Here is a 72,089-nt window from a genome sequence, read left to right as displayed (position 1 = left end):
ATGCTTCTTGGAACCAGAGTATTATTCATGGACAGACATACATCTGGGTGAAAGGAAATAAAAATGCCCAGATGAGCAGCTTGAGTGAACTGGAATATACTAGAAAGGAGGAAGCCCTGGAGAGAGCAATGGAGAAGCAAGGGGGAATAGCACAGAATGGCTTGTGTTGTTCTGGTTCTCACATCAGTGTGAAAATAAGGGATGCACACAGGCAGCAAGCATAGACATTGCATATAAACAGCATTTTATTTTACCAGAGGCTGAGATTATAATTTAGGCTGTAGCTAGAGGGGAGAAAAAACAATGAGTTGAGAGGAACAGTTGATCCTGTAATGGCCCTTTCAGATAGATCATCAGGGTCACAGGGTCTATTGTGTGTCATTTGCTTACTTATCATGGTCTTTAGAAGGAACTTTACCAAGACTGGATAGATTAGCTAATTACACATAAGCCTGATTTCAGTCTTTCTTGACTAAAATTCATCCTCTAGATTTAACTTCTTTTAGGAAATGGGACACAAGACTAGTTTTTCTGACCCTCCTCCTTGCTTTGTTGGTATTGTGGAAAATTTGAGAATGGAACCTAATAAATCTTTTATTGAATGTTTTCTTAACTATCGAGCTATTCCTTTGTCAACCCCAAATTCCGTTCCCTGATACCTTACCCTCCCTGCTTCATCATTTTTTTGGCCAGTTGCCAATTTGGTTTTTATCTTAATGAAATTGGAGCAATACTGGTTGCTCTTTTTCAGTTATGTTCAGAAGGACTTTGTTTGCCTCATGTCTCATTTCCATGATTCTGTTCTCAATGACTTGTTGTGGTGGTTTAAACTATGTACCCTGGAAAAACATGTTTTTAAATGTAATCTGTTCCTGTGGTGTGAACTCATTGTAAATAATATCTTTTGATGAGGTTACTTCAGTTAAGTTGTGGCTCAATTCAATCAGGATGGGCCTTCATTCCATTACTGAAGGCCTAATAGGGAAGGCCACAAGGAGAGAGAAAGACACACACAGGAAGCAGCCAGAAGCCAGAAGTCAACAGAAGTGAGACACCAGGAGAGGCCACCATGTGCATTGCCATGTGACAGAAAAGCCAAGGATCAAGGATTACCAGCAGTCACCCCCGGTTTCTGGGAGAAAGCATTGCCTTAATGATGCCTTCGTTTTGGACTTCTCCTAGCCTCACAACTATGTGCCGACCCATGTACTTCCCAAGCAACCAAACAAACAAGGAAGCAAATAAATGGAAAACCAAACAAACAAAAATTCAACAAATGGTGCTGCAATAAGGGCTACCCACATGGAAAAAGAATGAAATGTGACCCCTGCCATACAGCATACAAAACAACAACAACAACAAAAACTGTGAACCAATAAATTTGCGTTATTTAAGCCAACCCATTGCATGGCATTTGCCTGAGAAGCCAGTAAATGAAAATACTTGCACTTTCTACTTCTGCATGAGCTGATGGAATCTTCCCATGGAGAAAAATCAGGTAGAGTTCTCTTTCCAGAAGAACATAGTCATCTGCGTTTCTCAAATCCCATACTTGAAACGGGCAGGAAAGTTCTATGTGAGTTTATCAAACCAGAGTAGGGTAACTATTCCTAAGAACTTTTATTGTGGGGAAATATTTAATTCTTTTATTAGAAGACAATGGATAAAGCAAATATTAAAAGTGCCCTTGTCTGGGGGGGGAATGGTGGCTCAGTGGCAGAGTTCTTGCCTGTCATGCCAGAGACCTGAGTTCAGTTCCCAGGGCCTGCCTGCCTGCAAAAAAAAGTGCCCTTGTCTCTTTAGAGATATACACTGAAATATTTTCAAATGAAACAATATGGTAGCTGGAGTTGGTTTCAAAATAATTCTGAGGTAGGGAGAGGTGGGTAGGTGGAAGTATAGTTGAAAGAAAACTGGCTATATACTGATACCTGTATCCAACTGCCAGGTAAATCAAGTTCATTATCTTACTGTCTTTAATTTTATAAGAATTTAAAATATTTCATAATAAAGAAGTTTTGATAAATGCAATTATTTTGATGGAGCTGAGTGAAGTATTGGCTAAAAATTGCCCAAAGGCAGAGTTGGCAAATAAATCGCACAGTATCTTCACTCAGCCTCCCAATCATCACAAATATCAATAATGAATTGACACACTTTCCCTCACCACCCTTCCCAGCACTATGTTGAGAAAGATTCTGAGCCAGCCTTCAGGGCCCACTACGTGAATGGATTGCATTTGGTTAGTGAGATGATGACCATTTGCCATACCTACGTTAAGACATAAATGGATGAGAATCGTTCTCCTCCCTTTCCTAGGAGGTAGGAGTGGTGCTGCTGGGTGCCTCAGGAGGTTGAAGAGTGGCTTGCGACATGAAGAAAAGTAAGAAATACAGAGAAGAAACTGAGATTACTAAGAGAAATTTAAAGCAATCTTCTTAATAATGTCTCCTGGGATCAGCGTAATCAAAGGGCCTTTGGGTGTTTGGACACAATTTTCCCTCACTGTGGTTGAAGGGCTGGAGGCCACTTGGTGGTTAATGTTTCAAGACTGACATCTCAGCCTTTTCATTCTCTTTTCCATTTTCCCCACTTAAGATGGTTTGATGAGCTGTCTGTTGAAAAAGTTCCATTCTAATATTTGCTGTATGAAGAAAAGATGTGGGAGAGGAAAAGGAAATAAATCTTTATTGAGCCCTGACTGTATGTCAGGCATAAGTCTTGGAATTTTAGATATTCTATACTATCTCATTAAAATGCAAAGCATCTTGAAATCACCAAGTGCCCTCAGTGTGTGTGGACTGAATTTTCATTTACTTGACTTTCAACTCCATCCAATTTAGTTTAAATGTATATTATTGACAAAGGGAAAGAACTAGATGTGGATATGTATTTTTCTCCATATAACCAGAATAAACCTAACTGCCTTATTGCAATATAACACTTAAGGAAATCGTAATCTCCCTTCAGAAGCCTTGGAGTATGATATGAGTTTTTAGCCTAGGTCTCTGTACAAATGCTTTGCAGGGCATCCCATAATACAGAAAGCAGAAATATTCATTTAAATTCCTCTTTAAAACATATGTTCTTCCTCCAGAAGTTTCATTTCTCTCACTACCTCCCTTATTCCCTGACTCCATCTTCATTGTTTCATCATCACTGTGTTTTATTGTCCACATTTCCCAACTTCAAGCTGCACCTTCAGACACTATGTTTTGACATGTGGCTTCCCCTGCTGAGTACAGTCCTTTGGGAAATTTAGTCTGATCTTTTACCATGACAGCTTTTATCAAAATCATCCACCTTACTGGAATTCAGGTGAACACAATTCCACAACTTGTTAAAAATATAATTTTCTCTTTTGTTCTCGGAATGCTGCTGTCATTCTTGTTCCCCAAAGCCACAGGAGTTTGTAACTATCCGGTCTCTCCTTTCTGGAAAGTCAGCCTGGAAAAGTGGAGTGTGGGAGGTCTAGAGCACCTCCCCAAATTGTTGTCTCAGGATCTGGAGATGAAAGTGGGTGCAGTGGAGTATAGTTCTGCCCAAAGCTAGAGGCCAAATCTTAGACACAGTCAGGGGCCAACCTCGATGCAGGGATGAGTGATTTTGATGGGGAAGGAATAGTGTAGAAAGCCAAGGATGAGCCAAAACATCATGTTCCAGTGTCCCACCCTCCCACCCCAATTGGAAAGGCACAGAAAACACATAATACGAATGTGTAAGTTCCGGAGGAATTGTCTAGAGGTCTCTCTGAGGAGATTTGATTTCAATGTGTATTTGTGTGTGTGTGCATGTGGCTATGGTAGGGTCAGCAGTGGATGAAGAGTGGCTGTGACTACTTTAATTTAGGATATAAGACACATCTTCACCACATTTCAGAACTAGGGTCCTGGCTGGCCATGTCTTCTTTCACTTGATTTGCAGGGCCATTTCTGGGTTGGAGTTTAGCTCATCTTGGCATTGATATGTCTGCATTCCTGTTCTCCAAAGCACCAAGAATTAGTGATTGCACCCATGAAAGTGCATACACTTTCCACGTTTAATAGGAATTGTTGATTTTACCCAATATTTCATTGAATATTTTGTGTGACATGAGTGAATGATTGTATGATATTTGGTATTTTAAAATATGGTTGAAAGGGCCTTTTAATATGTTGAGGTGATTGTGTAACTAATACTGGGATAATTTCCATCACTATTTCAAATAGAAATCTTAATTATCTGAGTTTTTAATTGTACTGCAAAGATTTGGACATTTTCAGAGCCTCAGGACTGTAAGCTAGTAAGCTAATAAATTCCCATTACTAAAAGCTGACCCATTGTATGGCATCTGTTTTCAGCAGCCTAGCAAACTATCACAGCTATACAATATTTTTTTAGCAGCAACAAATGCTGTGTGTATGCCAAGATTGTTTATACTGTAACACCTCATATCATAGGCTGGATTCTCCAAAATAAACATTGAGATAGAGTTGGGGTGCAAGATGGTTATTAGTGTTCAACAGCTGTAAAAAAATAAAAGGAGGAAGAATCAGTATTGGACATAGAAGAAGTTAAACTATACTGTAGGGCCGACAAAACTGTGGCAAATATGTCAGTGCTTTAGATACATCGTGTGATTTCAATTTTTCAAAATTTACTGAGACTCATTTTGTGTTCTAATGTATGGTCTGTCCTGGAGAACGATCCATGTGCACTAGTGCAGAATGTGTATTCTGCTGCATGTAGTTACTTTTACTAAAGGTCTTATTTTATTGTTAATTTTATTTTTTTGCATGGGCAGGCACTGGGAATCGAACCCAGGTCTCCGGTATGGCAGGCGAGATCTCTGCCACTGAGCCACCAATGCCCGCTCAAGGTCTAATTTTTTATACTACTCAATCCACTGTCTAGCAGAAGTGTTTGGCGAAGGGTTTTATATATATCCCTTAGGTCTGGTTGATTTACAATATTGTTCAAGTCTTCTATTTTCTTGCTGATCTTCTGCCTAGATATTTTATCCATTATTGAAAGTGGAGTATTGAAATCTCCTACTAGTTATGTAGAACTATTTCTTCCTTCAGATCTCAATAATTTCTTCATATAGTTTGGGACTCTGTTATTTGTAAATATATTTCTAATTATTATGTCTTATTGTTAAATTGATCCCTTTATCAGTATTTAGTGACCTTCTTCATACCTTATAACTGTTTTTGACTTCAAGCCTAGTTTATCTGATATTTGTGTAGCTAACTTAGCTCACTTTTGGTTATTATTTGCATGGTATATTTTTTCTATCCTTTCATTTTCAACCTACTTTTGTCTTGGAATTTAAGGTGAAGCTCTTGTAAACAGCATTTAGTTGGGGGCAGTGGTTTGGAGCAATGCACTCCAGAAAATATATTCTTGAATTTAATCCATCCCTGAGGGTGTGAACCCATTTTAAAGTAGTAGCACCTTTTGATGAGGTTACTTCAGTTAAGATGCGGCCCAACTCAATCAGGATAGGTCTTAATCCTTTGACTGAAGTATAAATAAGTGCTTATAAAGTACTGGAGTCCTTTATAATTAGAATGAAATTCAGACCAATAGGGAGAAAGCCATGGAGGGAGAAACCAGAAACTGGAAATCAAAGGAAATTGGAAGAAAGTGGCGAGCCCAGAAGAGGCTGTCTTGTTACAGAAATGGCAAGGACTGAGAATCACTGGCAGAAAACATTGCCTTAATGGAGCTTTGATTTGGACGTCTCTTAGGTTCAAAGCCACGGTCCAATAAATTCTCCTTGTTTAAGTCAACCAATTGCATGATATTTGCTTGAGCAGCCAAGGAAACTAAAGCATTGGGTCATGCTTTCTAAAAATTTTATTCTGTCAATCTCTACCTTTTGACTGGAGAGTTTAATTAATTTACATTTAATGTTCCTATTGATAATGCAGGACTTCCTTTTGCCCTTTTGCTATTTAGTATTTGCATGTCTTAGACTTTTTTTGTCCCTCAATGCTTCCATTAATGTCTAATTTCATATTTATTTGACTTTTTTGGCCGTATATCATTTTGAGTCTCCTTTAATTTATTTCTGTATTTATTTTTCATATATTTTCCTTTTCATTACTATGGGGCCTAAATTTCACAATCAAAATTAATAACAATAATGTTCAATTTAATAGCAACTTAACTTCAGTGGCATACATATACTTGGTTCCTATTCCCGTCCTTTCCTCCACCTTTTTGTTATATTTGTTATAAATTATATATGTATAATTGTACGTCCAAAACTGTAGATTTATAATTACTTTTGTGTATTTGCATTTTAGATCCTGTAATAAGTTCAAAATGGAAAAATATACAAAGTATATTAGTCATGGCATTTATATTTATCCATGTGGTTACTTTTAGCAGAGGTCTTATTTTTGTATACCACTCAATCCGTTGTCTAGGAACCTTTTCTTTCTGTCTGAAGAGCTCACTTCAGCACTCTTGTGAGGTAGGTTTAGTGGTGATGAAGTCTCTCAGCTTTTGTTTATCTGGGAATGTCTGAATCTCTCCCTTATTTTTGACTGGGTATAAAATTGTTGGCTGGGAATTTTTTTTTTCAGCACTTTAAATATTTCTTCCCACTGCTTTCTGCTTCACAGTTTCTGATGGAAAATTGGAACTTAATCTTATTAGGATTTCCTTGTACATAGCTAATTATTTCTCATTTTTGGCATTTGACAGTTTGACTACTACCAGTCCAGATGTAGTTCTCTTTAAGTTTATCCTGTTTGTGGTTCTTTGGACTTCTTGAATGTGCATAGTCAAGTTTTTCATTAAATTTGGTAAGTTTTCGGATGCTTCCTTTGAATATTCCTTCTGTTTCTCTCTCTTTCTTTTTTTCCTGGAACTCCCACCGTACATATATCAATAAGTGTAATGGTATTCCACAGCTTTCTTAGACTGTCTTCATTTTTTTATTTTGACATTTCCCCCCACTTTCTGCTCCTCAGCCTGAATAATTTCACTTGTCTTGTCTTTGCATTCACTGATTCTTTCTTTTGCCAGCTTCAATCTACTGTTGAAACCCTCTAGGGAATTTTTCCGTTTGGTTCTTTTAAAATATTTCTATGTCCATATTGAGATTCTCATAGTATTCATTCATTGTTCTCCTGATATGCTTTAGTTTTTCTGTGCTTTCCTTTATCTACTTGAACATATAGGTAGAGATTTCCTTGAGAGGCAGGAGATAACAGAAACAAGCAACCAATGCCAAAAAGACCATTCACAGTCTTTACAAACTGACTCTGTATTGGCTGGTGCTCCTTCTTCAGTGCTTAAGGCTTCCTTTCAAGATCAGCTCAAGACAAAAGTAAAGTGCAGGGCCTCTTTGCCTTTTCTGAGCCTGCTTCTCGTCCTGGGCTTGTGTTTGTCCCTGGCCTTAGGGATTCCCCCTTTTACAGGAAGTCGAATGCTCTGTCTAGTACCTATGAAATAGACTTTCCCCACTCCATGCTGCTCTCTTTTATGTCTTAAAGAAAGTAATCTCTTTCCCCAGGTTGCTTTGATCTAATTCTTTCTTATACAGCTTCAGCTGTCAACAAACTACTTCTACCTGTAAAAAGCAAGCAAGAGATGGGCTTCCTAGCTCAGTCTTTCAGGCTGCCACCTATTTGATTGCCACTGTCATGCAGGGGGTTACTCTGTTCTCTTTCGAACAGGGCCAGTGACCCACAATGAAGCACAGGTTGGCTCCAGAGTGTGCAGGGAGGGGGGTGAGGGAGGGACCAGCAAGGTTGCCACAAGTTGAGCTTTTTTTTTTCTCAATTCAATGATCACCCTGTTACCGCAATCCTTTAACTGTTCTCCAGAGTTTTGAGGAAGATAACTGCCAATTTTTGTTTGTTCAAAAATCTTGTGGAAAAACAATACCCCAGAGATACCTTATGCCTCTATCTTGGTCCAGAATGTTCCTGAGATATCATTTCAACTCTTGGATGTTCCCGTTTCTGACCATATTCTCTTCTGAAATGTTAAAATTTTATGAGTCAATATTCATACCCACTGCCCTTTTAAGAGCTGATTTTAGATGGATTTCTATCTCTTGCAGCTGAATGATTCCTGATCCATAGAAGCAGGTAATTTAGCCTTTGGGGTGGGGGTGGGGTGTAAGAAAATGCCTCTCAAGGGAAATAAAATCTAAATGGGCACATGAAGACCTTGTAGGGACAGATCAGATAACGTAGACCAGGATGAAGGGTTGGTTAAAATGGCATATATGGAACTCTCGGAGATTATTTATTATAGATTTTATTCTAACAGTTTGATCATCTTAATTCTGCAGCTCATTTCAGATTATAAATAGAATTTGGAAGGAGGAAGACATCATAAATTTCAGAATTAGTGACAGAGTGCTAGGTGATCTTGATGAGAACAGTGTTGGTGCAGTAGTGGGGTGATAACCTGGTAGCAAGCTGGTATCAGAGAAAGTGTAAAGCAGAAATCACAGGAACAAGAAGGTCATTGTGTGAGCTTCATGTGGAGGAAGAGAGAGTCCTTCACATTCAGTCTCTCCTGACATCAGCATGGTGTGGCAATAATAATATTATCAGCTATCATGTATTGAGCACTTACTACCTGCTATCCACTATGTTAAATTTTCACATTCATTATCTAATCTTACCCTAAGAACTACCATAAAAGGTAGTTGTTATAATCTAGTGCATTATCCCTTATTTTTTCTCTCAACTGAGTCATTCCCATCAGCATGCAAATATATTATTTCTCTCATTTTAAACAAGAAAAACAAACAAAAAAAATCTCCTTTACTCTAAATGCCTCTCCAGTTTTTACCTTATTCTTTTGATTGCCTTTCCAGATTCTCTCTCTATTTAAAGAGCTGTCTACAATTCACTTTCTTCAAGTACGTCTCCTCTGATTTTTTCTCTTTGTTAACACTGAATTTTCAATAACATTCAATAAAATGCGTGGCTCTCAAGTATACAGTACAATGCATTTTGAAAAGTGTTATACTCACATAACTATTATGGAAGGTTTCTGTCATTCCAGAGAATTTCCTTATGTCCTTTTCTAACCAATTAGTCCCTCCACTCCTGACCAGAATTTCTTTATATATAGATTATAGTTTGCTTGGTTTGGACTTAATATTCTAATGGAATTGTGCAGTAATTACTTTTTTGTGTCGGTTCCTTTCACTCAGTATACTGGTTTTGATATTTATCCATCTTGCTGGATGTAACAAGAGCCCATTCTTTTTATTGCTGCATAGTATTTCATTGTATGACCATATCAAAATTGAATATCCATTCTCCTTCTGATGGATATTTTAGCTGTTTCCAGGTTTTAGCTCTCATGAAGAGGCTGCTCTGATCATTGTGTACAAGTCTTTGAGTGGATATATGTTTCCATTTATTCTTGATAAATATGCAGGAGTGAATATATTCAGTATTTGAGATGGCATATATTTAACTTTAACAAAACTGCCAAACAATTATTCATCACTTTAACATTTCACATTCTAACCAGGAATGTTTAAGAGTTCCATTTGTTCTAAATCTTTACCAACATTTAGTGTAAGCACTTTCTTTGATTTTAGCTATTTCAGTGAATACAAAATAGCATACCCTTGTGGTTTTAATTTAAATTTCATCTGCTGATGTCTCATTATCTTTTGAGTCTACTATATCAGTTTCTTGCCTCTACCACTTCACCGTAAAATAGTTCTTGTCAAGGTTTGCAATGATTTTCATTTTGGCAAATCAAAGGGGAAATTCTCTGTTTCCTTATATTTTACATGGCTTATCACTCTTGGATAAACTTGGATGTTTGGATCCCAAATCTATATATCTTCCCTAATTGGCTTTTCCTCCTTAGTATCCTTTGCTGGTTCCTTATCATCTCCTGCCTTTAATATTCAGATTGTTTAAGGACTTATTCCATGACCCTCTTCTCTACTCTTACTCCTTTGGTGAGCTCATCTAGCCTTATGACCTAAAATATCAATTCTTAACCTCCTATCCAGATCTCTCCCATTTAAACCTCAGACTTGAGTTTACAATGGCTTGGTTGACATGTCTGCTTGGATGTTTAATAGGCATTCTGACTTAATATATCCCAATCTTCTACCATAAATCTGTCCCTCCTGAATATTTCCCAGTATAAGTTAATGAAACTATTTCTCCAGTTGCCAAGGAACCTTGGAATCATTCTTGGCTCTTCTCTGTTTTTGTATCCCATCTCAAATTCATTAGCATATTTTATCAACAGTTGAAAATTTATCTAGGATCAAATTATGCTCACCAACTCATCCTTACCATCTTGGCCAAAGCTACCAACATCTCTCACTTAAATGACTGCAAAAGCTCCCTAATTTGTTTCCCTATTTCTGCCCTTGTTCCTTTACAATCTACTCTAAAAAGAACAGCCAACATGATCCTCTTGTAATGTAATTTAAGTCACCACACTCTTCTGCTCAAAGTTCTTCATTCATTAAAAAATTATCACCTACTAAGTGTCAGTCAGGGGGCTATACTGTGAAAAAACTAATCACGTTTCTTGCCTTTTTGAAGCTAGTGGTTTATGAGGAAGGATTAACAATAATTACAGTTATATCATAAAATTCTAATATCTGTCACAAAGTATAAATTCAGGGACAATGACAATTTCTGTATAATTGGGGTACAGGGAAGACTTCTAGAGGAAATCTGATGGATGGGTAAGAGTTAGAGAAACTATTCCACTGCCATGAGTATATAAAATACCACACCATTAGAAAGTAGAGGTATAAATATTCAAAACCAGGTTAATATGTCTCTAAACCTTGAACTTCTAAGCACCATGCAATATTATCCTTGATGTTAAATATGTGATCATGATTAATCAAGATCATGAGGCCAGTAGGTAATGGAGCCTGAACTCACACACAGGATCAAGGTTTTTTTTTTTTTAACCTTCAGTGCCCTTCAGTCTCTTTTATGGTAAGACTTACATTTTGAGATAGATAAGAAGAAAATCTAATTTATTAAGAACTATGCTCAGGAAATCAAGCTCAAAAATATGCATATTATATGGATTAATCATGATCATAATCACCTTTTTATAAGATTTCCTACATTAAGCGCTGTGTAGAACACACTGCATGAATTATTTAAACTTCATAGCAACATTATGAGATAGGATCTATTATTCCTATTTTGCCAACAAAGAAATCGAAGCTTAGAGAGCTGAAATCTTAACCCAAGGTCACATGTCTAGCCAGGTGCTCTGGCTCTAGATTCCGTTGCTTTAATAACTGTGTTATCATTTTGAATATTTCTATATTTTTATTCTGATTTTAGGTCTTGGGCAGCACCAGCTCTCAATCATGTTTTGAGAAATCAAGAGATGCAGAAAAGGAATTCATTACCTATTCATCCCTGCCCGTTATCCATATCCATGACCTCCAGAAACTGGTGCTCTTTGGTTACAATTTCAGCACCTGCTAAGTAAATCGCAGACAAATTATGACTGAACTAATCGTAACACAGGGATTGCAGAGAATCTGGTAGCGTTGGGCAATTTCATGTCAAGGTGTGTGAGTGGCAAGCAGGCCTGCTCAGTCCCCACATACCCTGTTCAGTCAAATGCTTGGTGTTGTTAACCAGGTCACTGAAGAAATTATAAAATACCTTCCTACTGAAATTATGATGCATCTTCTATTTTTTAATTGTTAATGGAAAAATTTAATTTTAGATTCCTCTTTTAGCCTTAAAAATAAATTACACACATATTTAAAAACAAATAAACTAGAAAAAAATGCATCCAACAACCAGAAGCTAGTGCATCCCAACTTCTGAGGAATTTCTCTTGCAAACAGCTAATTGAAACATTCCTTCAATTTGTGCTGCTCAGCTTTGACAGTGGCTCTGCCCCTTGTCATAAAATCAATGGTCTTTTTTATTCCTTCCCTTCTTTTTGCTGCCTCGCCTCTGACTGTAGGGCCTTCTTTCCCCACTCAGAGTCTTCCTCAGATCATCGGGGTTAAGTGATCTTTTCATACCGCCTGGCCAGACTGTCACAAGACATTGAGTGGCTTTTGAAAATGAGCCCTGTTAAATGGACTTGATGGGGGTCACAACCACCACTATTGCTATCACCACTGTGATAAAATGGAGCAATAATGACGGGGAAGGCACTTATCACTGTCTTTTTGAGATCACTTAAGATAGTTTGGATCTGAAGCTTTTTGCCAAAGATAAATGGAACATGTACAAGATAAATGTAACTATTGCAGAATCTTTTGTGCAGAACTTGCGTGGGCCTGTTTTGTTTACCTGTGCGACAGCTAGAGAGGGGAAGATAAAGATAGGTCAGGGAACTCATAGCAGGCCTAAGACAGCTGTCTGTCATGGCCCAGGGTGAGTATATCTTGATTAAAATGAGAAACTCAGGAGGTAGATAATGGAACAAAGTAGAATATTGTGATATTGTTTATTACCGGTAGACCATTCTTTTGACTTAGGCATGTGAGATCAGAGGATAGGTCAAATACAGGGCTTGAAAATCTACCAATTAGTGTGGACTAATTGGAGGGATCCAGGGCTGGTTATTAGAAGTTCTGGGTTCTAGGCCAGGTAGGTCACTAACTTGCTGTGTGACCTTGCATGAGAAACCTAACCCCCCTGGGTCTTTGATCCCTAGGCTAACCAACTTGTCTTAATTGACCTGGACCAGTCCTGATTTTAATATGAGAAAGCCCACACCTCAGGAGACTCTCTGCCTTGGGCAAAACAGGGCAGTTGGTGACCCAATTGTTTTCCTCATCTACCCATTGGTGGTAATAATATCAATCCTCGTTGTAAAAGCCATTGAGTAATGTAACATGAGTTACAAATGCAAAGTACTTTAATTGTTGTAATATGATTCTCACATGGGGTGAGTCTTGGTTCTCTTTCTAGACTTTAAAGATTCAGTGGTGCCCATGCTGTGTATCATAAAGGGGCCTTCCTTCTAAATGGAAATGCCTTGTCTTGACCCAGTGAAGACAGGCTAAAGGGAATGAATAACAGCAATAAACAGACTACCTGTACTTTAATGCATATTAAAGGACTTTTACTAATCCCTGATGCAGGGAATGCAAACTCCACCTCAACTCAGAAGGAATGTGTTAAAAGAAGGAAAGACTTATAGCCTTAGAATTGGAAGACACTGGTTTGTAGGCTGAACTCTCATCTGTTAAACAGTTTGAATATTGCTTTCCTGAATTGTAAACCATAAAACTTTGTACAGTTATTGTGAAAATGAAGTGAGATTAAAGTTGTGTGTGTCCCTGCCATGCAGATATTGCTCAATAAATGTTAATTTTCTCCCTAAAAGGCTATTAGTCCTTGCTTCATTTATATCAGTTAAAAAAAGTGGGAGTCAGATAAGTTTTAAAGCATATCCTCTCAACCTATGATTCAGAATGCCTATATTTTTGTTTTATGTTATTAATATGTTTTAATACCTCAAATCATTTAATCTCTCTTGACCTTAATTACTCACCTGTAAAATGAGGGGTTTGGGACATTTCTGAAATCTCTTCTAATTCTAACAGTCTGCTATTCTAAAATCAGTACTATACTTTAAAATATTTTTATTGTTGAAATCTTTATGAAATACAAAGGATAGTATAACAAACCTTCATATACTCATCACTACTTCACCAATTAATGACACTCCAGGATAGCTTTATATTAAAAGGAAAAAATATTATTATAAAATATTATATACTCCTTGGGAAAATGTAGATAATATAAGAAGGAGTAAAATGCAATTCGTCCTAATTCCACTTCTAAGCGATAATCATTGTAATATATCTTTCCAGACTTCTTATTCATAAGGCAGCAAAATTGTTAAGATTTAATTCATAGTAGTCAATATTCTTTAGTTGAAACAAAACAAAACACTACTAATGGCTTAGAAATTGGGAGACGTGTTCTAATCTGAACACCCCCCCCCCCACTAATTATTTGCCACTTTGACTTCACAGACCTCAATTTCCTCCTGTTGAATATAAAGACATTGAACCAAGTGATCCCTCATGTGTTACTGAGTTATGAATGGTGGTGGTCTAGTCTAACATTTTAGCAGATTAATTTTATCATTCATAGGAATTGAGGTTAAAACTGCAGTTTGGGATAAAACAAACAAAAAGCAATGGGTAAAATCCAGGGGCAAAGTCATTCTTGATGAAATCTGGGATGATGTTGTTTGTTTTTGTAGACAGTTGTTTATCTTCTACTGGCACATCCTGTCCTTTGCCTCCCATTTCCCTGGCTTCTTAATTTGGGTAGCTGATTGACTAGTGCCTGGAACTAGTCAATTAATGTGGCCATAGAACTACCCTATGTCTTTGTAGTACAATGGTCATCATTGGAAAAAGAGCTGAAGGCTCTAGATGTTCAAAGCACAGCCCAGGGTGCAGTGTTCTGTGCTCTATGCTTTACCCGTACCTTGGGAAGAGTGGCTAAAGGGCTCAAACATGTTCAGGATGCAAAAAGCCTGTGTCTGATATTGACCACGTATGCCTTCCAGTAATTTCTGGGCTACATAGGATTTGGTCTCATGTAATTTTTTTTTTTAAGCACAGTACTGCAAACAGCTCTAAAAATCAATTGATGGAGTTGGTGAGATAAGGCTCACTTGGCATTCTTCTCTAAGCCAGTGCTTCTCTAGGAAAAGTCTGGTTCTCCAGCAGAGAATCAGCCTGGGTGCTTTTTTCAAAGTTAGATACCTAGCTTTCACTTAAGCTTTGCTCTATCAGGATCTCTGGGATGCCAACCAGGAATCTGAGCTCTTAAACTTTCTCAAGAGAGCATTATGCTCATTAAATAATGTTGGTCTTTCTAAGACCTCTCGTGTTCCTGTAGTTGGCCCCTCCTTCTCTAATACATCATTTGTTAAATTCATCAATTGTCCTTAACATATCAGATATTGTTCTAGGTGCTGGTAATATAATGAGGAATAAAACATAGTCTCTGCCTTATGGTGTGGTAATTCCCAAACCCGGTCTATTCTTGAGACTTTTCTTCTCTCTTTTACATGCTTCTCCCTGGGGAAACTCATTGACTTCAACTAACTCCTGTATAATCTTGTGTAGACGACCCTTTAATCTGTTTTTCTAGTCCAAATATCTTGTCCCCAAAGAACTCCCTTACATTCTGCAACCCTCCAGACATTTCTGTTTGGATCTCACATTGTCATCACTAAATCAAAATGCCTGAAGTTGAAGTCAGTTTTATTTATTTCTACTTCAACTATAAAGCAGCTTTCCTTTTGATTTCCCTAGTCTTGAAGTCTGCCAAGCTTGAAATGTGATTCTGCTCTCTCCAAATGATTTTGTATTCTCTTGCATATGCCCTTCTTTCATTCCTATTGTCTATAACCTAGCCCAAGCCCACTATATCTTATACTCATATTATTTTAATATGGCCTTAATTTATGGCTCTGATGCTATATTCTTCTCCAGTATATAACTGCTTTGCCAGGTTGCTTTTATGAAATTGAGGCAAAGTCAAGAAAGACAAATAATTCTGGAATTATTTTTTTCTCTTTTTTCATCCCTCACTCCTCCCTCCTTTCATTTTTCTCTCCTTTTCTTCCCTCCTGATTCCTTCCCTCATTCCTTTCATTCTCTACCTCTTTTGCTTCCTTTCTTTCTTTCCCCATCCTTCCTTCCCTCTTTCTTCTCCCCATTTTAAATTTCTTCCCTAACTTTTCTTTCCTTTCTCCATATTCAATTTATTTCATTATTAATTATTTAAAATTGAGTGTCCTTTACACAAATGGTACTACTTTAGATACTTGGGGATGAAGAACATATAAGAATAAATTTGTCAGTGCCCTTCAAAGAGTTTACAATATAGTGAGAAAGGCAAATACGCAAACCACTAACTTGATTCTGATTTTTTTCGTGCCAAGATGAGTAATGGCTTTACTGTATTTTACTGGTATTTTCTTCTATTCTTTTGAGAAACAAGAATAGATCCTACCTGCTAACCATGTCCTTGCTTTAATTCTTTGCACTTAGATTTATAAAGCAATGAGGGTCAACATTTTTGTCCCTGAGTGGGTGTAGGAAAAGCTTCTTTCTCACCCCAAACAACACAATTTGTTGCCTCATTACGTATTAAAGCATGCAGCTTCTTTGCAGTTTATGTTTACACAAATGAAAAGTGTCCTGCAGCTGAGATGTGAGTGTAATGCTAGAACTTCTTAGTGCCACTAATCTCTGTGCCACTATAGTTCTTAGTGCACTTCAGCTGTGCCCTGTGGCAGAGCTATAATTAGCCAACAAGGGTTTACCAGGACAATGCCATGTAATGACGGAGTATTTATAGACGGCTGTGGATTATTGTGTAATTATACTGAATAGATTCAAAAGTAATTACCAGCATCCTGCCCCTGGGGTTTGGAGGGCTAGAATAATCATGTGTGCAGACCTCCTTCTCTCCAAACAAATCCCTCTTGAAGGGGCTTCCCAGCAGGACAGCAGCAGAGGGACTTTTATGATTCTATGTGGTCAAGCACTTTGCCTAAGAACACGGCCGTTAATCCCACTGCTCTGGCCTGGCTCCAACTCAGGAAACTGCATTTTGCTGTCCCGTCTCTTCTGTTTAACTTCCTCCCATAAGAAGTTGCAGCTCCACATATCTGTGTGCTGCTCTTACTCATAAGCCCAGCATGGCTTGGACTCATTCCATTCCATCCTATCAACCTTGATTGAGCACCTGGCAAATGCTGAGCAGCACAGAGACTAAAAGGATGGATAAGACATGGTCCTTATCTCTATGAATTTTCCACTCTAGTAAGGAGACATGGTGAGCTCCTTAGAAAGCTATGGGAGCAAAGAGATGGGAGAGGTCACTTTTAATAGAAGGGGTCATAGTTGCTTTATGGAGAAAAGGAAATTTCTTCTGGGCCTTGAAAAAGGGATAAGCCTGGGATAGTGAGAGGGAAGGGCATGGGAAAGAAGAAGTTGCATGAACAAATTTATAAAAGGCATGAGAGAAAAGGAAATACTTGGGAAAAGAAGAAAGCATGTTTGGTTGGAGTACAGTACGGGGTGGGGGAATTTGTCAAAGATGTTGAAAAGTGAAATAAAAGCAGATTATGGAAGACTCTGAATGCCTAAATAAGCTGTTTGAACTTTATTCCTATAGGAAGAGAAAAAACACTGAGCTGAGGAACTTGGTTAGGGATTAGCTTTAAGAAGATTCATATGGCAACACTGTGAAGAATATTTTGGGGGGTGGGAGAAAGAGACCCTAGGCATAATAGTCTGTAAAAAGCCTACTGTAGTCATCAAGTCAACAGGCGATGGCATGTCACTGTTATTACAGGAGACAGGAGACAAATGGGAGGAGCCTTTGCAGAAACGTGAGCTCAGCTCTGGACAGGAAGTGTTTTTGAAAAGGCCTGCAGTCCTTCCTAAGAACAAGAAGGGTAATTTGCCACAAACCAGTGGTTCTTCCAGAAAGCAGAAAGGACACTAGTCCTCCATTTCTCATTTCAAGAGATAAAGGCATCAAGCAAAGAAAATGGCAAAGGTGCCACCCAGCTAACGCCTGCATGCTGCCATCTGTGAGAAGCTCCAGCAGAGCAAGGAGAGACTAGACTCTGTGTGTCTATGACAGGCTTATAATGCATAAAATCCAGAAAATAGCAATTTTCCTATTGGTAGAAATGCACAGCTGTGTGTCCTGTAATGACTGATATTCTGCTGGCTGACTTATAAAACAAGAAGGCCAGGAGATAGGAAACCACACACCTACCTTCGCTTAACCCCCTATCTTTAGCGTTATATGGTAATTCAAAAGTGTAGCAAAAAAGCAAGTTCGTATTTGTAAATCTCTTTGAAGAGAAAATTACCATGCAAATGCTAATAATTCATGTTAGGTGCTAAGTGAAATGATTTCTGCATATGCAGTGTGCTTAAATGTATAAGTCAGTAAGATCCTCTGGGATATGCTCAGTTCTTTTAGGTGTGTGTATTAGTTTTCTTACCTTCAAAATGAATGTGAATGCCCATGCTTCTAGCTTTCTTTCCTCTTGCTAAATAGGACTTGTTTGAGAAACCAAAGCACAAATAATTTACTATGTATACCTCTGTCCCCTGACCTGGAAAGAAGATGATTTGAGGATTGGGTGGGAAAGAAGAAATATTCTTTAGACAGTTGATATTTGCATGGAGAACCATATTTAAAATAAGGGAGAAAACAATAAACTGCAGGGAAACCTGAAGTTTAAATATAGATGCTGGCCTGTATCTTCATTTCACAAATGTAAAATTAAAATATTAGATTGGCAGTGAAATCATCTGAATGCATGGAACTGAAGCCATTGGGAATCATTTTTGGACTGATACACTTTCTCTTTTCTCTTTAGGGAGCTCAGGGATCTTCACCAGTGTGCAGGTAGCAGTTATACCCTCTAACATGCCACGGTCTGGGACAGTACAATCTAATAGAAAGTCAATGAGGACTACATCAGTAAATTTACATTCTCAAGAAGTCACATTTAAAGCAAAACAAAACAAAAAAAAAACGGTAAAATTAATTTTCATGGAATATGATATTTAACTCAGTAATCCTAAATGCATCATTTCAACATGTTTATTAGTTCCTGGGATGTTATAACAAATGACCACAAATTTGGGGGCTTAAAATAACAGAAACTTATGCTTTCACAATTTTGAAAGTCAGAGTTCAAATCAGATTCGCTGAAATCAAGGTGTCAGGAGGGCCATGCCCCCTCGGGGCTCTAGATTCTTCTAGGGAAGAATTTGTTCCTTGCCACTTCCAGCTTCTGGTGGCTGCTGGCATTCTGTGGTTTGTGGCTTCCTGCTGAGGATGTCACAAAAATGCTCAGCGGTCATCTCCCAGCCCTCACCTATCCCCCTCCTCTTCTTCATGTATAGACATGTCAGCATGTTTCCATTTTCCTGCCTGGGAGAGGAGTTAGGTCAAATGGAATGGCCAGACTCTACCTTCAACCAAAAACTGGGACTAAACAGCCCCAGCTGCTTATCAGGGCAGGAATTCTGCACAAAGGTTGCTTGATACATGTTTTTTCTTCTGTATAAATACCCACTCTTGGGCTGCACAGGCAGGTGTCTCTCCTCTACAATGCTAAGTGGGGCATGCAGAGCTGGCATCTACCAATCCAAGACACAGGCCACAATGGGATTCTTCCCCTGCTCTTTTGGACCCTTTGTGTTGTGTAAGTAGGAAGCAGTCATTTGAAAGCGTCTATTGTTTCTGAGCCTGTGTGTCTTCATACCTCATCACCATAATTTCTGCTTTCATAACCACATTGCCTCCTCCTCTTTTGTGTGTGTCCAAATCTCTCTTTTCCTTCCACTATGCAGATATATGTAATTCCACTTAGGGTCCACCTAGATAATTCTGGATAATGCCCTCATTTCAAGATCCTTAACTGAATCACATCTGCAAAGACCCATTTTCCAAATAAAGTTACATTTATAAGTTTTGGGGTATAAGACCTTATATTTTTAGATGGTCATATTCAGCCTATGATAATATGCAATCAGTATAAAACTAGCATTTATTTTCTACTTATAGCACATCTTAATTTGGATGCTAAATTTTCCATGCACACCATTGAAATTGAAATGTCTTCTTTAAACTGTTTCAGATTTTTAAATTTAAATTAAAATGTAATGAAAACCGAAGATTTAGCTCCTCATTTGTATTAGCCACATCTCTAATGCTGAATAGCCATACAAAGCTACACCCTACCATTTTGTATAGTGAAGTCTAAGAAGTCTGTGTTTTTTTTTCTCATCTTTCCTCAAGCCAATAAAAGTATATAGAGTCATGGTCTGTGTACAATTACGAGGCATTTTTCCATAAATCATTTACTGTTGAGTCTTCATAAATGAGTGGTTAGGAGTTAGTCATAATTAGTCATTAGTAAATAGACTCAGAGAGGATAGGGAGGTTGACAAAGATCTCATGGGTTTTAATGGCAGGTTTAACTAGAAACATCACTAGATTGACTTGCGTGTTGTTTTCATGTAATCAAACTACACAGTTTACCTCATTTTCAACTGAAATTATGAGAATTTTCCTCCCATTCAGAAGTTCATGCTTGGTTTAGCCACAGCCTTGCCAAGGTTGAATTCTGCCTGAAAACATTTCTAAATAAGGTGAGGGCATAAAAACAGTAATATCTATGTTATTTTTCAATTAAGAATTATAATATTTGATGAAATTGAAAGAAATCGCTTTGCAAAAAATATGTTTTTACATTTTGTTTATACATATCTTTGTTGTAAATGATGATGAAATTATACTATACTAGTATTATATCTGCTATGTATAATATTGCATCTTTATTAGAGTTTTGATGATAAGTAATGTCTTTTATTGTTTTCTATTTTTCAGACTATTTCCTGATATCTCCTGAGTAGCCATTCAAATTATATAAGAAAAAATAGTTTATGGATACACAGGCACAATTTTAAGTGCATAATGCATATCAGAATATGTTTGTTGAGCTCAAGGATTAAAGGAAAATAAAGAATAGAAAATAGAGAAGAGTAATAGCAAATACAAAACAATTAAGCTAACCAAAGCCTAAAGACAAAAAAAAAAAAAGAACATTTCTTAGTCCATGGATATAACAGTTGGTGAGTATAAGAAGTCTCATATATTGTATGTAACATTGCCCTGTCAATGTCAGAATTCTGATGACTCAGTTCTTTTCAGGGGCTGCTTTTGACATTTCAGCTCTGCAGAGTTCTGAGGACCCTCTTCTGTGTCAAATAGATATTCCATCTTCTCAGCTGAGCCTCCCTCATCACTTCACTCCTTCCCTCCCCATCCTCTCTTCATGTGGTGCTGTTGCTGGTGATATTGACAGACTAAAGGATTGCTCATTCCCCATAGCCCCACAAGGTAAATTAAAAAAAGGAAAAGTCAAAGCTATTTCTGGACCCTCTCGCACTTAGGGACTCCCAACTCAATACATCTTGGTTGCTTGGAAATGATGCTTATTAATAAGTGAGGAAGGCACAGTTAGTTCATGAGGCTTCAGCGTCACCTATTTAGGGGATAATTTGCTTCCCAGACATACTTTTGCTTTGGATTCTTATAAATTGAACATCACAAGATATTTGACATTAAAGCAATTACAACGACCATGTCTGTGGATGCAAAAAAGTAAGCAGAGGAGCTGGAGAAAATTTCCAAAATATTTTCAAATTCCAACATGTGATAATTCTTAGCAATTAGTCCACTAATCCCCAAAAGATAATAATATGCCCACATTAGATTAGATTAAACTCTAACTCCCTCTTTCCAGAAAATAAAAAGAGCAAGAAATGAGAAAAAACAGTTATATGTAAAAAAAACACACAAAAACAAAAAACAGGCAGGGAGGAAATATGATCACTGTTTATAAAATATGTAATTGAATGGGGAGCTTTCAGGTAATATGGCACTTTGAGCTCTGATGTTAAATTTTTTAAAATGACCAAGAGAATATAATATAAGAGAAAAGCCTCCATTAGAGATGGGAGAGCAGAAAAGACCTTCTTGATGGTAGATCCTTTAAGGAATTTCTGATATATATGATATAAAAAGTAGATGGGTATGCCTGGTAAAGCTGGCGGAATAAAGGTGCCCATATCTTCTTCTCTGAAATCAGCTGAAAGCAAAAAGAATGATGATACCTAAACTAAATCTCCAATGAAGCTAGAAAGCAATAACAGTCTTAAGATCAGAAAGAAGGCCACGTAGGGCCTATGCAAAACAAACCTAGTCAAGGGAAGAAACCGAGAGAAGATTCATTTCTTATACAACTTGTCCCTGTGCAAAATTCTCTGAAAGAAGCTTAGACATTAACAGTCCAAAATCAAAGGCCCTCAGCTTGGAATGCAAGTCTGTGGATACAAAGGGGAAATGGGACTGCTTGGAAAAGTGGACAGGCCATTTTTACAGAATAATGACCACCCAGAGGTGCCCATATGCTAATCCGCAGGCCCTGTGAATATGTTTGGTTACATGGCAAGGGAAAGTTAAAGTAGCAGTTGGAATTATGTTTGCTGATCAGATGACCTTGACATGGGGAGTTTATCTTGGATTATCCAGGCAGCCTCAGTGGCATCACAAGGAGCTTAAGTGGGTAAAAGGGAGGTAAAAGAGTCAAAATCAGAAAGACAACGTCAAAAGAAAGACTGGGCTGGCCACTGATGGCTTTCAAGATGGAAGGGACTGTGAGCCATGGAGCATGGGCCACTTCTAGGAGCTGGAAGAAGCAAGAAAACGGACTCTTCCCTATACCAACCAGAAAGAAATGCAGCCCTGATAATACTTTGGTTTGAGAACTATTTTGAAATTGTGACCTCCAGAACAGTAAGATAATATTTTTGTGCTATCTTAAGTCATGAAGTCTGTAGCAAGTTCCTAAGAAAATCACTAAAATCGTAGCAATAGGAAACTCATAAATGGTGTGACAGAGTGAGGGAGAAATAGTGGATGGCAATCAATCTTGCAACTGAGAAATTTAGTCTACTACAGACAGGTAAATGTTAAATTACTAAGTCATTGCACAAAAAGTTGCTAAATGGGCTTTGCTCTAGTGATAATAATTACCATTAATTCTAATTATTAATTAATATTAATTACAATTATGCACTTATCAAGTACCAGGTGATGTAGTAACTGCTTTACATGGATTATGTCCTTTGATCCTCAACAGAACTCTGTGAAGTAAGTGCTATTATTATACAAGCTTTTAGAAGGCAGAACATAAGGCTTAGAGAGTAGAAGTAACCTGACAAAGTTACAGAGTTAGAAAGAGTTGGCACTGGAATTTGGACCTGTTTACTCTGATTTCAGAATCAAAGCATCTTACTAGCTCAGAGCAAAGACAGACAAAGTATAGTGTTGGTAAAGAAGAGACTGGAGACTAAAATCAATATTCCCTGTTGATCAGTGCAGTTCTCATTTCTTTCCTTTACATGATATGTCAATAAATAGCTGACTATATGAATAAAGGGTCCCCATTCAAAGGAATAATAAGAAAAATGAATCAAACATAATCCCTATGCAAGGAAAAAAAGAAAGAACAATGTAAACCAAAACCAAGATGCAGAACATAAAGCGTATAAATTGCATTAAATACCACATTTTGTTTATCCATTCAAACACTTGGGACACTTAGGTTGCTTCCATCTTTTGGCAATTGTGAATAATGCCACTATGAATATCAGTTTGCAAATATTTGTTTTACTCCCTACCCTCGTTTCTTTTGGGTATATATCCAGTAGTGGGATTGCCAGGTTATATGGTAATTCTATACTTAACTTTCTAAGGAAATGCCAAACTGTTTACCACAGCAGCCGCACAATTTTGCATTGCCAGTAGAAATGAGTCAGTGTTCTTATTTCTCTGCATCCTCTCCAATAGGTTTATTTTCCACTCTTAAAAAAATAGTAGTCATTCTAGTGGGTGTGAAATGGCATTTCATTGTGGTTTTGATTTACATTTCCCAGATAGCTAATGATGCTGATGAGCAGCTTTTCAAGCGCTTTTTTGGTCATCTGTACATCTCTTTGGAGAGGGGTCTGTTCAAGACTTTTGCCCATTCTTAAATTGGGTTGTTTGTCTTTTTGTTATTAAGTTGAAGGTTTTCTTTATATATTCTGGATAATAAACCTTTATTTGATACGTGGTTTCTAAATATTTTTTCCCTCTGTGTAGGTGGAGTTTTACTTTCATGCTACAATTCTTTGAGGCCTCAGAGTTTTTAATTTTGATAGGTCTAGTTTATCTATTTTTTTCTTTTGTTGCTGGTGCTTTTGGGGCAAAGTCTAGGAAACCATTGCCTAAACAAGGTCCTGAAGATGCTTCCCTATTTTTCTTCTAGGAGCTTGAGAGTTCTAGCTGTGAGGAAGGGGTCTGCCTTCTTTCATTTGCAAATTGAGATTCAGTTTTCTGGAATGGGTCTTAATCCTATTACTGGAGTCTTTTATAAACAGAATGAAACTCAGGCAGGTAGAGAGAAAGCCATGGAGAAAGCAAGAAGCTAGATTCAATAGAATCTGGAAGAGAATGGAGAGGCCAGGAGAGACCACAATATCCATTTCCATGTGTCAGATTAGACAAGAACCACGGATCGCCAGCAGCCAATTCAGAATATGTCTTTAGGAAGAAAACATTGCCTTAATGATGCCTTAATTCGGGCTTTCTTTTAGTCAAAAACTATGAGTTAATAAATTCTGATTGTTTATACCAACCAATTGCAAGTATTTGCTGGAGCAGCCAAAGAAACTAAAACAAGGATTTTATTTCAAGCTGTATAAACCATGAATAGAATAAATAAATGATACAACAGACTTTCAAATTGCCAGAAGTAAAATCACAACAAATACATGCCTCATTGTGGAGAAATCACAGCAGAGGCTATAGGAACTTAAAACACAACCACCGAATTACGAACAAACTTAATTATTAGATACATAAAGGTTAATTGGACACACATTTAAAAAATTACTATAGAATCAGTAAAAAGGAAAACACTATACACTGTAAAAGAGACACATCTAAAACAGCAATCTTGAACAAGTTAAGTTAATGTGGTTGATTCTATATTAGCAAATCTACCAATAAAAATAGGTGGCATTATAAAATCATGTGATCATGCCCATAGATGCCCAAGAAAGCAGTTAGAGAAATGCATCATCAATTATAGATGGAAACTTATTAAATAAATAACAGCTCTCACTCTCTGCCTCTCACTCTCTTTCACTCTCTCTGCATATATTCATACTTTCAAATGTCTTAACATCCAGTCTTTGGTTTAAAGAAGAAACATCAGTCACCAGTCACATTTATCTTAAAATCAGCTTTATGTAAGACAGCTGTGCCTACCATGGCTACCATTATAAACAGTCTAGGAGAATGTAGACGCACTTTTTAGTAAATTAGACAGAAATAAATAAAAGGTAAAAAACTTGGAATGGAGGAGACAAATTATGACATAAAGATAAGATTGTATATAGAGAAACTTCAAAATGATAAAAACTTATTAGAATTAATAACCAAGTTAAAAATGGCTGTATATAAAATTAACACTTAAAAAAAGAGCTTTCCTGCATACTAACAATAGTCATTTGGAATAAAAACATTGTTGGCATTAACAACAGAATTGATAATCCCAGAAGCGATGTACCTTTTATCCAGTGTCAAAAACAAAAACATTTGAGAACATTTAGACATGCACAGAAAGCAAAACAGGAATTATCTGTTATATAAAAACCCAAGATGTCTATGGTTCACATTTTGGTATATATCCATATGTACAGTTTCACACACATTATTACAAAAATAAAAGCACTTTATATATGCTTTCTTTTTCTCTCTTACAATATAAAAATAATGTATCCATTTACCTCCACCAAGTGATCAGCCAACCGAACGCAAAAGACTCAGTGAAAAACTTGTTTCTTTTCACCAATCATTTGAAATACCACCATTATTAAATGCCCATCTCTATTTGGATCTGTTTATGGATGTTCAATTTTATTCTCTTGATTTGTCTACTTATATACCAGTACTAAACAGTTTTTATAAGTTAATTTTAATAGTTATTAGTTTTGAAGCATTTTTTAATAGGGTTAAGACTCCCCAGAACTTCTAGAGTAGCATTTGGACTTGGGTATGAAAAAGAGCAAACCTTTTTCTAAGTGAGGTAGACATTGTTGGTGTCCTATCCAGATGCCCTGGGATCCCAGATTCCCATTCCCTAGTAGCTGTCCGCACAGTTTACAGTTCACACTTGCAAGCTTCTGCAGATGAATGATTGCCCTTGAGTGACTGAAGTCACTTTGCCCAAAGGTGCTTAAGAATTATAATTGTTGCCCAGCATCGCATCCCACGTTTATAGCCAATGCCTGGCTGGTGCATAGGTGCACAATTCCTGCTCCCCTGTCTCAAGCTGAGACATTTCAGACCTCCTACTGAGATTAAATAAGCTCAAATTTCACCTGAAGCCACAACCTTGTCTAGCTCTTCCCTTTCCCTTTTCTTTTCATTCCTTAAGACACTCAAGATACCAAGAATCATGGAAATGGGAGTGGTACTCCAGACACAGTGAATGCTACAAGCAAGGCAGAAGTACATTAAAATGCATGGAGCAAGGACAAGAAGTTTTAGCAGAAAGGGCAAGAAGTTTGATGCTTATGAAAGATAGTAAGTATAGTGGGGACTTTTTGGAAATGTAAGAAAGGGAGCCACATTCTGAGAGACAATATTGTGTTGTGGTCAAATGAATAGTCCCCAGAGAAAGACTCCCTAGGCTTGATTCCTGGCTTCCCAACTTGCATTTAGCTGCTGACTTTGTGCATGCACTTTGGCTTTCAGAACCACATTTCCTCATCTCTAAAATATAGGTTATAGTACCTGCATTATAGGGTTGCTGGAATAAATGAGTCTATGTAAGTAAGACCAGGTGTACATGTAACAAATTCAATATAAATGCCTGATTATGAAGCGTCTTATAGAGCGTGCTACAGGAATATGGAATGTATTCTGCCGAAGTAAAAGTGCTTGATCACATCTGTTCTTGTTCTATGATAGGTGGTGAGACAGAGGATGAATTTTACAGAAAAGAAACACATTCTTGCTAAGTACGATAAAAATGTTGCTGCTTCTTCGTGTTGAGTTTAGGGTATTTTCAGGGTGCTGGGTGTTAGATTTCTAGTAGTCAGTGTAAAGACTGGTCTGGTGGTTAAGAGAGAAGTCTTGACTACTGATATAAATTTGGGAGCTGAGAAAATGGAGACTAAAGATGAAAAATGAGGTACAATATTACCTAGAGAGTGAGTAGAGAAAGAAAGAGCAAAGACAAAAATAATATGGAACAAGGGGAATTATAAGGAAATAATGCAATGAAAGTAATGAAAATTAGGAAAAGAGATTTTCATGAAAAGGGGTGATCAACGCTGTCAAGGACTGATGAAAGATCAAATTGGAAAATTGGATGAAAACGTAAAAAAAGACATTAGGTTGGGAAATTGGCTGGTTCTTTGTCAACTTAATTTTAGTGAGAGCAAGGTGGAAGTGGGCAAGATCAATTTCAAAAGAGAAAAGAGGGACAATTGAGGATGGCAGGTGCAAAGCTGGTGGAATCTAGTCCGGTGGAGAGATACCTTATGTTGTGAGCTAGAGGGAACAAATGGAAGGGAGAAGGAAAAGAAAGAAGCTCTCAGTAGATGGAACTACTAGACTGAAGTCAACAAAATAAATTAAACTGCTAGACTGAAGTCAACAAAATAAATTTTTAATAGGGATAGTTATGAAATTCTACATTTAGGATAAAAAAATAAATTGCTAGGAAAGACCTGGCTTAAAATTAATGAGGTTATGGTTAATAAGACAAAGACAGAGTTAAATGTGAAAACCATGATTTTACCATATCTCCAACTCAATGTGTGATGACGTTCTTGAAAAAATTTTCAGTCACATTTATTAATAGAAATACAATTCCAAATCAAAAGTGATATTGGATTCACGAAACTCTGATAAAATCAGACAACATTTGAATGTCTGGGCCTAATTTTGCACACCACCTTCTAAGAAGGCTAAAATTGATAAACCTGAGTGTCTACAGTGAAGCCTGTTAAGTGGGAAATGCTTAGCAAATTATCATAGGAAGACTTAGGATATTTGATTTGGACAAGGAAACATTTTGAGAGGGATGTTTCTGGAAACTAATAAACTGATTAAAATATTTGAAGATAGATATATATATATATCATATTTCATATGTCCCTTTCCTCACCTAAGTAGCATCAAGGTGGTATTTTTTTTAAGACGGAAAATGCATACTTGTTGAATAAATCAATGCAGCCATAGTTATGAGTTATTGAACCTCCATCTGCTGGGGCACTGCTCCTAATTATCTTGTCCTTTTGGGGAAAACAACAGATAGACTCTCATCTGGAAGTTAGCACAGATGTGTTTTTTATTTCTCCAGAGGGCAAAAGTGATAATATTAATTCAGCAAAAGAAATCATTGAGTTTTTTTTTTTATGTTATCAGATACTGTTCTAGTTTGCTAGCTGCAGGAATGCAATATACCAGAGGTGGAATGGTCTTTTAAAACAGGAATTTAATAAGTTGCTAGTTTACAGTTCTAAGGCCAAGATAATGTTCCAATTAAAGAAAGTCTATAGAAATGTCCAATCAAAGGCATCCATGGAAAGATACCTCAGTTCAAGAAGGTCGCTGAAGTTCAGGGTCTCTCTCTCAAGTGAGAAGGCACATGGTGAACAAAGTCAGGGTTTTACTCTCATCTGGAAAGACATGTGGCAAACATGGCATCATCTGCTGGCTTTTTCTCCTGGTTTCCTTTCATGAAGCTCCCTGGGAGGTGTTTATCTTCTTCATTTCCGAAGGCCGCTGGCTGATGGGCTCTTTGCTTCTCGTGGTTATGTCGTTCTGCTCTCACAGAATCTCTCGCTTTCTCCAAAATGTTTCCTCCTTTATAGAATTCCAGTAAACTAATCAAGACCCACCAAATGGATGGAGACACACCTTCACCTAATCCAGTTTAACAACCACTCTTGATTAAATCACATCTCCAGGGAGATGATCTGATTACAGTTTCAAACATATAGCATTGAATAGGGATTATTCCGCCTTTATGAAATGGGATTTAGATTAAAACATGGCTAGGGGATATACATTCTTTCAAACCAGCACAGATACTATGCTCAGTGCTGGGTGGAGTTATGGGATAGTGAAATTTCAAGTTTTATAGAGACGAAGTGTCTCATAATTATGTCTGTTAATAATTGAGCTGCCTGTTTCAAAAGTGAGGTGATCTCTAATACAAAAGCCTCTAAAGGGGACTGTAAGAGCACCTTCCAGGCAGGCTTTAGAACATTGTGTCTGTGCAGTAGAATTGTACCAAATGGTATTTAAATTGCTATCCAATGGATGCAGAGATGCTATGGTTGTGGTGCCATTGCTGGGCAACAGAAGCAGGTCAGAGCCTCTGTAAACTCCTCATAGGCTTCACTCTCCTCTCCACCTTTCTCTACTCTATCACATTAGAAGCTGAATTAGGGCCCCCATCACCCAGCTTTTTGTAGTTGGTCACTGATTCCCATCCTATTTTCTTTGATCACGCCTCCCTCCCTGAGCACTCATCTTTTAGCTTCTTTACTCCACTGGCATTGAATCTAGTATCCGTGCAATGTTAGAAGGTGCAGTGAGAAGGATGGTGAACCCCCCTCTTAGTTGTCTGGTGTTGTATTGTTAGCTCAATCATTCATTTATTCAAGAAAAATATATTGAAAACCCATGATGCAGCCACTTGACCCATGTTTACAGAGTTCGGTAGCCAATATTTACTTACGTTTGCCTCAGTTTCCCTCTATATTGGCATGCATAGATATCTAGCTTTACTTCCATTTTCTTGGTTATAACTCTTGTTTCATGCCTTCTGGATCATCATTCTTACAATCAGAGGCTTTATTTTGTTTTTACAGTAAAATGGAACTTTTTCGTATGTCAATACAGAGTGGTTTTATTGATATTATGTCTGTCTACTTGCCTGCCACCTGCCTGCCTGCCTGCTTGTCTGTCTGTCTGTCTGATTTTTCCTAAGGTCAAGATGTAAGGTTTGGTCTTGCTTTCATGAAAATTACTTCTAGATCACTCAGCTTTCTCTTTTAGCCATGGTTTCAAGTGAAACCAAAAATTCCTCAGGAATCCACTTGCATTTTCAGCAGTGTATCTTTTGGCTAACATGCTATTCCGTCCATTCAATAAGTATTTAAGCAGTGCCAGGTACTGTTCTGTCACGGAAACAGCAATGGACAAAACAAAGCCCCTGCCAGCATGGAGCTTTCATTCTAGTAAAATTTTCTTTTATGGGAAAAGTTCTGGGGTCATCTCCAAATTTTACAGGAAGAAAACCACAAAATATATTCTTATCTCTATGCATGCTTATGTCTTTATCTGCATGCATATGTATATATCCATTTACAGAGAAAGAGGGTTGTGTGCGTGTATGTTATTTTGGGAGCCTCAATCTAGGTTAGTTGGAAAAGTGTTTTCTTTGTTGAAAATATCTGAAAGCAAAAGAAAGAAGAAATGAAAGACAGAAGACAAACTGAGTATATTTCAGATAACTCCCCCTCATCACAAATAGGGAAATACATTTCTAGCCTTCTAGAGAAGTTACTGTCTTTTAAACACCACCCAGGATTTGAGTCTTGAAAACATACACAGGAATGCACACACATACACACACTACGTATTGAGAGAGAGAGAGAGAGAAATTGGTAAATATCTGAGTTTTTTGTAATAGAAGAGAGAACTCCTAAGATATTATATAAAACATTTCCTAACTGGAAAGTTCTACTTACTTTGCCCTTATCCAAATCTAAAATCTGAGACATTCCTGTCAGATGTTCTTGAAGCAAAAAATGCAAAGAGGAAATAGCCAGTCCCTAAGAGTAACCTTGAGTCAGCTCATCAGTTCTGCCTTTTGGAGAAGAAAAGGTGGTTCAGGACAGAATGACAGGCCTAGGTCAGGTCTACTTAAGTCTGTGGCAGGAAACTCAGCTGGAGTTCTTAACCTGTGCTCCAGAGACCAAGGAATCCTCAAGTATAATCCACAGAGTCCTTGAAAGTGGAGGGGAAAACATGACATATTTATTATTTCTATTTTCTAGCTAGAATTTCGTATTTATTTTAATTGTCCATGTAGGGAAGAATCACAGTAAAATTAGCAGAACTTATGACTGTCATCAATAGAAATCACAAATATTTTCACACCACACTGCATTTGCTGTGGCTGCCTGGAAATAACATTTGTGCTTATCAGTACTTTAATATTATGGTAACTATTACATCCACCACTATATCTTGTTATTTAATTTGTTAATAAAAATACACATGTTCCTATAGCACTTTTTCCATAATTTGTCATTTATCTCAATAAATGGGTTTCCTTTATAATTTATTCATTTTAAATTTTGCATTTAAAAGCATTATGCTGAAAAGAAGTTCACAGGCCTCCCCAGACTGCCAAAGGTGTTCATGACACACAAAAAATTAAGATACCTGGAATAGAGAGAAGGTCATACCACAGAAGCATCTGGATTAATAATGACATCATCTCTGCACAAACATACTATCAATTCCTAATTCTTTCAAAGGAGGATAGTGTAGGAATGGGAGGAATAAGTTGTATGGGGGAGAGGCACTAGTTTTCCCTCCCACAGAGCTAAGACAGAGAGGGAAGAGTTTCTTTTTCCAAAACTTTGGATTATAGAGCCCTAGAATGGAACAGCTCCCTGGGAAAGCAGGCAGGGTTATTGATGCCTAATTTCAATCCTTCCTTTTTTTTTTTTTTTTTTTTGGCATATGCAAGCTCCGGGAATGGAAGCTGGGTCTCCCGCATGGCATATGAGAATTCTAACACTGAGCCACCCTGCACTGCCTTCAATCCTTTTTTTTTTTTATTAAGAAGTTGCAGGTTCACAGGTGGTACAAGGATAGCTCAGTAGTAGAATTCTTGCCTGCCATGTGGGAAACCCTGGTTTGATCCCGGAGCCTGTGCATGCCAACAACAAAAAACAAAACCTTCCTTTGATGTGGGACATGACATCAGGGGTGAAAGTTTCCCTGGTGACGTGAGAGATGACTTTCAGTGATGAGTCTGGCCCTGGTACTGTGGGATCAACAATTCCATCCTGACCAAAAGGGGTAAAAGAGGTGTAACAAATAAAGTATCAGTGGTAGAGAGAGTTCAGATAGAGTTGAGAGGCTCCTCTGGAGGTTGCTCTTACACACGCTTCAGTTAGACATTACGACCTATCACAACCTGCCAAACCCCAATCAAGATCATTCCAGTCAATCCTAAAGAACACCTAGGACAATTTTTAAGATTCCACAAGGGTTCCATGCACCAGGATAAATTTCCAGAAACCTACAACTTCCAGATGGGTCCCTGGACCAGATAAGTCCTGAAAACTAGAGGGCCCAACCTCTCCAGAACATCAGCTAGTTCCATCTCCCTACCCCATATTATTGATGGCCTCTTCCAACATGAAAAAGTTAGAATAGCCATAGCCCAAACACCCCTAAAGAGAAGGATAGAAGGATCAAAGGTGATGGTGGAGTTATTGAGAGGAGATAGGATTAACAAATGAATATGAATGCTGAATCATTAAATTGATATCTCTTTTAGTCTCCAGTAACTTAGAGCACTAGAAGTAAAAACCTAATTGTAACCCATGCCAACCCTGAAATATAATCTACAACTAATTGTGGTGTTGTGCTTTGAAATTTATTGCTTTTTTGTGTATGTGCTATTTTTCACAAAAAAGAAAAAAATGTCCATTGTGGTGATAAAAAAATAATTATGTTTTCTAGCGTCCTATATTCTGGAGCAGCTAGAAGGAAAAATCCGAGAGGATTGTATGGTAGCCCATGATAAACTCTGGGATCTGTCCTGTAACTACTTTTTGAAAAGTGCTTTGAAAACTATTGTTTTTTTCTTTCTTTGCTTTGTAATGTTATATTATGCAATAAAAAAGTTAAAAAGCAAAGAGAAAGAAATTGTATGTTCCCAGAAAAATCATGCCAAAAATATGGTTTCCCATATACTCTCAATCCATTATTACTCAGTGTATTAGTGTGGTACATTTGTTATAATTGGTGAAAGAATATTATTATAATTATTCTAACCATAATCCCTGGTTTACTTTAGGGTTCATTATTTGTTCTGTACACTTCTATGTTTCTTTTTAAAATTTTTACTATAGTAACATAAGCATAATCTAATATTGCCCCTTTTAACTGCATCCAGATATATATTTCACTTCTGTTAATTACATTCACAATATTGTGCTACCATCACTACCATCCATTACCAAAATGTGCTCATTACCTTAAATAGAAACTTCTTAATTTAAAGATTAAGTCCTCATTTCCTTCCACTACCCTGGCTATATTTTAGTTTATGATTCTATGAGTTTGCTTATTCTAATTCTTTTATATTAGTGAGACCAAAAATATAGGTCCTTTTGGGCCTGGCTTGTTACACTCAACATGTCTTCAAGGTTCTCTGTTTTGTCACATGTATCAGAACATCACTCCTTTTTATAGCCGCATTATATTCCATTGTATGTATACACTACATTTGGTTTATCCATTCATCAGTTGATTGGCACTTGTGTTGCTTCCACTGTTTGGCAATTGTGAATAATAACACTATGAACATTGGAGTGAATATCTCTTTTCCAAATTTCAATTTGATTTGGTGAGAGTTGGAATCTGCACTATGGCAATGGATAATGGAAATAGTACCTCTTCCATGTCATTTTAGCATGGATATTTAAGCCTCCTTTAAACACACAGTGGTTCTTCAGGTTTTCAAAATTCAAAATGGTAAAATGAGGCCAAAGTAAAAGGGCATGGTTCTACTAAACACTTAAGGAAAGCAGGGAGCTTGCCAAAACATTAATGCTAAAGAAGCAATACAAGATTCAATAAGATGAAGTAGAAAAAGAAAAAAGATTCAATAAGATAAGAGGCGACCTGAGGCAATGATGATGGATGGTAATCAACAAATAGCATATTATGAAAACAACACTGGTCCCATCATAGTGCAAGTTTATTTTAGCATTTTAAAAGGGAGAAGAGGAAAAAGAGAGTAGAGGGGTATGTGACCCAAATGGTCTCTGAACTAAATTTATGTGTCAAGTGTATTTGATTCATTTTGAGACTCAAAGCACATCAGACAGAACAATGAAGTCACACTGGCTTGTTTTAATAAGGTTTCCTTAGTGAAAAATGAAGGGACTGGTAGAGATGTCTCTGAGGTCATTTCTAGCTCTAGACCTCTATGTTCAGAGCTTGTAAATTTTTGAAGGGACAGATACAAGTCCTTATAACTCTTGCCCTCCAACTGGTTTCCCCTTATCCCCTGCCTGCAGCAGATTGCCCTAAACGCAGTTTGTGTGGAGTGCAAGAAGCAGAACTAAGGAGTAGTAATAGTTAACATGTGTTGAACTATACTATATACTATGTGAACTATTCTATATGCCGTATACTATTGTGCTAAATGATTTTCACTTATGCATCATTTAATCCTCTTATAGCATCACATGCCTTCATTTTACAAGTGGAGAACCTAGACCCAAATACACAGAGCTCTCAAATACAGCCAGGATGCAAACCCGGATCAGCCTGGCTGCAGAAGCTACGTGTCTGGCTGTCTACGTGCTAGGAGGTGGTGTGAGTGGTAACCACTGATGAGACCAGGAGAAAAGAATTGGCTCACTGTGTTCCTGCAGCCAGACATCAGCCAGAGCCAGACTGCTTGGAGCAGCAACTGCCTGCACCATCCAGCCCTCTGTGTGAACTACTATGGGCTTAAGGTCACCTTCCTAAAGACTGCTCTGCATAGGAGAGGTCACCTGTTGTCCTGGGTTGGAAACTAATTTTCCCAATAGGTTATGGAGGCACTGAGAAGGAGAAGCTTGGTACTAAGAATAGCCAGTTTCCTTGAAAAAACTGCTAGTATAAAGTAGATGTCTATTTATATGACAGTATGAATAAAATAGACTATTTTGCATTTATATAGTGCCTTTCCTCACATAAGAGCCCAGGGGCTTCGCTAATACTGCCTTAAAATGAAACACAGCCACCTCTGGGAGGCCACCAGGCAGACAACCAGGCCGTGCAGATCATAACCAGTGGGGGAGGGGGACAAGGAGCTGAAGACATCACATGCCTGTTCTGAATTACACTAAGTCGAATGCTTTGGAAACAATGCATGCTTTCAGCACCACGATTTAGACACACCCTCATCAATCCTCAAACTTGCCAATAAGAAGTGGAGAAGTAGACACAAATGTTCTGTTTTGTAGATTGTGAAATAAAGCAATTATTTGTCAAATTGTATCATCAATTTAAGTAAAAATGGCACAATGTCATTTCTGAAATTATAGCTCCTGATCTGTATAAGTAGCTCTATAGTGCTACTTAAATGTATAAATGTATGTATGGATGGATATACACATATATACATGTGGCTGAAATTGTATTATATGTTATACATATAAGACCTTTTTTCACTTGGCAGTTGTTTCAGTTTGCTAATGCTTCTGGAATGCAATATACCAGAAATGGATTGGCTCTTATAAAGGGGATTTATTAAGTTACAAGCTATAATTCTAAGGCTGTGGAAATGTCTAAATGAAGGCATCAACAAGAGAATATCTTCACTCGAGTAGACTGGCCTGATTCACATCTGGGTTTTCTCTGTCACATGGGAAGTCACGTGGTGATGTCTGCTGGCCCTTTGCTCCCAGGTTTCATTACTTTTAGCTCCTGGTTCCAGTGGCCTCCTCTCTGAGCTTCTGTATGACTCCAAGAATGTTCAAACGTCTGTGTCTAGGTGTCTGCTCTCTGTGTTGGCTGTCTTAAAGGACTCAAGTAAGCTGTTTAAGACCCATCTTAAGTGTGTAGGGTCACATCTCCATCTAATCAAAAGATGCCACCCATAACTGGGTGTGTTGCATCTACATGGAAACAACCCAATCAAAAGGCCCCACCCTACAGTGGGTCTGCCCCCACAAGTTGGATTAGGATTAAGAGAACATGGCTTTTCTGGGGTATACAACAATTTTAAACCACCACAGCAGTCTATAAGTATTCCCACCTATTGTGGAAATGTCATAGATATAATTTAATAACATTATTTTTCATATTCTATTTCATAAGCCTATAATTCACTTATCCACTACTTTTTTGTTGATTCTTTCTATTCCCTTATAAATTGTGTGATGTAAATTTTTGCATATAAAGCTTTGTTTACATTTATTTCTAATTATTTTCCTGGAAGTGGAATGACTGCATTTAATGAATGAGCATTTTTAAAGCTATTACTATCCACTGCCAAATTGGCAAATTAAAAACACTTGTACAAATTTACATACTCAGAGTTGTGTGTCAGTCTATTTCAGTCCATCAATATCATGTATTATCATTCATAATTGTTTTCATATTTGATAAAGAACAAATCTATTTTAAAGTTGAGTGATTTTAATGATTCTTAACCATTTGTGTTTCCTCTTTATTAAATTGTCTATTTTTTTTCCAGTGGAATATGGTGGTCTCATACTAATCCAAAATCGCTTTTTCATAGATTAAGGATATTAACTCTTTGTTTCTTTTATAAGAAGTAGCATCTTATAAAAGACATTGAATATAGATGTTCAAATGGTTTTGTGTTTTTGAAAAATGTGCAAAAATAAGATGTCTCAACTACACTTAGTTAAGACCACTGTCTCTTTCTATTTCAACCTTCTTTCAAGAGCCTTCTTCTCCATCATACATACCTTCCATTAAATTTCCCCTATGGCAGGTTGCATTATAGTGGCTGCAGGCATTGCGGAATCCAGCTAAAAGAAAGTTGAGTTGGGGATAGGTTGATTTCCTGCTCAGTGGGATACTTACAAATGGTTCACTGCACTTCGTATAGGTCGTTGTCCTTCTAGGAATTTTACCATTTGTACCAACCCTTTGGTTGGTAAGATACATCCATACACTAAGATACATACATGCATAGAATTTTAAATGCAATATAAAGGTGCTTTCTGGTGCTCAGCACTGAAAGGATGTGGTTAATGGAGGAGCACCACAGTTTGAAATGTATGAAGCCAGAAGTTAAAAAGCCAGAAGTGAATTTATGGAAAATTCTCTAAATCTTACAACTCATATACAGAAAAAACTTGATAGGCATTTCCCCAAATTTAACAATAATCCAAAAATTTACATAACATTACTGATAATGAGCTCAGTGTCCAAAAGAAATACCTTAAATTATCAATAATTGAAAAGAAAATTTGCTGCTTTTATGAAGAAGCAAATTGTATGCAGCCACAACATGTAGGTGAAAAGTGTTATAGAAGTGTGTAGGCAGTAATTTCTTAAAAATACGTTTTTCATATTTCATAATATTTGTGGGGTCTATTAGCATTGTTGAGGTTTATCCATTGTTGTACTTTTTCTCATTCTAAATTAATATTCACTTCCATAACTCATTTTATATTTGTAATACAATATTATTTTTCTAAAAGAGACATTCAGAATTGTGACACTTTTAGTTGCCTTCAAATCTGCATTCATATAGGCCAGTATATTTGCACTGGGTGAGGTAAATATCTAATTTTATTTTATGTCAAGTGTTCAATAAACTTTGCAATACCATTTATTGATTATTACTCTTTCTCATTGATTTACAATGACTATCATATGTTGATTATTCTATATATCAAGATCTGTTCTTGGCCTCTTTTTGGTTATTAAACTCTCTGTGTATTTTTTGTGCTAGTAGCACAAAGCTTTGATAATATAAATTAATAATATGCCTTACCACCTAATAGGATAAGTTCTCCCATTCATGAAACTCTTATTTTTATGAAAATGTCTATTTTCTCTCGTTTATTATTCTGAATTAATCCTAACATCATTTTCTCTCTCTCACGCACGCTCTCTTTTAATCCTACCGGTATTTTGGGAGGAATTACAAAAAACTAAAAATAATTTGCTTAGATTGATTTCTTCACAATATTCAATCTTTCCATACAGCTCCACAGTTACCCAAGTCTTCTTTTTTATCGCTCAGTAATATTTTGTAGTTTCCTCACAATACATTTCTTTAAACATGAAAACATTTTTTACTAGAAAGACCTGGATTACCTCAGAATTAATTCAGTTGGATCCAGTTGAATATTTGTCCGGCTTATTTGGGGATTTGTTTTATTTTATCATTTTCTTGGAGTACAGATTCCAAACACAGCTTTTTAGGCCTGAAAACATCTTGCTAGTTATCCCAATTTATGGGGACTGCTCCATGTCATTCATTGATTTTTCTGAAATATTTTCAATAATAGCTTTAACAAATGTTTAACTCTGAGATGGAGAATCAGAAAAACATCTCCAATTGACTAGAATAATGATGAATATTCAGACCTTGGAACTTTTTCCTAAAAGCCTTTTAGGGCACTTATGTTTTATAACATGTGTGTGAGAGAACATTCCTTTGTGGATTTTTTGCATCTTTTAAACTGGGGTTAGTTCATGGCATTTAGTTATTAATGAGAAAGCAAAGAAAGCCCGAACACGTGCTCAGTCTTCGTTCGGTGGGCATGTTTGTGGCTACAGGGGTGACTGGTTAATGTGCTGTTTTCCTGGGTTATCCTAATATAGGTTATACTAATAGGAGCATGAAACTCCTATTAATGTTTTCATCACTGGAATACATGGGCTGTTGATAGGGAGGCTCTATCCTAGCACATGGAATGACATAAAAAAATATGGTACTTTAAAACTTTCTAAAGAAAAACAAGAGCAAATTGTTGACCTTTGAAATATTTAATAGTTCACCTAAAATGGTATATGTCTGTTATTTCAATATTGTAAAATTCTTGGAAGGTTGATGGAAAATTTCCAATCCATTAACTTCCATCCCTGGGAAAATGATAAGGAAATATAATCTGCAAATTAATTAATTACTTTCTAAAATGAAGTAGATAATGCAAGGTGGAAACAAATCCAAAATACTTTTTTGAGTTTACTTGTATTTGGAAGTCACAAAAAATGAAAACCATATGATAAGACCATATTAGATTCTCAGGGTTAAAGTTTTCTCACCTGAAAATGAGGATATTAAGAAAGATTACTAAGAGTCCTCTCTCAGAGAACTGCTTGATTTTCTTTCATAGTAGTTTTGCCAGACTTGGATTCTACTGTAACATGATAACTAAGTTTACAAAAGTAAAGGAAAAGTGTGGATTTAAACTATTAGGACATAATCTAGTTTTTTTCTTATGTTTTGCATGATATATATATATATATATATATATATACACATACATACATACATGTATATATATATGTACGTATATGTATCCATTACCAGGGTAGGCATAATAGATTGTATATAAATATTAAGGTGGGTAGATATCACCAGTGAATACGTATAGAATTTATATCAGTGGATTATGTTAACCTGGGATGATGTAACAATTGATTTTCCATCATAATTATTCCTACATTTAATGGTATTTAATAGCTCCATCAATAATCTGAATGACTATGTCCATTTGGTGTGCAAATGATACCATACTAGTTAGTACAATGAGTATTAAAATTTCATACAAGTAGGACAAGTTGCAGAAGTGATAAGAAATATATAATGATCTTTAATAAGAGCAAATACATTTGAGGTTCTGGTTTGCTAGCTGCTGGAATGCAGCACACCAGAGATGGATTGGCTTTTAATAAAAGGGGATTTATTTCATTAGTTCTTCAGAGGAAAGGCAGCTAACTTTCAACTGAACTTCTAATGCGGGAAGGCTCAAGGTGATCTCTGCTGGCATTCTCTCCAGGCCTCTGTGTTCCAACAACTTTCCCCAGAGTGATTCCTTTCTGCATCTTCAAAGGCCTGAGCAGAGCTCTGAGTGTTGAGATGAGGTATGCTGAGCTGCTTGGGCTGTGCTATATTGAGCTCTCTCATTTAAGCACCAGCCAATTAAATCAAACATCATTCATTGCAGCAGGCACGCCTCCTTGACGACTGGAGATGCAATGAGCAACAGATGACATTCACCTACCATTGGCTTGTAGTGGGGCGCACCAACAGAAAGACCACACAATATCAAATTGCAAGCCAATTGAAGTCTTTATTAGCTAGCGGCGACTGCCTCAGCAATCCCAAGAAGGAGGATTCAGAGAGCAGCACCTTGAGGCTTGCAGGGTGGGCTTATAAAGGCTGAAACTGCAAGCTTATTCACAGAAGCAGAGAAGTGGCGTTTGTTTCACAGACCCACATCCTGGTTTGCAGCTGTAAGCAAGCAAGCTTATCTACAGAAGCAAAGGGTGCTATTAGCTTTTGCAAAAACAGGTTTGTGTGACTCCCACATCCTGACCCCATTACCGGGTGTTCTTCATGGGTCTGGGGGGTACTTTCCACTTGGCTGGGGTCAAGCTCCTGATCCCTTACAGGCTCATGTCCACAGGAACAGAACTAGGCACCTTCACCTGGCCAAGTTGACACCTGAACCTAACTACCACATTTGGGGATGATAAAATATTATAAACATAATTTAGAGAATTAAATAAATATTTCTACTACTGGGCATAGCTGAGAGTCAGCACTCAGAGCAGACCAAAATATGAATAATATGAGATAAATCCCACTATATATGAGAGACAGTATAAATTCAAACTATAGTATTTGATAAATAAATGTTTAGGTAAAATAAACAGTTTCAGAGACTGTAAAAATTATAAATCAACTCACCTGTTCTCAAGTCTGCCTCTACATTTCTTAATAATTAAAATTCATTTATGAAATAGTTTAGGCATACTGGGAAGTACATATGATTACTTAATTAATACCTCTATATCCACCACCCAGTTTAAGAAGCAAATCATTGCAGAATTTAATACCTTTTCAGTGTGGAGTCAGTTGTTTGTATTTCCCTTAGACACATATCAGTATTGTCTTTCTAAGACTGGAAGCTCAGAAACCAGGAACTAAGTCAATTAATTCACAGCTTTTTAACAAAAGCTCAAATATATGCATAATTAATACTTTGTGATGATAATGATACTCATCAAACCTTAGGGTACAATACCCAAGCTTTGTTTCTTTTTATCAGTTAGTTAAAAGTCAATTGTGTCTCCAAAGAAAATCTTAACAAGACAGAAATAAGAAATAGGAGGAAAAGCTAATGAAATGTAAATGTTATAGTCTAGGAGAAATATCTGAAGGATAACTTAGATATGGCCTACAACATAATAGCAATAGTAAGCAGATGGAAGAGATAATAGTAAATGACATGAACATAATTTTCATCAGTAAAAAACCCTTACCACATAGCTAATATGTACTAGACCCTATGTTTGGTGCTTTTATGTAGATTATCCAAATTATTCTTCATAGTTAACCCTAGAAAAAAAGTATTTCTGGTATCCTTATTTTACAAATGGGATAACTGAAGCTGGAATGAAAGGTTAAATTGTGTAAGACCAAATATCTAAAAAGGGAATGTTAGGTTTTTATCCATGGCAATCTGTCCCCTAATTAGCTTAAATAGCTCACAAATCACTGGGAACTTAAATTGTATATATGCAACATTTGTGTGTTCGTGTAGGTCTGTGTACACATGCAAGTGTGTTGTAATTAATAAAATGTGTCACTAAACAGTCAAATGTTTCCTCAATTGCTTCTTCCCTTTTACATCTGTTTACTATTTGTCTATTTATTTTGCCATAAGAATTTGATTATTGCATAATGACTTATGCCTATGCTTTGCTGAAAAAAAGAATTAGACATCGATAAGTCATATAATCTCATCCTTTCAAAGATGAAGAGTAAGCATTATCTTTAAAAACCCACTCTCCTAAAGAGTAAAATTTCTTAAGTGGCAAGTCTAGAGGGAGAGAGGAGGAGCTAGGGTGATTAAGTCTTGGGCAGAGGTCTGTTATCCATGGTGAGGCCATGGCTCACGTTGGAGCACTTACAGTTTGAGGCATATGGGGAAGATGAACCAACTGCAGCAGTTGAAGGACTGAAGGACTAAGGATGAGCATGTATGAAGGCTGATATTGCAGAATTTTTAGAACACTGGAGAGATCATTTAGACACTATGGTCACATAGAAGAGCAAAGATGAGTAATCAGACCTGGGCCTAGAGAAAGGGAGGCAATAAAGACAGAAAAGTGTACTTTAGAGGACCCCAAACTAGTTGAGAAGCAAAGGCAGCATTAAAGTGCCTTGACATTAAAAATGCCAAGTGGAGCATGTCCATGGTCATAGATTCAGACAAGATTTCATCAGACAAAAGGGGGTATGGGTGCATTTGTCATGCTTGCCATCCGCTCCCCATGTTGCCATTTATCTTTGGTTCTTATGGGAACCAAAAAGCGGCCTCTGATTCCAGGGGTCTCAGGGACTTTCTGGAGAGCTTCAGGGATTTTTGAACAACTATAATCTTGCTCCAACATGTCAGTGAACTCAATAGAGGAGCTCTTGTGCCCCTCTCAACCTCTGAGAGTCTGTATGTATTTCCCTTATTCAGTTCAGCACAGCACTCTGTTGAAGTAGCAACCAAATGACAGGTAACACATAAACTCTTGGCTGGATAAATAGACAGATGATCCTTGGGACATGTTCTGTTCCAATGATTTCATTTCCCTCAGATAGAATGATACCTGGAGATTTAATCATTTTTTCTGGTGAGTGGATGCACAGACAAGACAAGGCAGGAAGAGCTCTGTAGCTTACAGGAAATGTTCACAGGAAAACATCTCTTTAAAGGCATATATTTAATCAGTGTTTCTGGGAAATGAAAAAACTTAAACCCATAGTATTATTTCTTATTTAATCTGGAACATGGGTGGTAGGAGTAATTCATGCTTGCTGTGCTAGGTTCCTAATAAATAAAAGGAAAATTTCCATTTGATCATTGAGTGGAGTTATAGAATTATACTCTGTATCAAGAACATGATGGGTATTTGTAACTTATCTTGATGACAGGAGTTTCAAGTTTTCCTGACTATCCATCCATCCATGCGATGTTCACTGAGCTTCTACTATGTGTCAGGCACTTTGTAAGTCATTGGAGATTGGGAGAATAAAATACACCTCCAGGTCACTTTGCTCACTTTTGTCCAAATGAACTTTTGAAAAATATCAGGAGATCAAAGAGCCAGGAAATTTTCTTGTAGAGATGTTATTGCCAATGTGTCTCAATAGTCTCAAATTGCATTCAGTCTAAGAAGCTTTAATGTGCTATAATATAATTTTATGAGAGCACGAGTAGATTCTAAGTGAATCTTTATATATGAAAGTTATCTCAGTGAATAAAATTTTCTCAATTTCATCAGCAAATTCTATTTAAAATGTTCCTGAAATATTAATTCATTGATCTGAGCACTTACGTATTCATTTATCCAGTAATCAGTGTCTTATTCTGCTTAAGTTTGGGGGAATACAAGGAAAAGTTTTGAGAATGAGTTCTGGACTTTTGGCTTCAGTCACTGAATAAATCTTGTTCCCTCTGACTAGTATGGAAAGCATTGGGTGGGTTAGCAGGCATGTGACTGATTTTTTAAAATAGCATCTCTCAGTAAATGTTAATGCCGTCACCTTGTTCTCAATCCCAAATACCAGAAGCATCTTTTCCTTCTCATTTTTCTTTCCCAACCAAATTCAATCACAGAGATCTAATGATTCTAATACAAAAGATATTTCTAAAAAATGGCAATTTGTTTTCTTAATAGCATATTGAGTCTTAGCTAACCTGCAATAGACTTTGCATGTTTAAAGAGTACAATTATAAAAGTTTTGACATATGTAGACACCATGAAACCATCACCATAAACAAGATAATGAACAGAGGCATCATTCCCAAACTTTTCTGTTGCCTCTTATAGTTACCCCCCTTTCACTCCTGCCTATCTCTTTCCATTCCTAAGATAATCATTGAGATGTTCTCTGTCTTATGGATTACTTTGTGCATTTCAGAATTTTATATGAATGGAATCATATAGTACATACTCTATTCTGTCTAGCTTCTTTTACTCAATGTAATTCTTTTGCGATTCATCCATGTTGTGTGTATCAATAGTTTTTTCCTGTAATTACTGAGTTGCATTCTATGGTATCATTACATAACAATTTGGTTATGTGTTTATCTGTGCCTGGACAATTTTGGTTGTTTCCTGTTTTGAGCTATTACAAAGAAAAGCCACTGTGAATCTTTGTGGAAAACTATTTATGGACATATGCTTTATTTTATCTTGGGCAAATACCTAAAAGCGCATTGGTTAGATCATATGATGTGTTTAATTTTTTTTTTTTTTTTTTTTTTTTTTTTTTGGTATGGCCAGGCTCTGGGAATTGAACATGGGTCTCTGGCATGGCAGGTGAGAACTCTGCCACTGACTACCATTGCTGGCCCATGATATGTTTAATTTTAAATAATTTTTAAAACCTGCTTGTTTTCCAAAGTTGTGGGTGTACTATTTATAGTCTCACTAATTAGGCCGTGAATGTTCTAGTTCCTCCATATTCTTGTCAAACTGGTATGGTCAATCTTTTGTTTTAGCCATTCTAATACATATGGGGTGGTATTTCACTGTGTTTTTTCCTTGTTTTTACCTAATCACTAATAATATTCAGCATTTTCTTTATGTATTTACCTATCATCTCTATATCTTATCTTTGGCAAAGTAGCTTTCAAAAATTTTTCCCATTTTTTTGTTATTATTGCATTTTGAAAGTTATTCATATATTATATATATATATAAGTCCATTACCTGATGCAGGTTTTTTTAAAAATAATTTCTCCTAGATTGCATCTTACCTTACCATTCTCTAATCAGTGTCTTACAAAAGCAGAAATTTTTCATTCTTATTATGGCAAAATATATATAACATAATATTTGCCATTATGTTGATTTGGAGTTATGTACCCCAGAAAAATATATTCTCAATCTTAATTCATTCTTGTGGTGTGACTGCATTGTAAAGAGGACCTTTCGATAAGGTTATTTCAGTTAATTCGTGGCCCAACTGAATCAAGTGGATCTTAATCCTTTTACTGGAACTTTATAGAGGTGACAACAGAAAGAGAAGCCACAGTGAGAAGTCAGACACTGGAAGTCAACAGAACATGGAAAAGAAAGGAGGAGACTCTGCCATGTTCATTGCCATATGACAGAAAAGCCAAAGAATCCCAAAGGTTGCCAGCCAGATACAAGATACCCATCCCGGGAGGAAGCAAACCTCCTAGCCTCTGAATCTATGCCAATAAACTCAGGTTCTCAAACTAACCCATTTTATGGCAGTTGTTTTAGCAACCTGGAAACTAAAACAGCCATGCTAACTATTTTTAAGTGTATAATTCAGTGGTATTTTAATTAAATTCACAATGTCATGCAAACATTACCAGTATCTATTTCCAAATTTCTTTCATCACCCTAAACAGAAACTTGGTAACCATTATGCATTAACTCCCCGTTCCCCTATGTTTCCAGCCCCTTTTTGTACTCCTAATTTTCTTTTTGTCTCTGTGAGTTTATCTATCCTAGAAATTTTATACAAGTGAAATCATGCTATCTTTGTACTTTTCTGTCCAGCTTATGTAACTTAGCATATGGTTTTCAGGGTTCATCCGTGTTATACGGCAGGTATGAGAACTTTATTCCTTTTTTGATTAAATAATAGTCTAATACATAACACTTTATCCATTCATCTGATGATGGAATCTTGGGGTTTTTCCAACTTTTGGTTATTTGTGAATAATGCTGCTATGGGTACTGTTGTCCAAGAATCTGAGTCCCTGTTTTTAGTTCTTTTGGGTATATACCTGGATTGAAATGTCTGGGTCACTTAGTAATTCTAGATTTAACTTTTTGATGCACTGCCAAACTGCTTCTACAACAGCTGTACAATTTTACTTTCCCATTTTCAATGTATAGGGGTTCCAATTTTTCCACATCCCTGTCAACACTTATTTTCCATTTTTATAACCATCCTTATAGCTGTCAAGTGGTGTCTTATTGTGGTTTTAATTTGCATTTCCCTAATAACTAATGATGCTGAACACATTTTCATGTGATTATTGGTCACTTGTATATATTCTTTGTAGAAATGTCTATTCACGTTCTTTGCTCATTTTTAATGGCTGTTTTTCTTTTTGAAGTTGAGATGTAGGAGTTCTTTATATATATATATATATATGAACATATATATTTAACTTTTTATTGTATAAGTAACACATATGCAAAGCAAACTAAGAAAAAAGCAATAGTTTTCAAAGCACTCTTCAACAAGTAGTTTCAGAACAGATCCCAGAACTTGTCACGGGCTACCATACCATCATCTCAGATTTTTCCTTCTAGCTGCTCCAGAATATAGAAGGCTAGAAGGAATAAATATATTTTTTAATCATCACAATCAACTATTTTTTTCTTTTTAGTGAAAAATAGCATTTATACAAAATAAATAAATTCCAAAGCACAGCACCACAATTAGTTGTAGAACAGATTTCAGATTTTGGTATGGGTTACAATTCCACAGTTCTTACTTCAAGCTGGTCTAAGATATTGGAGACTAAAAGAAATATCAATTTAAGAATTCAGCAAACATATTCATTGGTTAAACCCTACCTTCTCTGTATAACTCCACCATCACCTTTGATCTTTCTACCCTACTCTTTAGGGGTATTTGGACTATGACTATTCTAACTTTTTCATGTTGGCAGGGGCTGTTAATAAAATAGGCTAGGGAGATGGAACTAGCTGATGTTCTGGAGAGGCTGGGCCCTCTAGTTTTCAGGACTTATCTGGTCCAGGGACAGATATGGAGGTTATAGGTTTCTGAAAAGTTATCCTCGTGCTTGGAAACTGCAGAATCTTATACATTGCCCTATGTGTTCTTCAGGATTAGCTAGAATGGTTTTGGTTGGAGTTCGGCAAGTTATGATAGGTAGCAATGTCTAACTGAAGCATGCATAAGAGTGACCTTCAGAGTAACCTCTTGACTCTATTTGAATTCTTTCAGTTACTGATACTTCATTAGTTACACTTCTTTTCCCCCTTCTGGTCAGGATGGAATTGTTGATTCCATGGCGCCAGGACCAGGCTCATCCTTGGGAGTCATCTCCTACTCTGCTAGGGAGTCTTTAATCCATGGATGTCATGTCCCACATAGAGGGGAGGATGATGATTTCACTTACAGAATTGAGCATAGAGAGAGTGAAGCCACACCTGAGCAACAAAAGAGGTCCTCCAGAAGTAATAGGCATACCTATTGGTAGGCTAAGCTTCTCCACTACATACATACATAAGCTTCACAAGAGTAAGCCTCAAGATCAAGGGCTTGGCCTATTGATTTGTGTGTCCCTAATGTTTGACACAGTATCAGGGGATTCCCTGATGGTAAGGTTTAATAGTTCCATATTTTTTCCCCCATCCCTCAAGGACCTTGCAAATACTTTTTGATTATCTGCTTAATATATTCTAGGATGTGTCCAGGCATTACCTTAAGCTATACAGGATTTAAGGCTCTCTCATTCTTACTCTGGGCTCCCCCTGTTTGAATTGTTCAAATGGACTATCCAGACAGGTTGAGTTAGGTTATGTGCTACAGAAAATTTAGGTTCCATACAAAATAAACCTTCCTTCCTTTGGTCTCAGAGTAGGTGCAGTTCTAAAATATAGACAATGTCTTCCTTACTCCTGTGTTCTGAATTACCTTAGTCTCAACCTGATCAGCTTTGTTCTTATCTCTAAATACCAGACTACACATATATAAAACACCCTCTCAAAATCCAGAAATAATAATTAATTTTTGTGTATAGTGCAAGATGAGGCCCAACTTATTCTTTTGCAAGTGGATATCCAGTCTTTTCCAGCACCATTTGTTGAAGATACTATTCTTTCCCTATTGAATAGTATTGGGACCCTTCTCAAAATAAATTGATCATTGATGTAAGAGTGTATTTCTGTACCTTCAATTCTTTTCCATTGGTCTATATGCCTATGCTTACGCCAGAAACATACTGTTCTGATCACTTTAGCTTTGTAGAAACTTTGGAAATGGAAAGTATGAATCCTTTGTTCTTTTTCAAGATGTCTTTGCTAGTTGGAATTCCATATGGAATTTTGGATCAGTTTTTCTGTTTCTTTAAAAATCAATATTTTTTGTGATATTGTGATATTGATAGGGATTACATTGAATTACTTTGCGTAGCATTGTTATCTTAACCATATTATGTCTTCCAATCCATGAACATGGGGTATTGTGCCATTTATTTAGGTCTTCTTTAATTTCTAGTGTGTTTTCGTTTTCAATGTATAAGTCTGTGTCTCCTTGGTTAAAATTATCCCTAAATATTTTATTCTTTTTGATGCTATTGTAAATGGAATTGCCTTAAGTTTCATTTTGGATTGTTCATTGCTATTGCATAGAAATGTAATTGATTTCTATTTGTTGATTTTGTACTCTGCAAATTTGCTGAATTTGATCGTTAGTGATAACAATTTGTGTGTGTGTGTATTCCTTAGGGCTTTTGAGATAGGAGATCATGTTATATTTGAATAGAAATATTTTTGCTTCTTATTTTCCAACTTGGATGTGTTTCCTCTCTTTTTCATGTCTAATTTCTCTGTCTAGAACTTCCAGTACTATTTTGAATAGAGGTAGTGCAAACAGGCATCCTTATTTTGTTAAAAATTTTGCATTTTGACTCAGGCCAATTTATAACTTAGTTCTTTAATGAATCATTCAGGTATCATATTTAATAAATCTTTGCCTAATATAAAGTTATGTTTTCTTTTAGAAACTTTATCATTTTTATTTTATATTTAAGCCTATGATCCATATTTTCAGTTAGCTTTTGAGTCTATATTTCAACTTGGGGTATATTGAGATGTTAAATAGATCAAGTCTTCTAACCCATGAACTTGGTACATGTCTCCATTTATTTAGCTCTCTTTCAGTTTTTCTTAAAAATGTTTTATAAATTTCAGTATAGAGCTTATGAGCATCTTTTCTCAGATTTATCCCTTCAAATCTTTCATGTTTATGGATACATTTGAAAGCGGCATTCTAAAATGCAATTTCTGATTGTTCGTTGTTAGCATTTAGAGACACAATTGATGTTTTTCTTATATATTGGTCTTAAATATTGCTACTTTGCCAATCCCATTCATTAGTTCTATTAGTTTTTTGTAGATTCCATTGGGTTTCCAATATATATAACATATTGTTTGAGAACAAAGATTTCTCTCTTCTCACTGTGGATTTTTCTTTTTTAACTCTTGCTTGCCTTTTTGCACTGGCTAGAGCCACTATTACAATGCTGTATAGACATAGTGAGAATAGATGTCCTTTTTCTTGGTCCTCGTCTTAAGAGAAAGCATTCAGTCTTTCACCATTAAGTATATTGTTAACCGTAGGTTTCATTTAAATTCCTTTTATCAGCTTGAGGAAGTTCACTTCTCTTCCCAGTTTGCTGAGAGTTTTTATCAGGAATAAATATTAAATTGCATAAAATGTTTTTTTGTGCATTTATTGAGAAAATAATTTGGCTTTTCTTTTTAAGTATGTTAATATGATGAATTGCATTGTTTGATTTTTTTAATGTTCCTTTGCATTCCTGGGATAAACTCCATTTAGTTGTGATGTACTATCCTTATTGTATTTTGTTGTATTTGATTTGCTAATTTTTAAAAATGATTTTTGCATGTGTATTCATGAGGATGATATTGATGTACTATTTTCCTGTCTTGTAATGTCTGTTCTTATTTTGGTATCCAGGTAATGCTGGTACTATATAATGAGTTGGGGAGTTACTCCCCTGCTTCTGTTTTCTGGAAGATTGTTTTGTGGAATTGTCTGATACTGCAAATTTTACCTTGTTGAATATACAAAAACATACATCTAAATACATATATTCTACAACTTTATTAATAGTTACTATTATCCTTATTTTTATAGGTGAGGAATGTAAATTACAGAGAAGTTAACTTGCCTACCCAGGCCCCAAATCGGTAAATGATGGAGCTATGATGGGAAAATAGGAGGCTGACTCTAGACTTCGTGCTCTAACCATTATGCTATACTTCTTTTCAATTACAGCAAGATAGTCTAGTTCTGCCTGACTCCTAATACTTTAAAGAAAGCAGTGCTGTCCCTCCAAAAATGATATAATTATGTAAAGATAGACTCAGAAATATTCCTTTACTTCTTTAATCAACCACTTTCCCCAATGCCTCTCCTTCCCCACACTAAAAATAAAGAATATTGCCTTTTAGGATAATATAACTCATCAATTTGAACGTAACTAACTATTCTCTAAGCTTTCTGTATCTAGTTCACAGTTATCAGGAAGACACTGAAGTAATTAAGGGTTTGCTTCCTAGATATCTTTTTCTATTCTATTTCTATTTGCTGAGATGTATTTTGGGGAGAGAATCAGCTGTTGAACATCGCCTCTCTAAGTTTTCTTTCCCCACAAGTTGAAGACCCCTACTTTCACCTGTGGCTGCGTCTCCACCCTGGTCTTTAGACCCATTCTTTGGAATTGACACAGCGATACAGGGACCCAGATTCTGTCCCCCTTTTTCATTCTGATGCAGACTTCATGGTCCAGTTTTTGAAATTGAGCTCCTGCCATATATCCATATTAATCCGTAACTCAATAAGGATTTTGTGGCCTAGCCCTAAAAGTCTACCTAATTTTGTCAATCAGTTCATCTTTCCCAACTTCCTCTCAATGGACTCTCCAATTTGAAGACTGGAAATAAACAACCACCAAGCACAGAACCTGCCCACCAGCCACATAGGTGACATTAGATAACATTAGAATGGATCCTGGCTATGGCCCCTGTCCCTGTGTTGGTGGTTCTACCTCCTACTGAGAGACTTCCAGACTCCAAGTTCTTCCACTTACTTGAGTCCCTGGGTTCATCTGCTCCTGGTTCTCAGGCACTATGCTCTGTCCACCTTATCACTACAAACTATTCCTCTGTATTAGAAAGCCAACCCTCATGAACAGACGTTTGTACACCGATGCTCATAACAGCATTATTCACAACTGACAAAAGATGGAAACAATCCAAGTGCCAATCAACAGAGAAGTGGAAAAATAAAATGTGGTATATACATGTGATGGAAAATTATGCAGCAGTAAGACAAAATGAGGTCCTAAAGCACATGGCAACATGGATGAAGCTTGAGGACATAATGTTGAGTGAAATAAGCCAGACATAAAAGACTGTATGATTTAACTTTTATGACTTTGGTAAAGGTAAACTCAGAGTCTTATAATGTAGAATATTGGGGACCTAGAGATACATAGAAGCTAGAGATTGGTGAACAGGTTGAACTTAAATGTAAGGGAGTGGATAGAAGTGATAGTAGTTCATTAGGAGGTTTATAAGTAATATTGCCATATTGAAGGTAAATATGATTGCAAGGGGTTGTACAGAGCCATGTATCTCACTGATTGACACTATAAATATAAACAAACTTTTGCATGAATCACTTCAAAGGTATTGATCTTGTATAGAGAGTCAATAATAGAGGGGTACGGGAGAAAACTACTATTACATATATTTAGCAAGAAGATATCAATAGTACACATACCTAGCAAGAAGATATCAACCGTACCACAGCAATACCAGGGGTAAATGAGGGGAGGGATGAAAGCTAAGGGAAGTTTTGGACTTCCTCTTTGATGAGGGTGTAACTGTTACTTTACTCTTTGGAGCAATGAAAAGTGTCTAAAATTTAGAGTAATGACTGTACAAATATATGAGGATACCGCGAGATATGGATTATTTATTTTGAACATTATCCATGATGCCCAACAGATGGAGGTGGCTGAAGGGTATAATGACTGGGAAGCAGAAAGCTGAACTGTGAACTGTGGTGTATACATATGATGGAATAATATGTGACTACAGAAAGGAACACAGTCATGAAACAGGCAACAAGGTGAATGAAACTTAAGGACATTATGCTGTGCAAAATAAGCCAGAAACAAAAGGAGAAACATTGTATGATCTTTTTTAGAGATGACTTATAAGAAAATTCTGAGATGCTGTGCTATGTGTGTATAACCTGGTATTTCCCTGGGGCTTTTGCGACCTGCATGACACCTAAGACTCAGAGCTGGAGTTCTGTAGTTCTGAAAGTCAGCATTGCTACATACAACCAAAAAAGAGATCAGGCTTTGGTTAGAGATAAGAATGAAACCAACCTGGTTGGGAGTAAGGTAAAGCAGAATACAGGATAAAGGATAACAGTGTCTGTATTTTAGAACCTCACCTACTGTATGAGACCAAAGGAAGAGAGCTTTATTTTGTCAAAAACCTAAATTTTCTGTAGCACACAATTTAACTCAATTTGTCTGGATAGTTCATTTCACCAATTCAAACATTTGGAGCCCAGAATGGGAATGAGGGTCTGTAATTCTGCATAGTTTACTGTAATACCCAGCTACATCCCAGGGGATGTTGGGCAGATAATTAATGAGTATTGGCAAAGTCCATTGAGGGACTGAAGAAAAAATATGGAACTATTAAACTTTCCCATCTGGGAAACCCCTGATACTATCTCAAACACCAGAGTCTACCAAGTTAATAGGCTAAGCCCCTGACCTTGAGACTTGCTCTTATGAAATGTATTTCTGTAGCAGAGAAGCTAAACTGACCTGTAGTTATGCCTAAGAGTTACTTCAGGAGGCCCTCCTTTGTTTCTCAGATGTGGCCTCTCTCTTTCTAAGTCCAACTCTGTAAGTAAAATCATTATCCTCCCCAATATATGGGACATGACATCCAGGGGTATAAGTCTCCCTGGCAACATGGGATATGACTCTTAAAATGAGCCTGGCCCTGGCACTATGAGATCAACAATGCCTTCCTGACCAAAAAGTGGAGAGGGGGAAGAAATGCAACAACATAAAGTATCAGTGGCTAAAGAGAGTTCAAATAGAGTTGAGAGGCTGTTTTGGTGACTACTCTTACGCAAGCTTCAGCTAGATATTACTAATTGCCATGTATCTTAGTTTGCTAGCTGCTGGAATGTGATATACCAGAAACAGCATGTTTTTTAAATAGTTCTAAGGCCACAGAAATGTCCCAATTAAAGCAAGTCTATAAAAATGTCTAAATTAAGGCACCAATAAGAGGTTACCTTCACTCAAGAAATACCAATGAAGTTCAGGGTTTCTCTCTCAACTGGAAAGGCACATGAGGAATATGGCAACATCTTCTAGCTTTCTTTCAAGGCTTCTTGTTTCATAAAATTCCCTCAGGGGCATTTTCCTTCTTCAAAGGTTTCTGACTGTGAGGGCTCTCGTGGCTGTCTCATGGCTCTGCTCTCTCTCTCTCCAAAATACTTCCTCTTTTAAAGGATTCCAGTAAACTAATTAAGACCCACCTGGAATGGGTAAAGACACAACTCCATGGAAGCCATCTAATCAAAAGTTACCACCCGCAATTGGATGAGTCACATCTCTATAGCCAGCAATATTGAAAGAGGATTAAAGGACATGCCTTTTCAGGGATCTACCACAGATTCAAATCAGCACACACTGGTTTGCCAAACCTCAACCAGCATCATTCCTGTTAACCCTAAAAAAACACCCAGGGCTCTATCTGAGATCCTACAAAAGTTGCACGCATTAAGTTTATTTTTCAGAAACCTAAAACCTTCAGATGGTTCTGAGGCCAAATGAGTCCTGAAACCCAGAGGTGTCAGTATCTCCAAGAATAACAACCAATTCCATCCCCCTATCCCATACTGTTGACAACCTTTTAAACATGAAAAGAGTTAGAATGGGTATAACCCAAATATCCCTAAGGATTGAGAGAAGGATCAAAGGAGAAGGAAGAGTTATAAAAGAGAAATCAGGATTTTAATAAATGAGTATGACTACTGAATCATATTGACATTTCCATTTAGTCCCAGTGTCTTGGAGCAGCTAGAAGGAAGAACCTGAAATTGTAGAAATGTAACCCATACCAAACATACTATAACTTGTTAAAATGTACTTTGAAATTTATTGGGTTTTTTGTATATATGTTATATCCCACAACCAAATAATAGAAAGCCACTGCCCCCTATATGACTGGTTACCTGCATTTATATCCACAGCCTCATAGTCGGTTCTGTATACACTGTACTCTGCTATGAAAGTGGGTTTCCTTTAAGCACTTGCAACTATATCCTTCTTGCTAACTAACACTTGTCTGATCAAGAGTGCTGAGGTAATTTTGTGTCCTGGATTCTTTGATCTGTTGAGTCCTATTGCAGTTAACCTAGTCATAACAAGCCAGGAGATGGAATAAAAGACACTTTAGGGTTCATCTATTTAAACACCTAGCTATTTCAGGCCTTTCTCCTATAACCTTCTCTATAAGTCATTATCCTTTCACTATTTCCTGGGGTTGGGAAACTATCTCAGAAGCCACCTTATTCTCTTTTCTAGCATGCTCATTTCGAAATTGTATAATTTCTGTTGAACCAGATGTAGCTTTCTTTTAGTTTTTACCCCTTATCAAAATTCTACATTAGGCTTAAGGCCATTGCTTTTAACAAAATTTAAACTTCCACAGTTTGTTTGAATGTCAATACAATTGTAAAGTTATGAGTATAGCTGGAAGTGGTGCATTTGTCTTTATTTTGCATTAAGTAGCTGATAACCATGGGCAGGTAGCGCAGCTCCATTTCTTCTTCATGTAAAGTGAAAAACTAAACTAGATCAGTGGTTCTAAAATCATTTGTTGACTTCCTTGAAATAAGAAATGCTCTCTCAAACAGGATTAGGAAATGCTGGATTAAATGAATTAAACAACTTTCTTCAGTAGAAAGTTTCTCAAAATCCTTAATAAATACATCTTTTAAAAGTGTGAGAAAGAAATAGAGTACAAGATATTTCACAAAATATTGATCACATTTTTTTTTTTTTTCTTTTTTTTGCCCATTGACTACTTATAAGAATTCCACTTATAATTTCAGGATATAAATGTTGGGTCTGATTTCAGAAGCCTAGATAATATACGATTCTATGACAAAAAAGAAATTTCCTTTGAATAAAGAGCTAGAAACAGCTTTAAGGTGTATATATAATTGTTTTATATATATATATATATATACATATATAACAAAAATAATCCAAATATCAATTTTTTTCAAATGTCCCCTTTAAGTCACACTGTGCAAAACTCAATTATTTTAAGAAGGCTTCCTTGATTAGTACCTGTGTATTCTGATCACACTTGAACTCTGTACATTCAACTAGTAAGAAATTACTGTGTATTTGTTGATTCACATATACCTGGATGTGCCCTGGCTCCCTCACTAGACTCTTCAAAGGTAAAGAACAAACTGCTCAGATTTCTGCTTTTCATAGTGTATAGAATAGGACTCTAAACTGATAAGAGGACATCCCATATAGATGGCTTCTCTCATGAAACATGCATTTTCCAGTTTACTCATAGACCAATGTTCCTTTTCCACTGAACAATTTTTTTCTCAAGACTATTTAGCCACATGATTTTTAGAAATGGAATATTTAGCAATTGCTCAAATAACTCCCATCAGTCATCAAAGTTGTTCAGAAGATGAGTTGAACTTTAGGCAATATTATTTTCTGGAGAGAACTTTGGTCTCATTTAATACCAGACGCCAATAAAAATATGCCATGCCATTTCAGACAGATTTCAAACTTCCTGTTTATCCCTCCTCCAGTGTGCCAGCTCCTCTGCAGAATGAAATGTCTCCAAATCGCTGAGACTGTAATTTCCACGACAGTGTCGTCCATCTCATTTCTTTCTTGTCCTTTCAGTTTTATGAAGGTTAGAGACATTCTTTCTGGGTGTTTGTCAAATGTTTACCGAGTCTGGAACCAGCTACCCATGCTCTGCTCAGAATATTTTATGCAGATTCCCCCTTTCATTGTAGCTGGCGCCTCTGAAAGCCTGAAGCCACCCACTAAGGAAGAGACATCTTTGATGGCTGTTTTATTTGCGTTTAACCATATTCATTCACGTCAGTTTCTATTGCTTACTGGTTGAGCTCAGAATATATGCTGCACCAATAGACTGGGGCATTTCCTCTTTGGTCACGAATCTGCTGTATTTTTCTGTCTTACTCCGGTTCAGTGCACACACAATGGATCTGAGGTTCCACTTCATCAATATTCAAAACTGTTATTTCCAGAGGAGGACACACATACATTCACATATTCTCTCTCTCTCTGAAAGCATTTTATGAGAATGAAGCATTGTTTCCCTAAAGAACTTCTCCAACTATTTAATGAAAATTGCACTTATCTAGTCATTCACAGATTGATGCCCTTGACAAATATTTATTAAGCATTACAGTGTGCCAGGTATTTTGCTTGGTACTAGGAACAAAAAGATAAAAAAGACAGCATCCTTCCCTTTGAAGATGCTTCAAGGAATTTTGTGTCTGTGTGTGGGAGACCATCATGGTAACAAGAAAATGGGATGGTTTACCTGAAACTGGAACTCAGTATCTTTTTAAAAAAATTATGGCTTGAAGGGATACGCCTATATTCCAAAACTGATGGTAATTCTTCTATTATTATAGAGGGGAGAGTTGAATTCTTTTGAAGTAAATGGTCCACTTGTGTTTTTAGGAAATTTCATTATGTGCAAAGATGAAGGTGTGGTACTATTTCAGGATGGCAAGGATCTAGGCTATGAACTTCTCATAAAGACATGTATAATTGTACTAACTGTGGGAGGAACTGCATCCCTGAAAAATATATGGATAAATGTTGTGCCTTAAATTTGGAGAATAAGAATTTTATATTGTTAGGTATCAGGGATGGACTCCCATTAAGTTCAGGAAGGTGAGCACAATAGAGGACCATCTTTATATATTGTCATATTTCACACCAATTTTTTTCCTGACCTTTCATATCTGTCTGTTACACTAAACTATTAGTTAAGTTTTGAGCTTTCATAAATACTGAAGCCTGACCTTAGTGGTACTTTGGGGAGTTAGGGGGCAGAGATATGTTCTCATTTGGGGTAAAATAGCATGTGGAGAAAAGCATGAACTCATTACACAATGGTAAGAGGTGATTGCTGGAGCTGAGCAGAAGATCTGTGGCAATCTGTTAAATGAGGTTATGAGTGAAAACTGGGTTGGGTCTGTGAAACCTGGAAAGCTTCTTCACAAATGTCCAGAGATGTCTGGAGAGGAAATCATGGTAAATAAAGTAGAGGTTGCACTTCCTACAGTCCTATAGAGGTAGGACTTCCTACAACCAAATGGCATTAGCACTCAGATTATTGCTAATTAGATAATGAAAGGAAAGGTCACCATATCAGGGGAGGGTCCAGATAAATTATAGATATGTTGGTATGGTGCACTGGAGAAACTTCCCACTACATCACTGCTAGATTCTAACTATATTTCCACAAAACTATTTTGTGATACATTTCTAGACTCTAAGGCAAAAATAAAGGAAACTTCTAAGGATCAAAACAATCACAGCTGTTTAGAAACTCAATAGCTGAAACTGCCATGAGTAGCCATGGGCAGTGAGCAAGAGCTAGAACCTGGGTTGTCCTGGGGCAGGCACTGGGATTGGGATATTAAGCCTTGGGCTCACTCAAAACAAGTCAATTGAACCTGGTACTAAAATTGTTTCTAAGTCAGTTACTTCTCTGCTTCCAGCAGAAATAAATGCAGTTCCTCTCTGTAGGAAAGGACCTTCATTGTAAGCCCTCAGAATTTCCCTAGATTTCATTTGGTTTTATGGACTACATAATATATAAAGAAACATGAGACCATGAATAAAAGTTATTCAGGATAAATGGACAATATATTTAGACTCTCTCCCAAATTTAAGGTATTGCAATTATACTGTATATGAAATTTTTAGAGAAATGAAGAAATTTAGAAAAGCAGGAAGCAGAAGACTATAAAAACAAACATTTAAATATAATCAATTATAACTTTTAGAAATAAAAATATAATTATTAAATTAAAATTCAGCAGATATTCTAAACAACACTTTAAAAGTAGCTCTATAGAGTGAACTAGAAAAGCACAAGTTAAAAATGGATAGAAAATATGAAAACAATGTCAAAAGACATGAAAAATAGAATAAGTCTAACATATATCTAACGTAGCACAAAAAATTGAATATAGAGGTTGCATAAGAGGAAATATGAAAGGATATTAAGCAACAAAGTTGCTTCACAGCAAAAATGTCTGGAAAATTCTCAAACATTAAGTCTTCAAATATTAATCTATTGATTATTTCTATTTTTTTCAGAAGGAAGTTTGATTAGATATATGTTGAACTTATCCCCCCATTTTCTATGGATCTTAAAAATGTATTGATATTTCCTGTATCTTTGTGTCTCAGAATGCATACTGGATATTTTCTTCTATTTTATCTTTCAGCTGATTAATTTTCTTTTCATCCAAATCTAGTCTGCTTTACACCCATCCTTTAAGTTCTTAAAATTCAATTTTTTTATCAAATCTAAGAGGCCATTTTTATGGTCTCTTTTTCCTAGCTTATATTTTCAATCCCTTCTTTTAGTTTTAAAGAAATTATCTGCTGTGTTTGGTAATTTTAATATTCAATATTTTAAGGTACAATTTTGTAATTTTTCTTGTTTTTGCTGGGTTTTGTTTATAGGGCCTTTTGTCTTGGTGAGTTTTATGTGTGTGTGTGCTATTGCTATAATATTTCTATGAAGTTAATAGCAATACTTTAAAGTTTTGTAGAAAGTGAACTCCTCCAGAAAGAATTTTCATTATTTTTTGCAAAACACTTATGGTCATTATCATCTCATGAAATTTTAAATTAAATCCTAAGCTTGAGGTTTTGCAAGTACTTAGCAAAAATCCAGATTTCATTCTGCATGAGGGCCAGCTTGTGGTTGCAAATAATTCAGAGGACATTTTCTCCTCTTTACTCAGTGTTGAAGTTCTAAACAGTCCACTAGGGCTAGCTTTGTTTCCTATTTAATATTATACTTAGAATACAGAACACTGGAGTTTTAGCTTTATGTGGTATGAGGGGTTCAGGTTCATTTCAGATTTTCCATCTTGGATAGATGCTCAGGTAGGGTTGTGTTCCCTGAACCTGCTAAAGGCGAAGCATTTTAAAAAGATATTACTTGCATGTTATCCAGCATTTTAGTTGTTTTTAGGGAATGCTTTATTCAAGGTATCTAGTTCACTTCAACATAGGCAAAATAGTCCCCCTCCTCCCCAAAAAAGAACATACCACCAGTCATTAGCCAAGACTCAAATGACTCTGATAAGAAAACCAGTCGATTTCTAAATTTAGAATTTAGAATTATTTAGAATGATTTCTAAATGTTGTGTTAGTTAATTTTTTTTAATTAATAATAAAAAAAAAGAAAACCAGTCGAGACATCAAGAGACAGCAAAATTACAGAGCAATCTCATCATAAAAGTAGATGCAAAAATTCCAAACAAAAGATTAGCAAATAAAATCCGGAAGTGTATAAATACAAAAATAGAATACATGATTCACTAGTGTATATCCCAGGAATGCAAGAATGAATTTATATTAGATTATCTAAAAATATTTTCACCAAATTAATTGAATACAAGAAGAAATTTAATTATTTCAATGAGTCAGTGTAAAGATCTGCAACGATTTATAGAAAACAACAACAACACCAAGATACATATCTATGTGTGATGGTCAGGTTCATGTGTCAACTTGGCCAGGTGATTAGGCCCAGTTGTCTGGTCAAGGAAGCACTGGCTCCTGTTGCTGTGAGGATATTTCATAGACTTAAATCAGGAGCATGTTGGCTGCATCCACAGCTGATTACAACTGTGATCAGCTAAGGGGAGTGTCTTCTTCAATGAGTGATGCTTAATCTAATTACCGGAAAGCTTTTAAGAAGGATTCAGAAGAGACAATCCCTCTTTTCTGCTTAAGCCAGCCAGCCTCTCCTGAGATTATTGAGGACCTTTGTTGGAGCTGCCAGCTTGCAGCCTGCCTTGCAGATCTTGGACTTTTATATCCCCATGGCTGTGTGAGACACTTTTATAAATCTCATATTTATAAGATATCTCCAGTTGGTTCTGTTTCTTTAGAGAACCATAGTTAATAAACCATGTATAGACGTAAATTTTCTTAGACTGGTAAATGATATTTATACAAGCCTACAAGTAATATAATTTTTAAGTTTGAGGCATTAGAAGACTTCTCTTCAATATCACTAACAAGACATGAGACATTTTACTTGAGATCCTATCCAGCAAAATAAGACAAGAAAAAACAAAAATTTTAAATAAAGAGAATATTGTCAGTATTCATAAATGATTTGATTGCATAGAAAATTCAAAACAATCTACAGATAAATTGTGAAAATCAATATGAATTTATCAAGTTGGATGGAGATATAACTAGTATACAAAATAAAACTGCATTTCTATATTCCAAAATAAATAGGCTGAATGAGTCATCATTTAGAGAATATCAATGCAAAATTTGAGAAATAGAATAATGCAATAATAAAAATTGCAGAAACAGACAAACACATGACAGTTAATTTATGAAAAAAGTATTACTTTATAACAGTGAATATAGTACCAACTTTTCAATAAATTATGCTATGTTGAGGCAAGGATATGGAGCAGTAGGAATATTTATACACTATTGGTGAGAATACAAATCATGCTACACCAGGAAACTATATTATTTTATAATTAATTTTATAATAACAGTTAGACTTCTATTATATGTTAGGTATTATTAAAGGCATTTGTGAATATCACTGACCAAAATAGAAAAAAATCTGCTCTCATACAACTTACATGCTAGCGAATATTTCTTTATTTTCCACTCCAGGATAGTTTTTCACCAAGTTGATGACCCTGTGCCTTAAGGCATCCAGTCAGTATAATCAATTAGTTTCTCTCCTATGCACCTAGAAAGATATGGATTATATACCATCTCTTGGGGAATTATGAAAAATACTCATTGTCATCATTTTCTATGTTCTATGGTACATTTTAGGAACCCAGTTGAAAAAGCCTGTGAGAATCTATTGTACATGTGTACCAGGATGAATGTCCAAGAACATACATGGTGGATTAGCAAATAAAAATATAGGACATCCAGTTAAATTTGAATTTCAGATAAACAATAATTTTTGTATAAGTATGTTTTGTGCAATATTTTATTTAATCTGTCCACCATATTTATAGGAACATTGTTAGTTACACCAACACTTTTCCCAACCTCTCCAATAAAAATGATGCCAGAAATTAAAGAAACCACATTTTACTACCTTGAAGATAAGGAAGCTTACAAACTAGAAAACTCATCCACACAAATGTTCAGTTATGGGAAAAATCAGTCCTTTTCCATACAGAGCTACTATAGGAATAAAACAGAAAATAAGACTCAAAATATTTCAACTGATAAACTTTCCCTAAGAAGCAACCATGCAGCAGAAGAAAAATGTAAGACAGTGTTTCAAATTTAATTAAATATCCTCAAGCAAATGTGAAATATAAAATGGGTATCACTCAGAGTTCAATCAGAGAAGCAGAACCTGTAGGAGTATATAGGTATAAGTATATAGATATATCTTATATATAGATATATATACATATAGATAAATGGATATAAATGTAGGTATATCCATATCCATACAGGAAAAGAATTGGCAATTGTGGAGACTAGCTGAGCAAGTCTAAAATCTGTAGGACTGACTGTCAGGAAGGAAAGATTGCAGCTAGCTGAAACCTTATAATCATAGGTCCAAGTTTTTGGCCATAGGCTGTCAGGAATGAAAGACCAGGAACAGGTTATAAATCCATGGGCAAGGGCAGAAGCTTTTGTCTTCAGTGAGAATTTCTTCTGTCTTGGGAAAGTCTCAGGCTTGTCTTTTTTTTTTTTTTCATGATTTTATGAAATTTACTAAGTTTTTCAGAAGCATTTCTTCATATGATCCTCAAAAACCTCAGTGAATCAGTATGAAATCCACTTCCCAGGTGGAATGATCATAGAGCTTCATTTCATATATGGCAGAGAGGAAGCTTAGGGGTGTATCATCTATCTTCAAGTTTTCTCAGCCTTGTTTTTAAGGACTTTCAACTGATTAAGACAGGCTCACCCAGGATAATGTCCTTATTTGAAGTTAACTGATGAGGGAATTTAATTATATCTCCAAAATTCCTTCAGAGCAGCAAATAGATTGATGTTCAATTGAATGACTGGGGACTGCAGTCTAGCCAAGATGACTCATTAAAAAGCCATCACAGGGCGGGCCACAGTGGCTCAGCAGGCAAGAATGCTTGCCTGCCATGCCAGAGGACCCGGGTTCATTTCCAAGTGCCTGCCCATGTATAAAAAAAAAAAAAGCCATCACAGGGATGCATGGATAGTTCAGTGGTAGAATTCTCACCTGTTATCAGGGAGACCCAGCTTCAATTCCCGGCCCATACACTCCTAAAACAAAAAAGACAAAAATTCATTCAACCAATGGTGTTGCAGTTACAGGATAGTCAGATGGAAAAAGAATGAAATGTGACTCCTGCCACACAACATCACAGTCTACCCTTTGCCATCTTGGTTTACACACAACACATCTTTTTAACCATATTTAATCTACAAGTAAAGGCAATGACAAGTCATACTTCCACTTAATATGATACAAGTATCCCACATAAAACTGAAAATATGCTAAACATTTTCTGAGAAAAGGATTCCAACTCCTTGAGTGATGTTCACCCTTATTTTTATTTTTGTGCATGGGCAGGCACTGGAAATTGAACCCAGATCTCCAGCATGGCAGGCAAGAACTCCGCCTGCTGAGCCACTGTGGCCCGCCTTCACCCTTCTTTTAATTGCATTAATAGCATGTAATGTAAATGCTAAGTTATAAAGTTAACTATCATTAAAATATCTTGTGTTCTTTGGAAAAGAGAGGGAAGAAAACAAAAAATTTAATTAGTACATGTACAAACATAATCTTATCAAAATAAGGGAAACTATTCATAATGCAATATAGTCTTACCAGGTATTAATTAATAACTACTCTCTTTGCTAAAACAAACAAACTCAGATGATGGTTTTGTTTGTTTGGTGGAATAACCCACTCATTCAATCATGAAAGGTCTTGTGTTCTAGTTTACTAGCTGCCAAAATGCAACACACCAGAGACCATTGGCTTTTAATAATAGGGGATTTATTTCCTTAGTTCTTCAGAGGAAAGAGCTAACTTTCAACTGAGGTTCTTTCTCATACGGGAAGGTACTGGATGATCTCTACTGGCATTCTCTCCAGGCCTCCAGGTTCCAGGAACTTTCCCCAGGGTGATTTCTTTCCACATCCCCAAAGGCCTGGGCTGACCTGTGAGTGCTGAGATGAGGTATGCTGGGTTGCTTTGGCTGTGCTATGTTGAGCTCTTCCATTTAAGCACCAGCCAATTAGATCAAACATCATTCATTGCAGTAGGCACACCTCCTAGCCAACTGCAAATGAATTCAGCAACAGATGAGGTTCACATACCATTGGCTCATGTCCACAGAAATAGAATTAGGCACCTTCACCTAGCCAAGTTGGCACCTGAATCCAACTATCACTCCTGCCTGAACGAGTTGTAATTGTACTGAAATGTCTTAAGAGAGTTCCTGTTTTCCAGGCATGCTTTACCTTATTTTCATCTCTGGTAACCCAGTTTCCCTTGGTAAATGGGTTCAATCACTCTCAACTTTACAGTAGTTCTCTTCTTCATTGATTTAGACACGAAGGGCCCAAAGTGGTCAGGTAAAACAACTAGTTCAACCAGTTCAATGGAATCATTGTATCCCCAGGTGGAAGTGTTCTTCCATTTGAAACTAAGACTTCTAGACTAGCGAAGCTTAAGGTCATGACAACAAGAAACAAAACTTTTGCGAATGAATCACTAGGGAAGAAAGTGAGAGGAAACACCCTATTTCCACACTTTGATCCTTGGACCCTGAAGCCTTGATACCAGAGAAACATCACCATAAATTTTAAGGTGATTCAGGGTATATAACTTATCCTAGAAGACATTGCCCCAGTCTCCTAAGGTATTGCCATCGAGCTGGCATAATAGTTGCGTCTTCAAAAGGCCATTCTATCACACCAGCTTCTTTGGGTTGATGAGACATAGTAAGATTCAATGAATTTTACAAGTGTGAGTCTTTTACTTCACTTTGTTTACTGTGACAAGCATTTCTTGGTCAGAAGCAACATGGCGTGGAATACCATGACAAGGTATAAGTCATTCTATAAATCCATGGATGACAGTTTTGGCAGAAGTATTGCCAGAAGGGATGGCAAATCCAAATCTAGAACAAGTATCTGTTCCAGTAACATAAAAATGCTGACTCTTCCAATTTGGCAGTGGTTTCATGTAATCAACCTGTCACCAGATAATTGGCTGATTACCCTAGAGAATGATAACAACCATTTGGGGGCTCAGTTCTAGTGTCTGTTGCTTAAAGCATTCAGCACTAGCTGTAGTCTGGTCAGCCTTGATAAGTGAGATTGCATGCTGCTGAGCCCATTCTTAATCTCTATTGCTGCCAGTATGGCCTTCTTGTCTATAAACCCATTGAGAAGCGTCAGGAGTAACTGGGAAAAGAGGCTATATGGTTTCTGCTTAATTTTTAACATCCTCTGATGCTGAGGCCAATCTCTGGAGAACATTCACATGGAATACAAATATTTTCATGTTCTTTCCTCATTCATAAAGAACTGTCCATGTACATCTTCCCACACCTCTGTGTCACCAATTTTCCAGTTGTGTTCCTTCCAGCTCACTGATTTTCCAGTCAAATAATTAGCCACAACCCATGAAAAGATATAGAAGGAGAAGGCCATTTCTCCTTCCAAGCAAAAAGAACAAACAGGCAAACTGTCTGAATGATTATCCATGAGGCAGATTTCTTTTCACCACCAGCTTTCAAGGATATCCCAGAAAAAGGCTATAGTACTGCAGCTGTCCACTTTTGGGTGGTGCTTTAATTTTGCACAGAAATCACCTATAAACCAAGCTGTAGTCTTAATTTTTTTCCTTCCTTAGTCAACCTACTGGTTGTAGAGGACTTCCTGTGAGGCCATAAGTGAGAACTGAGATAGAAAATTTAATGTAGCAAGAGTAGGGACCTTAGGCCTTTGGGTAAATTCCTGGTGTAACTTACTTGTGCCTTCTATAACTCCTCCAGGCCAGTCCCATATATACCAATTCCATTTGATAATGGAGGGCTGCTGTACATACCCAACTTTATGGTTTGATGGGTCACAAGATATCCAATTCCTGATGGGTACCATGGTAACTTGGTGGCCCATGGTTAAGGGCCCAGTAACAAGAGAAAAGAAGAGTAGTTATTCACAGATAAAAGTTTCTGTTGCAAAAATACTAAGGGTGTGTTTTGTAATTCACCAATATTGGGCTTCCTTGGGTTACAAACAACATCCCTATCTTCCACTGACACTTCAGTGCTGGACCATATGACTCACGTGGCAGAGAAGCTTGCATGGCAGCCTGGACCTGTTGCAGAGTCATCTTTTGTTCTGGGCCCTACTTAAAACCAGCAAATTTTGGATCACTTGGTAAATGGGTCAGAGTAGCACACCCTAATGTGTTATATCCAAAATTCAAGGAAACCCATTTCAGGATGTGTCTGATGCGAAACTTCATCCTATGCCTTATAAGGGATATTTCAACATGCCCCAGATCACTGGACCATGGAAATTTCATTGAGGTGAAATATCCCTGAATTTTTGTGAAAATGGATAGTAAGGGTATAGGGTCAAGAGAGCAAAAATATAAACTTGAATCAGGTAAAATGTATTGATCAGATCTACTGAGAAGAATTTCTGGATTCAAAGTTTTAGTGTGAAGGACAACAAAGAACTCTAGCAGTTCATTTGTTTAGTTGAGTGATGGCATGTTGCTTACCTTAAATGAAGTTGCAATGCCAGAACTACCTTGGTATACTGTAGAAAAAGGCATCTAAAAGCTTAAGAATATTGGAATGTTAGAATAAATTTATCGTGAAAGATTTTCTTACCAGTTAGCCCCAATATGGTCCTGGGAAACATCTTTCACCACAATTGAGAAATATATTAGGAGTTGTAGTGGTTTGAAGCCTTATATGCCCCAGAAAAACATGTTAAATTTAATCCATCTCTGTAGGTATAAATTCATTGTAATAGGACCTTTAAAGAGGTTACTTCAATTAAGATATGGCCCACCTCAACCAGGATGGGTCTTAATCCTATTGCTGGAGTCTCTTATAAGAGAATGAAATTCAGGCACAGAGATAGAAAGCCACAGAGGGAGTGGTCAGAAACTGAGCGTCAACAGAAGCTGGAATTGAAAGGACAGACAGGAGATGCCACCATGTGCAGTGCCATATTACCAAAAAGCCAAGGACCAAGGATTGCCAGCAGCCACCCCCAGAATGTTACAATCTTGACAGAGAAAACATAGCCTTGATTAGGACTTTTGTTTTGCCTCAAAACTGTAAGCTAATGAATTCCCATTGTTTAAGGCCACCCATTTCATAGTACTTTCTTGAGGGGCCTAAGAAACTAAAATAGAAGGTTAGTCTGGAATCCTTAAAAAGCTCAGTGATTGCTCTTCTCTGTAGGATAGAATTATCATGGTAACTTATGTCACCAAATTGTGATCCCTAAATTAATTAGGATGATTGGATCCCACAGTAGTATGGATGCCAGAGCCAAGTGGTAGCATTTTCACCAAAGAAAAGGTGGGCATGGTTACTGTAATGGACAGTAGAATCAAAGCAATAATCAGAATACTCTGACATGCAAAGTCCAATGGCATTGACTGGTTGAACATGTTTTCTCTAGAAAAATATTAGATGGGCAGTCTACTAAATTCTTACCTGATCTTTATAAGCAAAAGAGTTCTAGTTCTAATGAACAGAAGCCTAACTTGAATCACCAGAACAGAGTCACAGTCTCTCAATCAATTCCCAGATTTGAATGAGGGGGAGGCCATGCCCCTTTGAAGAAGGACTCTGCCTTTCTGCCAAAAATTTATACTGTTAATATTTTCCCCAGTCTTCCCCAAAGGACCTATGACCGTTTATCAGTGTAACTGAGCATTCAGAAAGGAAGATGAAAGGACTTTGGGGGAACTATTGGACATTGGCTTAGAAATGACGCTAATTCCTGAAGATCCAAAAATCATTGTGGTCCACCAATCAGAGTAGGGGCTTGTGGAGGCCAGGTGATTAATGGAATTTTAGGCCAGCTTTGTCTCACAGTGGGCTCAGTGGATCCCTAAACCCACCCTGTGAATATCTCACTACTTTTGGAATTCATAACTGGAAAGATATTAAGGCTGTGCCTTCCAGATTTTCTAAAACAAACCAAAGGGCTTCTAGGAAAGTTAAGGGCATTTTTCCATAGCCATTTCAGCAGGAAGCATAGTAGAGAAGGAAATATTTTTAAAACATGTGAGTGTAGGTTTTGTCTAATGGAATAAAACCCACAGAAATTCATGCAATCCCCACAGTTTAAAAAAAAAATTTTTTTTATTTGTACATTTAATCATCATCATTGTCCACTCTAGGCATTCCTAAATTATACTGTCTCAGTCTTTATCTTTCCTTCTGGTTTCATATGTGCCCCCAGCCCTTCTCCCTCTATTATACTTACATTCAGCATCATTCAGTACTTAAATTATTATGCTACAATCAGGTAGCATTGTGCTATCTATTTCTGAATTTTTATAGTCAGTCCTGTTGCACAATCTGTATTCCTTCAACACCAATTGCCCAATCTCTACTCTATTTCTATCTCCTGAAAACCTGTGTTCTTAACCTTGATTCTTCAAAATTGCTCATTTATGTTAGTTCATATTAGTGAGACCATACAGTATTTGTCCTATTGTTTTTGGCTAATTTCACTCAGCATTATGTCCTCAAGGTTCAAATACATTGTTACATGCTTCATTACTTTATTCTGTCTTACAGCTGTGTAATATCTCATCGTGTGTGTATGTATGTGTGTGTGTGTGTATGTATATATACATCAGTATATATATACACCACTGCTTGTTTAGCCGCTCAGTTGTTGATGGACATTTGTGCTGTTTCTGTCTCTTGACAATCATGAATAATGCTGCTATAAACATTGGTGTGCAAATGTTCATTTGTGTCCTTGTCTTCAGGTCCTCAGAATATATACCTAGTAATGGGATTGCTGGATCTTATGGCAGTTCTATACTTAGCTTTCTGAGGAACCACCAAATTACCTTCCAGAGCAGTTGTACCATTTTACATTCCCACCAACAGTGGATAGTAATACCTCTTTCTCTACATCCTCTCCAGCACTTGTCATTTTCTGTTTTTTTTTTTATTTTTATAATGGCCATTCTAGTAGGTGTCAGATGATATCTCATTGTGGTTTTGATTTTCATTTCCCTAATAGCCAGTGAAATTGAACATCTTTTCATGTGCTGGATAACCATTTGTATTTCTTCTTCTGAGAAATGTCTGTTCATGTCTTTTGCCCATTTCTTAATTGAGTTGCTTGTCTTTTTGTTGTTGAGTTGAAGAATCTCTTTATATATTCTGAACACTAAACCCTTATCTGATATGTAGTTTCCAAATATTGTTTCCCATTGTGTAGGTTGCCTTTTTACTTTCTCGACAAAGTTTTTTGATGCACAAAAGTGTTTAATTTTGAGGAGTTCTCATTTATCTATTTCTTTCTCCAATGCTCATACTTTGGGTGTAAGGTCTAAGAAACTGCCTCCTATTATGAGTTTTATAAGATATTTCCTGACATTTCCTTTTAAAAGTTTTATGGTCTTAGTGCTAATGCTTAGGTCTTTGATCCACTTTGAGTTAATTTTTGTATAGGATGTGAGATATGGATTCCCTTTCATTTTTTTTTTTTTTGCCTATGTAAATCCAGTTCTTCAAGCACCATTTATTGAAGAGGTTGCTTTGTCCCAGGTGGGTTGGCCTGACCATCTTATCAAAGATCAATTGTCCATAGATGAGAGAGTCTATATCTGAACATTGTTTTCTACTCCATTAGCCAGTATATCTTTCTTTATGCCAGTATCATGCTGTTTTGAACACTGTAGCTTCATAATATGCTTTAAAATGAGGTAGTGTGAAATGTCCCACTTCATTTTTCTTTCTCAAGATATTTTTAGCTATTCAGGGCACACTTCCCTTCTAAATATGGTTATTGGTTTTTCTATTTCTACAAAGTAGGATGATGTGATCTTGATTGGTATTGCACTGAATCTATAAATCAGTTTGGGTAGAATTGGCATCTTAATTATATTTAGTCTTCCAATACATGAACATGGTATGTTATTCCATTTATTTAGGCCTTCCATTATTTCTTTTAGCAATTTAATGAAGTTTTCTGTGTTTAGGTCTTTTCTATCCTTAGTTAAATTTATTCCTAAATATTTGATTCTTCTGGTTGCTACTGTAAATGGAATTTTTTTTCTTGATTTCCTCCTTAGATTGCTCACTACTAGTGTTTATAGAAACACTGCTGATTTTTGGGTGTTGGTCTTTTACCCTGCCACTTTGCTATACTCATTTATTAGTGCTAGTAGCTTTGCTGTAGATTTTTCAGAATTTTCAACATATAGTATCATGTCATCTGAAAACAGTAAGAGTTTTACTTCTTCATTTCCAATTTGGATACCTTTTATTTCTTTTTCATGCCTAATTGCTTTGGCTAGAACTTCCAGCACAATTTTGAATAACAATGGTGACAGTGGGCTTTCTTGTCTTGTTACTGATCTTAGAGGGAAAACTTTCAGTCTTTCCCTATTGAGGATGATGCTAGCTATAGATTTTTTCATATATTCCCTTTATCATGTTGAGGAAGTTCCCTTCTATTCCAATCCTTTGAAGTGTTTTCGTCAAGAAAGGATGTTGAATTTTGTCAAATGCCTTTTCTGCATCAACTGAGATGATCATGTGGTTTTTCTGCTTTGATTTGTTGATATGGTGCATTACATTAATTGATTTTCATATGTTGAGCCATCCTTGCATACCTGGAATAAATTCTACTTGGTCATGGTATATCATTTTTTTAATGTGCAGCTGGATTCGATTTGCAAGTAAATTGTTAAGGATTTTTGTATCTATATTCATTAACAATATTGGTCTGCAATTTTCTTCTCTCATAGTATCTTTTTCTGGCTTTGGGGTTAGGATGATTTTGGCTTCAATAGAATGAGGTAGGTATCTTTCCTGCCTCTTCAATTTTTTTTGAAGAGTTTGAATGTGATTGGTACTAATTCTTTCTTGAATGCTTGATAGAATTCACATGTGAAGCCATCTGGTCCTGGACTTTTCTCTTTTGGGAACTTCTTTTAGTTTGCCCAATTTCTTCTTTATATCCTCTCTCAATTCATTGATTTGATTTTTCATGAGATTTGTCACATCTGTTTGAACATCCTGAATTAGTTGTTTCAACTCCTGTATCTCATTTGAATTGTTGGTTTCTTCCTCTGACTGGGGCATGTCTTCAATTTTCCTAGTATGACTCATTATTTTTTGTTGGCATCTAGGCATTTGATTTCCATAATTAGTTTATTTTGGAGGTTGTTTTTGCTCTTCAAAGTCATCTTGCCGGATGACTTTGTTCTCTATTTATTCCTTGACATTCAGTTCAACTTATTGTAGACCTGTAGCATAGGTTCTGTTTGACTGATCAGAATTTTTCAGTTCTTGTTTTTTCTTGCCCTGCCTATACGGACCCTTTTGTTGTTGTTGAGGAGGTCCTCCTCAGGTATTGTAGTCCCCAGTCAGATTTTCCCAGACAGACTGGCCCACATCTTAGGAGGAAAGAGTCACCAGCATCAGTTTTCCCTGGAGGTGGGACCCAGCAGGTTGTCAGACTTTCCTATGAAGCCTCTAGATTGTGCTTTTCCTATCCTGCCCAGCATGTGGCACTTGTCTGCCTATGGCTTTCCACCAGTGTAAAGTCGTCCACAGGTTCTTGAGAAAATTATTTTAGCAGAAACATTTTCTATTTGTCCTAAAAAGGTCAATGATAGTACAAACTGAAATTAGACTGTTCAAACTCCTAGATTCTAATACTGGGAAGAAGCAAGCAAATAAACTACTTTACAGCAAAACCTCAATGCTTTTCATACAAAAGGAAGGATGACACAAAGGATGGAACCAAGATCCTAAAAATAGAGTTGAGAGCCATAGTGGTTTGCTCTCAGTCCTTGAAACCTAATCAAGGGACTCTGCTTGGAGTTTGCCCAGCTGGATTTCAAAAACTGTTTTGGACGAGTGACTTATTTTTACCCTCTATTTTTCCCAGTTTTTCAACCAGAATACCTATAATTACCCTCTCATTTTATGTTGAGTGCTGGTGGCAGAAAATTTCTCTTTTTTATTTCACAAATCCACAGATGGAGAAAAACTTTTCCTCAGCTGCTATACCTAATGGACTATACCAAGAGTCCTCATCAGAACCTGATCTAGATTAATGAAATGACGGCTTTTTGGACTTTAAATCAATGCTATATTAGAATGAGAATCTTGGGATTCTTGGGAGAGGATGGATGTGTTTTACTTTTGGGAGAGATGTGAATTATTGAGGGACAGAGGATGGATTGTTGCGGGCAAAATTCTGACATGACTTCCAATATTCCTACCCCTTGTATAAATGCACTACATAATTCCCGTCCCTTGAGTTTCAACAGAACCTGTGAATCTGATGGGATATCACTTCTGTGATTAGGTTTTTAATTAAATACAAAGAGAGATTATCTGGGTGGTCCTAACCTAATCAGATGAGCCCCTGAAAGGACCTGGGAATTTCCTGAAAGGAGAGATACAAAGTTTGAGAGGACAGAGGAGGAGACCATGTGGACCCTAGTTGCTGAGAGTTGCCCCTGGCAAATAGCCATCAGAGAACAGTGTTCTCAGTTCTACACAAGAAACTGAATTCTGAAAACCATCACACAAGTTGGAAAAGGTCTCCAAAATCAGGAAATGAACACAGTCTGGTGGAAATCTTTTTTGCAGACTTGTGAGATCTTGAGCAGAGGTTTGGCTGCTTCTTGCTTGGACTTTTGACCTACTGAAGCTGTGAGAAAATTGGGTGTTTTTTTAAGCCATCAGGTTTGTGATAATTTATTATGCAATAACAGAAAATGAATACACCTGAAATCAGAAGCTCAAAGGCCATGAAGAAAAACTGAAAAAAAAAAGGATGAAATGTAATAAAAGTTGATCAAATTAAAAACAAAATCAAAGAAACCCTTAAAGAGATATAATATGTTTTTACTTGAATTTCCTGAAGGAGAAAAATGAAGCAAAATAATTAGTGATAGCTGTAATCCAAGATAATTTTCTTGAAATAAGATAAATTGTAGCATACATATTATCAAGGGCCATCTAAGTACCTGAGAAAATTGATACAGAGCAGTCGACTCTGGGGCATATCCTAACAAACTGTTTGG

At 36.6% G+C, this 72,089-nt stretch overlaps 1 long non-coding RNA gene across 1 annotated transcript; it reads right to left on the bottom strand.

The window, feature by feature from the left end:
• Window positions 1-39,344: 39,344 nt before the first annotated feature.
• Window positions 39,345-52,371, bottom strand: LOC143678817 (uncharacterized). Its single transcript, XR_013173444.1, has 3 exons — window positions 52,286-52,371; window positions 41,580-41,746; window positions 39,345-39,627 (listed from the first exon to the last, which is right to left on the bottom strand). It is a non-coding gene; the product is annotated as an uncharacterized LOC143678817 (long non-coding RNA).
• Window positions 52,372-72,089: the final 19,718 nt, after the last annotated feature.

Source organism: Tamandua tetradactyla, chromosome 4 (assembly GCF_023851605.1).
Source record: "Tamandua tetradactyla isolate mTamTet1 chromosome 4, mTamTet1.pri, whole genome shotgun sequence".
NCBI classification, from domain to species: domain Eukaryota; kingdom Metazoa; phylum Chordata; class Mammalia; order Pilosa; family Myrmecophagidae; genus Tamandua; species Tamandua tetradactyla.
The sequence above is the reverse complement of the archived record's forward strand: the minus strand, read 5'-3'. Positions and strand labels throughout refer to the sequence as shown.